Raw genomic sequence first — 72,089 nt, forward strand, 5'->3', positions numbered from 1 at the left:
TCCTACCATCAGTCCAATGGTAGCGGTTCCAGTCACCCAGAACTTGGAAGAGGCAATACAGGTACCCACTCTCCCTCTGGTTTACCAGGAATTCTCGGACGTTTGTGACAAGAGGAAGGCAGATCAACTTCCCCCACATAGACCGTATGATTGCCCCATAGAATTGCTTCCTGGGGCAGCGATTCCTTTCGGCCATGTTTACCCGCTGGCGGCTCCGGAATTAAAATCATTACGAGAATATATAGATGAGAATTTAGCCAAGGGATTTATCCGACCATCTTCTTCACCAGCGGGAGCCCCTATATTCTTTGTAAAGAAGAAGGATGGGACTCTAAGACCCTGCATTGACTACCGGGAGTTAAATAAGGTAACCACTCGTAACAGGTACCCGTTGCCGCTAATTCCGGAATTGTTGGAAAGAGTTCGCCAGGCCAAGGTATTTACCAAATTAGATCTTCGCGGGGCATATAATTTACTCCGTATACGTCCCGGAGACGAATGGAAAACAGCTTTTAGATGCCGGTATGGACATTATGAATATTTGGTGATGCCATTCGGACTCTGTAACGCTCCTGCTGCTTTTCAACATTTAGCCAACGATATTTTCAGGGATTTATTGGACCAATATGTGGTAATTTACCTGGATGACATTTTGATCTTCTCTGATTCCTTACAGGAACATCGGGAACATGTTAAGACCGTGCTTAGACGTTTGAGAGATAATCATTTGTACATCAAACTCGAAAAGTGTGAATTTCATTGCTCCAAAATCCAATTTTTAGGCTATATTATTTCTCCTCAGGGATTGAATATGGAGTCCAGCAAGATCCAGGCAATCTTAGACTGGCCGGTACCAGGAAACATTAAAGAGGTACAACGATTCATTGGTTTCGCTAACTTTTACAGACGTTTCATCCGAAATTTTTCAGAAGTTGTCCGTCCCATCACTCTTCTCACCAAGAAGGGGAAGAAGTTTGTATGGCCTTCGCAAGCTCAGGAAGCCTTTGATCGCCTCAAGGTTTGTTTTACCACGGCTCCGATATTGATGCATCCGGATCCTGCACTGCCTTTCATCGTGGAGGTGGACGCTTCTGACTGTGCATTGGGAGCTATCCTCTCACAACGTACCGGAGACAAAGGTTTGCTGCACCCGTGTGCCTTCTTTTCTCGTAGGTTATCTTCTGCTGAACTGAACTATGATATTGCAGATAAGGAACTTTTGGCAATCATTGCTGCCTTTAAGGAATGGAGACACCATTTGCAGGGAGCAACTCAACAGGTAGTGGTACTCACGGATCATCGTAATTTGGAATTCCTTAAGTCTGCCAGGTGTCTTTCTCCTCGACAAGCTAGGTGGAGTTTGTTCTTGAACCAGTTTAATTTTATTATTTCGTACCGCCCAGGTTCACGTAATGGGAAAGCTGACGCATTATCCCGAATCCATACGGTGGACTCCGTGCCTGGGACCCCTTCTAAGACCATCTTGTCTGATGCCAATTTTGTAGGAGTGCTCCAGGACCGAGACTTGTGGCAGGAGATCAAGCTGGCCTATGACGGTGACGTATTTCTTGCTGCTCCACCTGACAATGTGAATCTTATCCTTCGGAATGGTGTGTGGCTTAGAGATCGATGTATTTATGTCCCAGAGGCTGTGAGACTTCGAATTCTCAAATTGGTTCACGACTCTGTATTGGCTGGTCATAGGGGGGTACAGAAGACGCAGGAATTTCTAAGCCGTTTTTTTTGGTGGCCTACCTGTTTGAAAGATGTGAATGACTATGTCCGCTCTTGTGAGGTTTGTGCCCGGTACAAAGTTCCTCGTGTTTCACCTACTGGTCTTCTTAAACCGCTACCTGTACCGTCTCGCCCTTGGGGGTCTATTTCGATGGACTTTATTGTGGAGTTACCCACCTCTGGCGGTAAAAATACTATTTTGGTGGTAGTAGATCGTTTAACGAAGGCTGCTCATTTCATTCCATGTACCGGTCTTCCCTCTGCTACAGAGACAGTGGATCTGGTTATCCAGAACGTTTTCCGGCTGCATGGAGTACCAGATGAGATCATTTCTGACCGGGGAATACAATTTACCTCTAGATTTTGGAAAGGATTTTGTTCTGCACTCAACATTAATGTTTGCCTGTCTTCTGCATACCATCCTCAGACCAACGGGCAGACCGAACGGACAAATCAAACCTTGGAGCAATATCTACGCTGTTACGTCAGTCATTTACAGGACGATTGGCTGAAGCTACTTCCTTTAGCGGAATTTTCATACAACAACTCTCAGAGCAGTTCTACGAAGGTAACGCCTTTTTTTGCCAATCTGGGTTATCATCCAAATATTTTGCCTAGGTCTCCAGTTGCTATTTCGGTACCGGCGGTTGAAGACAGAGTGGCGGTGTTGCAACGTAATCTGGAAGTTTTAAAGGACACCCTGACCGTAGCACAGGAGCGTTACAAGAAGTCGGCCGATAGGTTCCGGAAACCGGCACCTATGTATAAGGTAGGAGACGCGGTTTGGTTGTCTACCAAGAATCTAAGATTGGGTGTTCCTTCGCAGAAACTGGGGCAGAAATTCATCGGTCCATTTAAGATCACTGGGATTGTGAGCTCTGTTGCCTGTCGGCTGAAGCTACCACGGACTTTAAAGGTACACCCAGTATTTCATGTTTCTTTATTAAAACCGGTCTCTCCTAACACGTTTCAGGGACGTATCGTATCTCCCCCTCCACCAGTGTTGGTTGATGGCGAAGAGCAATTTGTGGTACAGGATATTGTTGATTCGAGACTTCATAGGAACCGGCTTCAGTATCTAGTTAGATGGCAAGGTTACTCTCCCGAAGACAATTCTTGGGAACCAGTAAGTAACATCAATGCTCCCCTGAAGGTCGCTCAGTTTCATCAGAGATACCCGGACAAGCCTGGTCCTGGACCGTCCGGAGGCCGTCTTTAGGGGGGGGAGTAATGTCAGTATTCCGGGTTTTCTAGGTAACCTTGTGAATGATTTTGCCCTTTGTTAAGATGGAGTTTGCTGTTTTTGTATGCCCTACTTCCTGTTCGTTTGTTTAAAACCCGGCTCAGGTGCTGGCTTCCTTGCTGGAGTATTCTGCTTCTGTATCCCTTCAGTCAAGCTGCCTTGTCCTACTATTATCTCCCAGATCTCTTATGTATTTACCAGGTTAATCTTCACGCGTTTCTCAGCAGCAGCCTGTGGCTCTGGACATTCTCTGCCTATGTAAGCTACACTCACTGTGTTATCATTAACCTGTTGACTTTGGAATTTAACCTTTGCCTCACTCCACCCGGTAAGAACTGTGTTTCTGGACTGTGTTGTTTAACCCTTCGTTCACTCCCTCCGGTGAGGGCTGCTGGAACTATTTACTGGAATATTACTTAAATGTGAACTTGTTTCTGGACTTCCCTGAATCTACGCTACATCTAGGATTAACTTGTGAACTTGTTCTTGGATTTCCCTGTGGCTACTGCATACCTGGTTCTGACTTTTACTACACCCGCAGTGTTTGAATCAAGCCACGTCACCAGTGTGTCACTTTCCTTTTGATCACGTTTGTGTGTGGACTTCGTCGTAAGAACATTGCCGACTTGCTATATAGGTTTCAAAGACTTAATATTGCTGGACTATTTCATTGTATGTCACTACGGGTTATCTGTATATTGTTTTTGGGTGTTATTGCTGTTGCACAAATACACTATTTGCACTAAAGAGACCCGTCTCTGCTTGTTCATTGCCCCACGCTATCAGAATCCTCGAGTTCCTACAATAGTATTACAACACTTCACCGGAAGCAGACTGGGACACAGAGAGGTAGCAGCAGTACCGGAAAGTACAGGAGAGCGTGGAGCGAAGTCTCTGTCTAGCTAGGGAAAGACAAGAGAAAACTTACAACCAGTATGCTCCCGCTGTTCCCTTGGTACCCGGAGAGCAGGTCTTGAAGAGGAAAAGACGGCTCCACAAGTTGGACGACCAGTGGGAGAAGGACCCGTACATCGTGCTGCCCTCAAGCCACGACAACCCGAAGGTCTGTACCATCAGTAAAGACGGAGGGGAAACCACAACCATTGTATCCCGGGATCACCTGAAGAAGTGTCCCGAACAGCTGCGGACTCCTGAAGAGGAACAAGAAGACCCTCGACCCGTAGAGGAAAGGGAAGATGTGGTTAGTACTGTGCTCGGAGACTTCCCTCGGTCCTGGACTCAAGTCAATGGTGCAGTTGTGGTACCCGTCCTCACGTTCCTCCAACCAGCATCCCAAGTACTCACAGAGCAACCGGTAGAGCTGGAAGAACAGCCGGTCCAGGAGGCAGAAGACTCCACACAAGCAGACCAGGAGGATCAACCCTCTGCTTATAGTGAGCCTGCCGTACCCCTAGTGAGCCAAAGAGCCCGTAGACAGCTGCCCAGTTTATCTTTGACAGCTCCTACACCTGGTAGCTCAGGACCAGTCAGTCAGCTCCGTAGGTCCACTAGAGCCACTAGAGGCCAGTTACCCGTACGTTGGAGGATCTAAGTGTTTAGACTGTTTATTTGTATTTACCTGTTTATTGTTACTTGTAAATAATTGTGTATTTCTAGTTAGTTTATAGGTGTCGTTTATGGATTATCCGGAATCCTTTGTACATATGTTTGGAGCGTAACCCGGGAATGGACTAAAGACTGTTAAGGACTCGGGGCAGGACAGACCCCTACCTGGTTACGGCTCCCTGTTCCTTGGTGAAATGGACACCTTTGTTTTCTTCAAAGACTGCACCCGGTTGCGGACACGCCGTGACCATTCTAATATGTTTTTTTTTTTCTATTGTACCGTTTCTGTTTGTATTGGTTATGTTTTTCTAAAATATGTTTAGTCCCGGAGTACTAAATTTCACTAGGGGGGAATGTGGCACCCCAGGGGTCTGGTTTCCACAGTAACAGCAGTGTTATGTCTGAGAGCAGGTGGGAGGTCTCTTGGTCAGGAATCCTATGCATGCCACACCTCCTGCCCGGTCCTGGGAGGGGAAGGACTTCCCCTATATAAACCTGGGGCTGAGGCAGGGTTAGAAAAGAAGAGTAGAGAGAAGAAGAGAAGCAGTGATAGGAAAGAAAGATCAGGAGCTCTGTGGGAGTCGTGCTAAGAGGAGATCAGGGCTGGAAGCTGTAGAGCTCGCCCTGATTGAAGATTTCTTACCGGACCCGGAGTCCGAGGCTGTGGGGACTAACTCCTACCCAGCAGCAGAAACCGACCGGCAGGGGATTTCAGGTCCTCTGGCCCAGAAACCCGAAGGCTCGGTCACACGTTTGGGACCAGCACCGCCGTCGTGGAGCGGAAGCTACTAGAAGGCCCCGAGTCACTGGCCATACGGGTGAGCACCACACGGTACACTCAGGGACGTGGGCTACCTTTACCCGCCTCTAGCAAGGTAGCCAGAAGAGTACAATTAATTGGGGAGGCCTACAACTCCGCCTGGCCAAGGGGGATCCCATCTGCTCAAGGACTGACCAGGCCCCGACCGCTAGCCAGTACTCCGGGAGGGTCTATCTTTGTCACCAGTAAAGACCCTGAACTACACCGTATCGTCTCTGAGTGATTCCTGCTAACCCCATCATCCACGTCGGCTGCCCTGAGGCCATACCCCTCCCGTTGGGGGTTATACCATCCACGCTGCACCATCCTCCCACCGGCCTCAGCGGTTTGCCCTGCAGCGGCAGCTCCATAGCTGCATTCAACGGGTGGCGTAGTCGTTCTACATCTACTGCTAATATACCGCCACTTAGTCTGACTCCCTGGGCACGGACCGGGTCACCGCCACGAGACTACTACCCCTATCAGATCCGGCTCCGGGTAGTCCCTGCGTGCGCAACGCTACATCACATAGGCCCAGGGCGTGTCAGAAGCTACTTGCATCTATTGATGTGAATGTGGGTCCCCTTACCTCTGTTGCACCAATGGTATATCCGCCCCTGGAAACTCCTATAAGCTGCATCCCTGGGTATGACAGTCTATTAGCAGGAGAACACCTGAAGTCTGTCTATGAATGTATATATATGTATTTCTCCCAGAAAATTATTACAATTACACATGTTTTGTTGTTCACATGTTTATTTAATTTGTGTGTATTGGAACAACACAAAAAGAAGATATTGGTCAACAATTTTGGTTCTCAAGTCCTCAGACAGTTCTCTTTTCCTCTTTCTGTTCTCCCTACTTAGTGTGGCACGTAACAACGCAAAGATTGAGTCAACTTTTCCCCTTTGTATCGGGTTTCAGGTGTGACTTTCATATTGCCCACACCTTTTACTTGCCACAGGTGAGTTTGAACGAGCATCACATGCTTGAAACAAAATTGTTTACCCACAATTTTGGAAAGATGCCAACAATTTTGTCCGGCCCATTTTTGGGGTTTTGTGTGAAATTATATCCAATTTGCCTTTTTTTCTCTGTTTTTTTTTGTGTTGTTCCAATACACACAAAGGAAATAAACATGTGTATAACAAAAAATACACATGCAATTGCAATAATTTTATGGAAAAATACTTCAAGGGTGCCAACACTTCCGGCCATGACTGTTTCTAGTGAAGCCACCTTGATCAGTAAAGGAGCTTATGCCGTACCTCTGGGCCACTGCCGATAGCTTCATGCCCTTCACTGGTCCAGAACATCTGAGACACACAGAGCACGACCTGTCCCGGCCATTCCCTCACCCAGTCTTTTCTTGCAGTCTCAGGGTATGCCTTTTAAAAAACAAAGTTAAATTACGTTGACAGAAGCATTTAAGAGAGGGACAACCTTACTAGTATTATCTAGCAAATTCATTTCTACCGATTGCAGGTAGAAGATCTGCTACCTGGCTCTATAGCAAGAGATACATCATCCACAAATCATTCACTGCTGCCAAATAATCTTATACAAATATAAAAGTACTAGATTAGTTCCAATTAATGCTTTTGGTCTGTAGGTAGATCCGTACCATTCGTGACCGAGCAATAACATCATGCACGCTCCTTAACATGACATCTTCCCCTTGGATGAGCCACTTCTCCACGGCCCCCCGAGCCTCGGAGGTGGAGATGGTCTGGATGAGCTCTACGCGTTCCCCCTCGGTGCTGTACATGGCTTTGATGTCCAGGTTAGGAAGGAACTCCAGCTTTGCGATGCCTTCAAAGCCCTTCTTTAGATGTGGTTGGACCCGCAGAGGATCTTTAGTCTCAGAGAGAATTTCTAGCATTTCGTCGTTGGACAGGAAGAAAATTTGTATTAGTGTCTATGTGAGAAAATAGAAAAGCAAAGCTTTCAAGTAAAGATTCAGTCCCCATACACATTGGATTAAAATAGTTTAAACCTGACGATTGCAGCAGGACCGGCCTACCCACTGATGTGTATGGGGGTCTCCTGACTCTCCCCCGATAGAGGATGTCAGGGCCAGAAGGATCGGGCAGATGGGATTTCAATACCCGGTCTTTTGGTTCTCAGGGGAGATAACCCGCTGCCGGAGGTGTCCAGTACCGACTTTCTCCTCTCTCCCCATTAAAAACACATGACTGTTCAGCAGAATATGTGGGAGTCAGGAGAAGTAGCCAAATAACCATTCAGACGACGGGTATCTCATATCTCATGCGTATGGCTAGCTTAAAGGGGCTATCCAGCTTTGGGAACTTTTTTTATTTAACTGAAATGGGTATTCCCATCTCCAGGATTCTACCCCAATATGTAGTAGGTGTAATAATAATAATATTAGCAAATACCTCCAATTAGAAGTGTAGTATAGTTCTTCTGATTTGCTTTGTCGCTTACCCAATGTGCAGGGCATTGCAGTAGCTTAGGTTACGACCACTAGCAAATAACTGTCACTATATGAGTGGTCGCAACCATGGATACCGAAGCTGGGGAAAGCGACATAGCGAATCAGAAGAACTATACTACATTTCTAATTGGAGGTTTTTGCTAATATTATTATTATTACTACGCCTACTACATATTGGGATAGGATCTTGGAGATGGGAATACCCATTTAATTGCGAGTATTTGCGACAATTCAGTTTCATTAAAAATGTTGCACCGTTAGGCTTTTTGTTTCCTGCACATTCAGCTTTGATGTGATCTGTGGTCATAAATCGGCTAAGAGGAACTTAAAAAAGACAGATTAAAAATAAGTCCAATAGCCAGCGCAGCACAGAGCCAATAGAAGGCAAACAGTGCAAAATTATTAATGAAATCCAATTACAAAAATGATTTCAATGGTTTAAATAAGAAAAAAAAAATTCTTTAAGTAGTATATAGAATCATTGCAACAAGTGAAAGGACTATACCGTGGGAAAAAAGCCTCTTCTTCTCCAGATAGGCATTCAGCCCTTTCATGATTTTATCCAGAAGCACATTGCTGTCCTGAAGTTTTTCCAGAAGTCCGGTCAGAGAAGTGGCGCTTATAACCTAAAACAAAGTAGATAGCCCATAAGTAAGATTCCATTATATAGTTATAGAGACTGAAAAAAGGTCACATTCATTGACTATTGTGCCAATAGTTCATATTAAAAAAAAATTAGAACCTATTTGGATAGAAAATAGAAGATGCAGGAGGCTGGAGTCCAGGCAGTGCGGAGCCCCATAACCCGGGATCCTTGTGATGGAAGCATCAGGACACGGACTCTTGGAAAACATCAATCCTGGATGCAAGATGACCGTGCTTTCTTGTATAAGTCCACCATGAAGCATCCATTTACCTTCGGGTCTTTAACGCGAAGTTTCATGATCTCTCTCCAGTTTCTGTCCACAGTCTGGAATAAGCGTCCTTCTTCAGGCATTTGCTGCATGATGTCCTCAGAAGAGAAGATGGGGTCTAGATAAAGCCACTGGGCCTGCACCTTCAGCCATTGCTTAAAGGAGGAGAGCAAAAAGTTAATTACACATAAAATGAAAATGATAGAAAAAAATGCTATCATTTTAGAAGATAAATTATCAATGGATATGAATTCTGAATTGTTGGATATTTGTAGGGAAAGTTTGGTGAGACTCCTTGATACCATCCCCTTTACATGTAAGCTGGAGCCGCATGTAACTTTAGCCTCGGAGATCCTAATGAAACCTTAGCTTCTGCTAATAAGCAAGTGAACATTTTATACCTTGATTTCTTTCTCATAGGGCTTGATGAAAGGCGATCCCCTCATTGTCTGAGTCTTCACAATTTGGTCATCCAGAGTGGTTTGGATTTCATCCACTGCTGATAGAATAGAAACGCCAGATTCTCGATAGGGACTGGTATTAAAGGATATGGAGTCCCACATTTCTTCCATGGTATGCATCGCTTTCTCCAGGGAAAACTCCTAATAAGAAAACACAGAAACTTTTCACTAGTAGCAGATTCCTCTTTGTTCCGACAAGGATGGGGGAGAAGCATATATACAAGGATGGGGGGCAGCATATATACAAGGATGGGGGAGCAGCATATATACAAGGATGGGGGAGCAGCATATATACAAGGATGAGAGAGCAACATATATACAAGGATGGGGGAGCAACATATATACAAGGATGGGGTAGCAGGATATATACAAGGATGGGGGGCAGCATATATACAAGGATGGGGGGCAGCATATATACAAGGATGGGGGAGCAGCATATATACAAGGATGAGGAAGCAGCATGTATACAAGGATGGGGAAGCAGCATATATACAAGGATGGGGGAGCAACATATCTAGAAGGATGGGGGAGCAACATATCTAGAAGGATGGGGGAGCAACATATATACAAGGATGGGGGGAGCACATACAAGGATGGGGTAGCAACATATCTACAAGGATGGGGGAGCAGCATATATACAAGGATGGGGGAGCAACATATCTACAAGGATGGGGGAGCAACATATATACAAGGATGGGGGAGAAACATATACAAGGATGGGGGAGCAACATACATACAAGGATGGGGGAGCAACATATCTACAAGGATGGGGGAGCAACATATATAAAAGGATGGGGGAGCAACATATCTACAAGGATGGGGGAGCAACATATATACAAGGATGGGGGAGCAGCATATATACAAGGATGAGGGGCAGCATATATACAAGGCTGGGGAAGCAGGATATATACAAGGATGGGGGAGCAGCATATATACAAGGATGGGGGAGCAGCATATATACAAGGATGGGGGAGCAACATATATACAAGGATGGGGAGCAACATATATACAAGAATGGGGGAGCAGCATATATACAAGGATAGGGGAGCAACATATATACAAGGATGGGTGAGCAGCATATATACAAGGATTTGGAGGAGCATATACAAGGATGGGGGAGAAGCATATATACAAGGATGGGGGAGCAGCATATATACAAGGATGGGGGAGCAGCATATATACAATGATGGGGGAGCAACATATATACAAGGATGGGGGAGCAACATATATACAAGAATGGGGGAGCAGCATATATACAAGGATAGGGTAGGCCTGCCTCATGGAGCTGGGCCCAGACTGAGCCACAGCTTCCTGTCAGCCCTCTCTGGCCGAACTCCTCTCTCTTCTCCTCCTGCTTGAACTGACCCAGAACTAAGATGGTGCCCACCTTTTATACTTCCCTCTAGAAACATGAGCCCAGGTGACCAGCAACCAATGGGCTCCTTCCTACGCTCAGGAACCAACCCCTATCTGCCCCTACAGCACTGGGTGTTCCACCCCCCTCCCCACTCCAGGCAGGGACATAGTCGGTCGTGCCTGCACTTCTGTCTAGTGGGAGCACCGTTGAGCTGTCCCTCGGAAATGGGGTGTGTGTGCTGTATGCAGCTAACTGAGCCCTGGTCCATACTCCATCCTTACCCGGGAGTGGAATACCACACCTCTGGCAGAGGTTCAATACCCCTGTAGCGGCCGAGCCCTCGGGGCGCTACATTCCCCCCTGGTAAACCACAGCACGTCCTCGGGCTGGAAAAGAGCAAAAACAATTAATTACAGGACATGCAAACTTTTTCAATAACTTTTTACATCAGAAACGGACGACATTGTTCAATTCTCTTTATGGGAAACACTTTTCTTTGTCATTGTTAATACTACCGGAACTCTTTTATCATATAAAACATCATATAAAACATTTGCATTATCACCTAGCAGCATATAAAACTTTCTCATGTAAAACATTTTCAAATACGGCATATTCTTGTATCCTGGCCGCGGTGCAACTTGCGACCAGATGTTCTTTCTTCTTAAAGGTGCAACAGTCCAGTAAACTTGTCTTGAGGTAGACGTTGCGGTTGTTATATAAAACCAGTAGGGGGCGCTTTAGGAAGCGCAACTATATACAAGGGATTGGCCGTTCCCAGTCCTCAGCCGGTTGAAAAGGGGGAATGGCTGCTCACAGTCCTCAGCCTGTTAAAGGGAAGAGGGATGGCTGCTCTCAGTCCTCAGCCAGGTTACTTAGGGAATAGGGCAACAGTCACACAGTCTTTTATCAGTCCCAACGGGGACCACACTTTATTTTGTGAAACAGTCCCAAACAGTTCCTTTGTACCCCGACGGGTAACTATTTACACTGGTATGCTACTGTTTACTGGTAGCGATACCCTCCAGCCGCTCCTTGCTCCTCATAATCTTCAGGCCCGTCCGGGCCCTCTTGGTACTCAGAGTCCGAGTAGAGCTGTTCCTCCTCCTCTACTACTCTGTGGACGTGGAGGGCGTACCATCCCTTCACGCCTTGGTGCCGGGTGTAAGACACCACATCCCCTGGAAATAGGTCCCACCCTCGATGACCTTCCGGCAGGTGGCTCTCCACATCCCTCCTCGTCACGAACACGTCGCTGATGGTCTCAGGGTCTCGGATGAAACCCCAGCCGCGCTCCATCTGGAACTTCACAACAGTTCCGGTGACTCGGGGACTGCGGGCAGTTCGGGGATCTCGCCGGGCCTTCATTTTCTGCTCCGTGCTCCGGACCTGCAGCTTCTCCTGTTTCACACGCCGCTCTCGCTGCTCCCTCTCAAACATCTCCAGCTGTTGGCGGCAGGCCTCCCGCCGTTCGGCTGCGTCTGCCCGCGTTTCCTTTGTGAACCCCATTAGGTCCTCCCCAGTGGGGTCCCATTCAAACTGGGCGTCCTCCAACGGTAGCTGGGGGGTTTCCTGAGGTGCCGGAGCAGGGATGAGGGGCTCAGATGGTACCCCAACCTCCCCGGGCGGGCTCCTCCGTAGGCGGGGGTTGACATACTCGGGGGGCCAGATGAAAGGAAGCCCATCCAGACTGGTATGTTGGGCGAAAAGATATGCGCCTAGTGGTGGTACTGCAGAGGTAGGGGGCGTGAGCGGGTTGGCGGCGCCCGGGGGTACGCGGCCTTGCGACCAGGCCCGCGCTGGTCGTTTCCTAGTTGCTCCCAGGGGTGGTACAGCGGGTGCAGGGGGTTCCGTCAGGGCAGCGGCGCCCGGGGGCGCTAGGCCTTGCGGCCGGGCCTGCGGTGGTGGTTTACTGAGCACGCCCGGGGTCAGAGGGCACGGCGTGGGGCGGGGCTCACTGGCAGCGTCGACGGCCTGGGGGCCGGTTGATGGCGGTGGCGGCATGGTGTCGACGGCGAGTCCAGGTGCGTTGGGCTCCGCAACAGGGTGCAGGGGCAGGTCGGCGGCCCCAGGGTTCGGGGTAGGGGCGTCTCCGTTACCTGCCTCTGCTGTCGCGGCCTCCTCCGCGGCATCGTCGTCAGCCTCCGCTCCGTCTTCACTGCCCTCGGTGGCTGGTGTGCTCCTGGACGTCGAGGGCGCCTCCTGCTGCAGGGTCACAGCCCGCTGAGCCACTTCTTCTTTCCACCCGGCTATCACGTCCTGCTGCGCCCGGACCATCCTTCGGTCCAGCTCCTCCAACGCCGCCCGCGCATACTCGGGGTCCTCCTTGGGGAGATGGGCTAGCAGCTCTGTGAGGCAGCATGGTGGCGTGGCTTGCAGCAGGCCCCTTGCTAAAGTGCTGGAGCTGGTTCCTTTCTCCATCTCCAGGTGCGGCCTGGCCAGACTGATCCAGACCACCCCCTGCCCCGCAGTTTTCTTCTCTTTCCGCCCCCATGGGGGGTGGTCCTGGGGCGTTCTGCTGACAATCACTCTCAGGGGCAGCCCCCCCACGTTGACGGACATTTCTACCGCCGTGCTCATGGTTGTTGGGGGCGGGCCCACGATGGGAGGTGGCCTCCTGTGGTCTTTTGGCGCGCACATTATGGCGCTCGTTCTTCTGGGGCGGGCGCCATCTTTAGTACAATGAAACAGTCTCTTTTCAAGCGCGCAGTACCCGTTGTTAGCGGGCACGAAATCCTGCCGACTACGCAAAAAGCTGACTCGCCCCCCGGGCCGTGGGGCACTCGGAACTGGGCAATAGGGAGACGATGGGGGTAGTAGTGGCGACCCGGTCCCGTGGCTCAGGGTGGTCAGACCAGTGGCAGTCTTTTAGATGTTTTAGATAATGTCCGACTACGCCACCCGTGGATTGCGGTTATTAGGAACCGCCGCTGCAGGGCAGACCGCTGGGGCCGATGATGTACGCAGCTGTGATGGTGTGACTCCCCACGGGAAGAGTGCGGCCCCAGGGCAGTGTAGTGGATGGTGGGAGTGATGGTGGTGAGAGTCCCAGTACCGGTAATGCCGGAGGAGCGAAAAAGTACACAGACAACGTACTGCAGTCCAGGGTCTTTACTCACGGTTAATATCCAAGTCACTTCTGCAGGGAATGACTGCCCGAGCCGTGCTGCGTCCACCAGGTGAGGGGCTCGGTCAACCCCCAGACAGTTCAGGAGTATTGCTCAAGACCCCATTTTGTCCTTTCTCTGGCCTGCCTCACCAGTGACCCACTTTTGTCCAGCTACCGCGGACTTGTGCGGTTAAACGTGGGCCCCGTCCTCCGCTGTCCTATATGGTGCCTTCCTAGCAGGTTTGATGAGGTGTCACACCAATAAATGATCACGACCTCCGGTCTTTGGCTGAGGGTTGTTTCTCCTCCACCAACTTGGGATCTGGCACCCTTAATCTGCCTGACCCTGCACCCTGGATTCTCGTGGGTTTTTAGGGTCCCTTCCACCTTCGTGTTCCTGAGCCCTTCTGTTTCTCTCTCTCTCTCTCTTCTTCTCCTTTTCTGTTCCTTTCTCGTGGAGCTGGGATGAGACGTAATCTCAGCTCCACTTCACCTCCTCTCTCTCTCTCTCCACTCTCCTCCTCGGCCTCTCACTAGGCCCACTCTGGAGTAGAGCTCCTACAGAGCCTCTACTCCCTGTCTTCTCTTCTCTGGACAGAACCTAGATCTAAGATGGTGCCCACCTTTTATACCTCCCTCTAGCCATGAGCCCAGGGGATCAGCAACCAATGAGCTCCTATCTACGCTCAGGAACCAACCCCTATCTGCCCCTACAGCACTGGGTGTTCCACCCCCCTCCCCACTCCAGCCAGGGACATAGTCGGTCGTGCCTGCACTTCTGTCTAGTGGGAGCACCGTTGAGCTGTCCCTCGGAAATGGGGTGTGTGTGCTGTATGCAGCTAACTGAGCCCTGGTCCATACTCCATCCTTACCCGGGAGTGGAATACCACACCTCTGGCAGAGGTGCAATACCCCTGTAGCGGCCGAACCCTCGGGGCGCTACATACATGAGGAGGAAGAGGAGGAGAGCTGTGACATCACCTATTGTGAAACGTGGATCCTGTGTTATATACTGTATATAGAGGTGTTATCAGTCATTGTACAGGAGGAGAAGGTGAGCTGTGACATTACCTATTGTAAATGGTGGATCCTGTGTTATATACTGTATATAGTAGCTGTTATCAGTCATTGTACATGAGGAGGAGGAGGAGGTGAGTTGTGACATCACCTATTGTGAATGGTGGATCCTGTGTTTTCTACTGCATATAGAGGTGTTATCAGTCATTGTACATGAGGAGGAGGAGGAGGAGAGTTGTGACATCACCTATTGTGAATGGTGGATCCTGTGTTATCTACTGTATATAGAGTTGTTATTAGTCATTGTACAAGAGGGGGAGGTGAGCTGTGATATCATCTATTGTGAATGGTGGATCCTGTGTTATCTACTGTATATAGAGGTGTTATCAGTCATTGTACAGGAGGAGGAGGTGAGCTGTGACATCACCTATTGTAAATGGTGGATCCTGTGTTATATACTGTATATAGAGGTGTTATCAGTCATTGTACAGGAGGAGGAGGTGAGCTGTGACATCACCTATTGTAAATGGTGGATCCTGTGTTATATACTGTATATAGAGGTGTTATCAGTCATTGTACAGGAGCAGGAGGTGAGCTGTGACATCACCTATTGTGAATGGTGGATCCTGTGTTATCTACTGTATATAGAGGTGTTATCAGTCATTGCATAGGATGTGGAGGTGAGCTGTGATATCACCAATTGTAAATGGTGGATCCTGTGTTATCTACTGTATATAGAGGTGTTGTCAGTCATTGTAAAGGAGGGGGAGGAGGTGAGCTGTGACATCACCTATTGTAAATGGTGGATCCTGTGTTATCAACTGTATATAGAGGTGTTATCAGTCATTGTACAAGAGGGGAAGGAGGTGAACTGTGACATCAGCTATTGTGAATGGTGGATCCTGTGTCATCTACTGTATATAGGGGTGTTATCAGTCATTGTACAGGAGGAGGAGGTGAGCTGTGACATCATCTATTGTAAATGGTGGATCCTGTGTGATATACTGTATATAGAGGTGTTATCAGTCATTGTACAGGAGGAGGAGGTGAGCTGTGACATCACCTATTGTGAATGCTGGATCCTGTGTTATCTACTATATATAGAGGTGTTATCAGTCATTGTACAGGAGGGGGAGGAGGTGAGCTGTGATATCACCTATTGTGAATGGTGAATCCTGTGTTATCTACTAAATATAGAGGTGTTATCAGTCATTGTACAGGAGGGGGAGGACGTGAGCTGTGATATCACCTATTGTGAATGGTGGATCCTGTGTTTCCTACTGTATATAGAGGTGTTATCAGTCATTGCACAGGATGTGGAGGTGAGCTGTGACATCACCAATTGTAAATGGTGGATCCTATGTTATCTACTATATATAGAGGTGTTGTCAGTCATTGTACAGGAGGGGGAGGAGGTGAGCTGTGACATCACCTATTGTAATTGGTGGATCCTTTGTTATCTACTGTATATAGAGGTGTTATCAGTCATTGTACAGGAGGAGGAGGTGAGCTGTGACATCACCTATTGTAAATGGTGGATCCTGTGTTATATAATGTATATAGAGGTGTTATCAGTCATTGTACTGGAGGAGGAGGTGAGCTGTGACATCACCTGTTGTAAATGGTGGATAATGTGTTATCTACTATATATAGAGGTGTTATCAGTCATTGTACAAGAGGAGGAGGAGGTGAGTTGTGACATAACCTATTGTGAATGGTGGATCCTGTGTTATCTACTGTATATAGTGGTGTTTTCAATCATTGAACAGGAGGAGGAGGAGGTGAGCTGTGACTTCACCTATTGTGAAATGTGGATCCTGTGTTATATACTGTATACAGAGATGTTATCAGTCATTATACAGGAGGAGGAGGTGAGCTGTGACATCACCTATTGTGAATGGTGGATCCTGTGTTATCTACTGTATATACAGGTGTTATCAGTCATTGTACAGGAGGAGGAGGTGAGCTGTGACATCACCTATTGGGAATGGTGGATCCTGTGTTATATAATGTATGTAGAGGTGTTATCGGTCATTGTACAGGAGGAGGAGGAGGAGGTGAGCTGTGACATCACCTATTGTGAATGGTGGATCCTGTGTTATCTACTATATATAGAGGTGTTTTCAGTCATTATATAGGAGGAGGAGGTGAGCTGTGACATCACTTATTGTGAATGGTAGATCCTGTGTTATCTACTGTATATAGAGGTGTTATTAGTCATTGTACAGGAGGAGGAGGTCAGCTGTGACATCACCTATTGTGAATGGTGGATCCTGTGTTATATACTATATATAGAGGTGTTATCAGTCATTGCACAGGATGTGAAGGAGGTGAGCTGTGACATCACCTATTGTGAATGGTGGATCCTGTGTTATCCACTGTATATAGAGGTGTTATCAGTCATTGTACAGGAGAAGGACGAGGTGAGCTGTGACATCACCTATTGTAAATGGTGGATCCTGTGTTATATACTGTATATAGAGGTGATATCAGTCATTGTACAGGAGGAGGAGGAGGAGGGGAGCTGTGACATCACCTGTTGTGAATCGTGGATCCTGTGTTATCTACTGTATATACAGGAGTTATCAGTCATTGTACAAGTGGAGGAGGAGGTGAGCTGTGACATCACCTATTGTGAATGGTGGATCCTGTGTTATCTACTGTATATAGAGGAGTTATCAGTCATTGTACAGGAGGAGGAGGTGAGCTGTGACCTCACCTATTGTAAATGGTGGATCCTGTATTATATACTGTATATAGAGGAGTTATCAGTCATTGTACAAGAGGAGGAGGAAGTGAGCTGTGACATCACCTATTGTAAATGGTGGATCCTGTCTTATATACTGTATATAGAGGTGTTATCAGTCATTATATATTAGGAGGAGGTGAGCTGTGATATCACCTATTGTGAAAGGTGGATCCTGTGTTATCTGCTATATATAGAGGTGTTATCAGTCATTATACAGGAGGAGGAGGTGAGCTGTGACATCACCTATTGTAAATGATGGATCCTGTGTTATATACTGTATATAGTAGCTGTTATCAGTCATTGTACTGGAGGAGGAGGAGATGAGCTGTGATATCACCTATTGTGAATGTTGGATCCTGTGTTATCTACTGTATATAGAGGTGTTATCAGTCATAGTACAGGAGGAGGAGGAGGTGAGCTGTGATATCACCTATTGTAAATGGTGGATCCTGTGTTATATACTGTATATAGAGGTGTTATCAATCATTGTACAGGAGGAGGAGGTGAGCTGTGACATCACCTATTGTGAATGGTGGATCCTGTGCTATCTACTGTATATAGAGGTGTTATCAGTCATTGCACAGGATGTGGAGGTGAGCTGTGATATCACCAATTGTAAATGGTGGATCCTGTGTTCTCTACTGTATATAGAGGTGTTGTCAGTCATTGTACAGGAGGGGGAGGAGGTGAGCTGTGACATCAACTATTGTAAATGGTGGATCCTCTATTATCAACTGTATATAGAGGTGTTATCAGTCATTGTACAGGAGGAGGAGGTGAGCTGTGATATCTATTGTAAATGGTGGATCCTGTGTGATATACTGTATATAGAGGTGTTATCAGTCATTGTACAGGAGGAGGAGGTGAGTTGTGACATCACCTATTGTGAATGGCGGATCCTGTGTTATCTACTGTATATAGAGGTGTTGTCAGTCATCGTACAGGAGGAGGAGGAGGTGAGCTGAGACATCACCTATTGTGAATGCTGGATCCTGTGTTATATACAGTATATAGAGGTGTTATCCGTCATTGTGCAGGAGGAGGAGGTGAGCTGTGACATCACCTATTGTGAATGATGGATCCTGTGTTATCTACTATATATAGAGGTGTTATCAGTCATTGTACAGGAGGGGGAGGAGGTGAGCTGTGATATCACCTATTGTGAATGGTGGATCCTGTGTTATCTACTGTATATAGAAGTGTTATCAGTCATTGCACAGGATGTGGAGGTGAGCTGTGATATCACCAATTGTAAATGGTGGATCCTGTGTTATCTACTGTATATAGAGATGTTGTCAGTCATTGTACAGGAGGGGGAGGAGGTGAGCTGTGACATCACCTATTGTAATTGGTGGATTCTTTGTTATCTACTGTATATAGAGGTGTTATCAGTCATTGTACAGGAGGAGGAGGTGAGCTGTGACATCACCTATTGTAAATGGTGGATCCTGTGTTATATACTGTATATGGAGGTGTTATCAGTCATTGTACTGGAGGAGGAGGTGAGCTGTGACATCACCTATTGTAAATGGTGGATCCTGTGTTATCTAATGTATATAGAGGTGTTATCAGTCATTGTACGGGAGGAGGAGGAGGTGCGTTGACATCACCTCTTATAAATGGTGGATCCTGTGTTATATACTGTATATAGAGGTGTTATCAGTCATTGTACAGGAGGAGGAGGTGAGCTGTGACATCACCTATTGTAAATGGTGGATCCTGTGTTATATTCTGTATATAGAGGTGTTATATCAGTCATTGTGCATGAGGAGGAGGAGGAGGTGAGCTGTGACATCACCTATTGTGAATGGTGGATCCTGTGTTATCTACTGTATACAGTGGTGTTTTCAGTCATTGTACAGGAGGAGGAGGTGAGCTGTGACATCACCTATTGTGAATGGTGGATCCTGTATAATCTACTCTATATAGAGGTGTTGTCAGTAGTGTTGAGCGAGCACTAAAATGCTCGGGTGCTCGAAGCTCGGGCCGAGCTCACTGTGATACTCGGGTGCTCGACCCGAGCAACGAGCCCAATGTTAGTCTATGGGAGACCCGAACATTTTTGCGGCGGCTCCCCCAGCAGTCTGTAGAAAGCCTAAAAAGTGCCCAAAACGATAGTGACAGTGCTCAAATGACATGGGGACAGCATGGGGATCGCCCCTGGAAGCATTTCTGACCCCCAGGTCACTGCTGTCAACAACGTGGTCAGAGGTATTAAGCCACTTTTACAGGCTCACAATAAAACGTTCAAAAACGAAACTGAAAGTGCTTTCCTGTGAAATATGTTAACCCCTTAACGACCATGGGTCTTTCTGTTTTTGTGTTTTCCTTTTTTGCTCCCCTTCTTCCCAGAGCCAGAACTTTTTTATTTTTCGGTCAATATGGCCATGTGAGGGCTTATTTTTTGCGGGACGAGTTGGACTTTTAAACACCATCACTGGTTTTACCATATCATGTGCTGGAAAATGGGAAAAAAAATCCAAGTGCAGTGAAACTGCAAAAAAAATGCAATTCCACAGTTGTTTTTTGGGTCCTTTTTTTACCACGTTCACAGATTGCTAAAACTGACCTGCCATCATTATTTTCCAGGTCGTTACGAGTTCATAGACACCAAACATGTATAGGTTCTTTTTTATTTAAGTGGTGAAAAAAAAATCCAAAGCTTGCTAAAAAAAACAAAAAAAAAATGACGCCATTTTCCGAGACCCTTAGCTTCTCCATTTTTCGGGATCTGGGGCTGGGTGAGGGCTTATTTTTTGCGTGCCAGGCTGACGTTTTTATTGATACCATTTTAGGGTAGATCCGATGTTTTGATCGCCCGTTATTGCTTTTTATTGCAAAGTTGTAGCGACCAAAAAAACTTAATTCTGGCGTTTAAAATTTTTTTCTCGTTACACCGTTTACTGATTGTATTAATTCTTCTTTTATATTGATAGATCGGGCGATTCTGAACGCGGCGATACCAAATATGTGTATGTGGGTTTTTTTTATATATATATATATATTTTATTTTGAATGGGGCGAAAGGGGGGTGACTTAAACTTTTATATATTTTTTATTTTTTTAATATTTTTAAAGACTTTTTTTTTACACTTTCTGCTTGCTTCTATAGTCTCCAGAGGAGACTAGAAGCAGCAGTTGTCTGATTGCTTCTACTGCATACAAGCGGTGAGCAGATCGCTTGTATGCAGGAGAAATGCTCACTTACTATGAGCGCTGACCACTAGGTGGCGCTCATAGCAATTGAGACATGACAACCACAGGCGTCTGCTGCAGACCCTGAGTTGTCATGCCCACCCATTGGTGACCCGCGATCACATGACGGGGTCACTGTGGGCGGGGCTTAGGACTCCCGGAAGCGCGAGTTAAATGCCACTGTCAGAGATTTAACATGTTAACAGCCGCGGGTGGATTGCGATTCCAATAATCAGCTGACATGTGCTCGCTTCAGTGCGGGCTCACCGCCGGAGCCCCCGCTGAACCGGCCTTCCCGACCTGGTGCGTACTATTACTGACCAGGTCGGAAAGGGGTTAAGGAACATCCTTTCCAGGGTAAAGACTTGTGTATAAGGTAAAATAAATAACCAAAAACAAAAATACTCCTCCACACCTTGGGCTATGTTCACAAGTAGCATTTTTTATGCGTTTTTGCACGTTTGTATTGCTTTCAACCGTGACAAATGCATTCACCGGGAAATGTCATTTTAACATTTTACAACCTTATCTGGCCATGTGCTGTGTGACACATGCATACAGTGCTAAAAAAAAATGGGAACAGCATGGGGAAGACCCCTGGAAGCATCTCTGACACCCAGGTCACTGCCTAAAAGTGTGCCCATCAGAAGTGATCCTTGCCCCATCAGAAGATGCAGACTTGCAACTATCCCCGTGCAAGTCCTTGTCCCAGGGCAATGTTCAATTGTACCTCCCCCATAACTTGCAATACAAGCGCAAGTATGCAGCCTGCCACCCACCCACCCCCGGGCTGCAATACCATACTGCTAGCTTGCTTGCACTTGAAATTGGGCCTTTTAGGCATGTGGAGGTGGAATCTGGCCACCACGTCATGGCTGCGTCGGTAGCCTGGTATCCATACTCAGTCCCCTGCCGCCCGGCGGCCGGGTGTCCACGCTTGGTCCCCAGCCGCCAGGGGGCGGCCGGGTGTCCATACTCGGTCCCCAGCCGCCCCGCGGCCGGGTGCCCACACGCAGTCACCAGCCGCGTGGGGGTGGCCGGGTGTCCATAAACGGTCCCCAGCCGCCCCTATTTGTCCCGGTGTGCCTTATACACAAGCGCGCATGCCAAAACATTACCTGTGCCCTCCCCAGTGCATTTAGTGGGAAGGACAGCCTAACCACAAACACGTGGACAAGTGAATGTGGCCAGGAATGGTCCATCTCACTGACGCCTTCACACTGGGTTAATATTGTGGAAGCCGGGACACAGTTGGACACTGGGATGCAACATGTCCTCCAGACATAGAGGATTGCGGGTCCTGGGTCAATCAGGCTTCAACACAAAGTTCAGAAGGTAGGCAGCAGCAGTGGTCGGCCTCCTACACAACGAGTAAATTATTCATGATCATGAGGCCATCCACCTCCTTAGCTTTCTGTTCCTTGGAATGCAAGCGCATGTATGTAGTAGCAGCTAGGCCTGAGGTGGTCAGCGTTTTGGCGCATATTCTACCTCCTTCGAGGATTGCTGGATGTTTTCCTGCTACTATCCCAGTTCTATGACTCCCGTTAAAACAAAGCTTCAGGTGATGAATGATGGATGAGGTGGTGGCAAAGGAGAAAGAGCAGGAGGAACAGGGACCATTCACATCAATATCAGGCCAGTCAACCAGATATGTCTTGAAGGATATGTTTCTGTACCAAAAGGAGCAGTTCAGCTACACAGTTATAGGGCATACAGTGAATGCAATGCCTACCAAAAATTTCAAGGCACTCCAATACCCCTTGGAAGTGACATGGAGGTCAGAGGGCCTTAACTAAACCGTTTTTTCCATTTATAGCAACTGGGTCTCCTGTACACTGTTGGCCTAAGCAGGGAATGGAAGGTTTTCCAAAAATTATTAGGCACTGCAATGCCCCTTGAAACAGACGTGGATTACAGCGTATTAAAAACCTTCTACCCATTATTGGGGAGTGGGTCTCCCTTAGTGTTCGCCTATGCATTGAAAAGCAAAAGCTAACAAAAATTAGGAGGAAATGCAATGCCCGTTGCAAGAGTCGTGGAGGTTAGAGGTAATTAAAAACAACATGTCAATGCCCCTTGGAAGAGCTGTGGAGTTCAGAGTGGTTTAACAAGACAGTTTTAATGCCCCTTAGAAGAGACGTGGAGTTCAGAGTGGTTTAACAAGACAGTTTTAATGCCCCTTGGAAGAGATGTGGAGGTCACAGTAGCTTAACAAGATGGTTTTAATGCCCTTTGGAAGAGATGTGGAGTTCAAAGTGGTTTAACAAGGCAGTTTTAATGCCCCTTGGAAGAGTAGTGGAGGTTACAGTGGAATAAAAAGACAATATCAATGCCCCGTGGAAGAGACGAGGAGGTCACAGTAGCTTAACAAGATGGTTTTAATGCCCCTTGGAAGAGACGTGGAGTTCAGAGTGGTTTAACAATACAGTTTTAATGCCCCTTGGAAGAGTGGTGGAGGTTACAGTGGAATAAAAAGACAATATCAATGCCCCGTGGAAGAGACGTGGAGGTCACAGTAGCTTAACAAGACGGTTTTAATGCCCCTTGGAAGAGTGGTGGAGGTCGCAGTGGAATAAAAAGACAATATCAATGCCCTGTGGAAGAGACGTGGAGGTCACAGTAGCTTAACAAGATGCTTTTAATGCCCCTTGGAAGAGTGGTGGAGGACGCAGTGGAATAAAAAGACAATATTAACGACCCTTGGAAGAGACGTGGAGGTCACAGTAGCTTAACAAGACGATTTTAATGCCCCTTACAAGAGCCATGCAGTACAGCATATTAAAAACATTATTCCCATTATTGGGGAGTGGGTCTCCCATAGTCTTTGCCTATGCCTTCCAAGCAAAAGCTGCCAAAAATTCGGAAGGGGGAACTTGCAATGTCCCTTCCAAGAGCCATGCAGTACAGCATATTAAAAACATTATTCCCATTATTGGGGAGTGGGTCTCCCATAGTTTTTGCCTATGCCTTCCAAGCAAAAGCTGCCAAAAATTAGGACAGAGGAACTTGCAATGCTGGCAACATGGACCACGGTCACCCTGGTGGTATAGTGGTCGTGGAGGCTGAGGATAAGGAGAAGAGCAAAAACAGCCGAAATGAGGAAGCGTATACCCATGTGTGGGAGTGAAGCGATGCATGGGAATACACCTCCCGAAATAACACAGTGGATTTGACTTTATGTTACTCTGCTGTCATTTGGTGGTGATGAGAAGTCTGGCCCAATCTTGCCCTTGTTCATTTTGATAAGGGTCAGCTTGTCAGCATTGTCAGTTGACAGGCGAGTGCACTTATCAGTTATAATTCCCCCAGCGGCACTAAAAACACGCTCCGATAACACGCTAGCGGCAGGGCAGGCCAAGACCTTGAAGGCGTACAGAGCGAGTTCATTCCAAGTCTCCAGCTTGGATACCCAATAATTAAAAGGCACAGAGGAATCACGGAGGACGCTGGTACGATCGGCAAGGTACTCCCTCAACATCTTTTGAAACTTTCCACTCCTTGTGAGAGTACCCCGCGCCTCAGGGCCTGTAAGCTGGGCGGGTGTCAGAAAACTGTCCCAGAACGTTGACAGTGTTCCCCTGCCTCTGCTGGATTGGAGTTGCATCTCTCTCGCCTGTACGCCTTGGTTGGGCAACGAACTGTGACCTCTGCCGCTAGCGTGTTCAGATGGGAATTTTTTTAAGAGTTCTGCAGCAAGGGCCTTCTGGTATTGCCCCATTTTTGTAGACCTCTCCACCTCAGGAATAAGAGAGTGAAAGTTCTCCTTGTAGCGGGGGTCTACAAGTGTCACCAACCAGTAATGACTGTCACCCAACATTCTGACAACGCGAGGGTCACGGTTAAGGCAGCATAACATAAAGTCAGCCATGCGTGCCAGACTGGTAACGGGCAAGATTTCCGTGTCCTCACCAAGATGACGACTGACCATGCTCTCCTCCTCCTCCTCCCCCTCCTCTTCCTCCTCCCCCCTGTCCTCAGGCCACCCACGCTGAACCGACGGTATGACACTTGTACAGGTACTACCATCTACAATGCATGATAGCAGCTCCTGTTCTTCCTCCTCCTCCTCCTCCTCCTCTCCCTCATTGTCCCCCAATGCACGTTGGGATGAGATGAGGCTGGGCTGTGTGTAATCGCCCGCTATGGCTTCTTGATCCATCTCATCATACTCTGGCTGCAATGCCTCCTCTTTAATTCTCTGCAGAGAGCGTTGCAAAAGACAGACAAGTGGGATGCTGACACTAATGATGGCGTCATCGCCACTCACCATCTTGGTGGCCTCCTCAAAGTTTGTCAGGATGGTACATATGTCAGACATCCAGGTCCACTCCTGAGGTCTTATGTGTGGAGTCTGACCTGAATATCGACGGCCTTGTTGCAGCTGGTACTCCACAACTGCTCTCTTCTGCTCACAAATCCTTTGCAACATGTGGAGGGTAGAGTTCCAATGTGTGGGGACATCACACACCAGTCGGTGTGCCGGAAGCTGCAAACGCTGCTGCAACACAGCAAGGGCGGCGGAAGCTGTAGCCGACTTGCGAAAATGAGCTGACAGGCGGCGTACTTTCACGAGCAGATCTGGCAACTCAGGGTACGATTTAAGAAACCGCTGAACCACGAGGTTAAGCACATGAGCCACGCATGGTACGTGTGTGATCTCACCTCGCCTCAGAGCCGCCACCAGGTTACGGCCATTGTCACACGCGACCATGCCGGGATGTAGGTTCAGCGGTCTCAGCCACAGATCTGCCTGCTCTTTCACAGCTGTCCACAACTCACAAGCAGTGTGAGGTTTATCACCTAAGCTTATGAGTTTCAGCACAGCCTGTTGCCGCTTGGCGGAGGCAGTACTGCAATGCTCCCAGCTTGTAACTGATGTGGTGATATCTGAGATGGAGGCTGAACATGAGGAGGAGGAGGAGGATGCGCAGGAGCTGTACACTGTGGGGGCAACTCTGACTGACATAGGGCCCGCAATCCTCGGTGTGGGGAGGATGTGTTCCGTCCCAAGGTCCGACTGGGTCCCGGCTTCCACTATGTTTACCCAGTGTGCCGTCAGATAGATGTACCGTCCTTGGCCACAAGCACTTGTCCACGTGTCCGTTGTCAGGTGGACTCTCCCAGTAACTGCGTTGTTGAGGGCACGGCAGATGCTTTGGGACACGTGCTTGTGTAGTGCGGGGATGGCACACCGGGCAAAATAGTGTCGGCTGGGGACCGAGTACCGAGGGACGGCCACCGCCATAAGATTGCGGAAGGATTCCGTCTCCACCAGCCTAAAAGGCAGCATTTCCAATGCAAGCAGTCGTGAAATGTGCGAATTTAGGACTGTGGCCTGTGGGGCGTTAGCTGCGAATTTCTGCTTTCGTTCAAAGGTCTGGGATATGGACAATTGAACGCTGCGGTGGACGTGGACGTTGATGCTGTTTCTTGAGAAACTGCCATAACAAGTGAAGACTGAGAGGAGGGGGCATCTTTACATGCAGTATGGACAGGGGATTGCCTTGCACACACAACAGGGGGTTCTATTGCACGCACAACAGTGGAAGAAGCAGTTGTGACACCCGCTGACACTGGTCGTGGACCCTGGGTTTCGCCCCACAAAGTCGGGTGCTTTGCTGCCATGTGCCTGATCATGCTGGTGGTGGTCAGGCTGGTAGTTTTGTCACCCCTGCTGATGCTGGCATGGCAGGTGGAACATATGGCCTTTTTGGGGCTATCAGCAGAGTCTTTAAAAAAATTCCAGACTCTGGAAGACCTACCGCTTGTACTGGCAATGTCCCTCGTGTTGGTGTAACGGGGAACGGTTGCCTGCCTTCTGTCAGCGGCCACCACACTGCTTCTTCCTGCCTGTTGGGGTACTCTGCCTCCCTCCCCCTGTGTGCTGCTGGCCTCACTCTGCATGTCCTCCTTCCACGTTGGGTCAGTTACTAGATCATCCACCACCTCCTCCTCTTCCACTTGCGCACCACGATCCTCCTCCTCACTTCCTGGCAATTGTGTCTCGTCATCGTCCACCTCTTGTGACAGATTGCCAACGTCGACTTCCTGTGGCCGTGGCTGTTCAAATATTTGGGCATCGCAACATGGGATCTCCTCTTCCACCACTTCAAGAAGAGGGGCCCAAATATGGAAATGGACCAGTGAACAGCTCTTCAGAGTGTCCAAGTGTGGGATCACTTGCTGTCTGACGACACTCGGCATGGTGGGAGGAAGGAGCATCAGGGTGAGGAGGAGTATGCGGTCGAGACTCATGGCTACTAAGAGTTGACCGTGTGGAAGACAGACCGGAGGTGGTGGTGCCCAGGTAACTGGAAGTATTATCTGCTATCCAATTAATAACCTGTTCACACTGATCAGTTCTCAATACTGGTGTTGTTCTGTGCTTCCCTAGTAATTCGGTCAAGAAGTGGGAGCGAGAAGATGTGGCTGTTGGTTGTGGCACATTTTCACCTTGGCCACGGCCCCGTCCTCTGCACGAACCATCACCAGAACGTCCACTTCCACGTCCCTTGCCACGCGCCTTGCCCATTGTAAATGAAGTAAAATAGCTTACACTTGCACTATCAATGGAAAAAGGGTAATATAGAGTAGATTAGAACTGTGGAAGAGGAAAACCACAGTTATTGTTTACTGGGGTATACCACACTTTTTTAAATAGAGATATTTGCGGCTGAACAGTGAGCGACACACTCAAACTGCTTTTTTTTAGATACCAAAGGCCCAAAACTGGATAGTACAGCGATTTGACCCGTGGAACTGCGAAACCACACTGGGATGTTGGGCCTACACAAGACTATTTTCAACAGATATATTTTTGTGTCACAACAGTCAGGAGACACTACTGTTTTTCTTTACGGAAAAAACTACCAAAAGCTGAATAATAGAGATTTTTTACCGTGGGATGGCAAAACCACAGTTATTGTTTACTGGGGTATACCACACTGTTTTAAATAGAGATATTTGCGGCTGAACAGTGAGCGACACACTCAAACTGTTTTTTTTTTAGATACAAATGGCCCAAAATGGATAATACAGAGGTTTGAACCATGGAAGTGCAAAACCACACTTCTGTTTCTCTAGCCTACAACAGACTATTTTCAACAGTTATATTTGTGTCTGAAAAATCAGAGACACGCTTTTTTTTTTGGGGGGGGGGGGGGACACACACCAAAAGGTTAATAAGACGGGTATTTGTACAGTGTGAAGGAGGAAAAAAAAAGGAGGATTTAGATGAAAAAAAAAGGATTTTTCCTGGCCCCCGACACCTGGTGCTAAGTCCAGCAATTTAAGCAACAGGAGCACACAGGACTGTAATGCAGCGTTTGCTGGTATAACCACTGTGTCTCCTATACAGCCTGCCTGCCTGGTATCTGGGATGGATATTAGTCCTGAAAAGGACTGTATGTTTGTTCTGGCAGCCTTTACGGACCCTACACTAACTATTTCGCAGTTTATATCTCTCCCTAAATCAGCAGCGCTGTCCCTACACTGTCTAATCCGGAGCGACTGTGTCCAAGATGGCGGCGCCCCGTTTTAAATACTCGAGGTGACGCTGTGCGGCCAGCCAATCACTGTAATGCCCACAACCAACACGGCTGCAGCATTACAGTGACTGGCTGGCAATCCCTGCATGTTCATTGGCTCTGTAAAGAGCGCCAAACATTCAGGGCGGAGACCCAAGCTCCCGCCCGAGTAACCCGAAAATGCTCGGTGCTCGCCGAACATCCCGAGTAGCGTGATGCTCGGGCGAGTACCGAGCAGTGTCGAGCATGTTCGCTCAACACTAAAAATTACTAATCATGTTTATCTGTATCTTGGCTGGAAAATAATTTGGGCTTTGTAGCAGTGTGCAGTACTGATTCTATTAGGCCATCTATACTAAGCTCCACCAGATTTAAAATTAATAATAATTTTTAGCTGCATCTAGCCCGGAAAATAATTTTGGGGCTCCGAGATGCGCAAGACACATAAGTGCCTTCTTGCTGCACTACCTGCAACATGACCCTCAGATTGTCAGAATTCAAAGTAATCCTGACAACTGGGTTGCCACACTCTTAGATCCCTGACACTCTTCGATCAACCTTTTCATTTTAATAAAGACCAAAAAAATGGTCATTTTTGAAATTATAAGCATTAGCAGGTTATTAGAAACTGAAATCAAACAGTTTTCAACTCAAAACTTTATTCTAGGTGATGCTACATTTGCACATAGGACCCCTTGTTCGAAAGGAGCTTCTGAACTCTCTCGTCCATTGAATTTGTCAGGTTTTGGATGGTTTCTGCTTCAATTGTTTTGCATGAGGACAGAATACCCTCCCAGAGCTGTTGCTTAGATGTGAACTGCCTCCTGCCATCATAGACACTCCTTTTGATGATGCTCCAGAGGTTCTGAATGGGGAAGAGGTCAGGGGAGCATGGGGGTCACATCATAAGTTTGTCCCCTTTTATGCCCATATCAGACAGAGATGCAGATGTGTTATGTGCAGCATGAGACGGTGCATTATCATGCATAAAAATGATCTTGCTGTGGAATACACGGTTCTTCTTCTTGAACCATGGCAGGAAGTGCTGTTTGAGAAACTCCACATACATTATGGAGTTCATCTTTACCCCTTCAGGGATCCTAAAGGGGCCGACAATCTCTCTCCCCATGATTCCAGCCCAAAACATTACTCCACCTCCTCCTTGTTGGCGCTGTAGCCGTGTTTGCGTAGGGTGTCCATCAACCAGCCATCCTCCACTCCATCCATCTGGACCATCGAGCGTTGCACGGCACTCATCCGTGAACAAAACAGTTTTGAAATCAGTCTTCATGTAATGTTTGGCCCACTGGAGCCGTTTCTGCTTGTGTGAAGTGGATAGAGGAGGTCGACAGGATGGCGTACGCGCAGCTACAAACCTCTGAAGGACCCTGCATCTTGTTGTTCGGGGGACGTTGGAGGCACCAGCAGCTTCAAAAACTTGTCTGCTGCTATGACAAGGCTTTTTTGCCGCTGCTCTTTTAACCTGACGTAATTGCCTGTAGGAAAGAGTCCTCAATTTGCCCTTATCAGCACGCACACGTGTGTACTGTGAATCAGCTACATACTTCTTGATTGCCAAGACACTTCATCCTGATCATCGCACAATGTTGATTGTAGTCATGCCTTGACCTAAACACTCCACAATTTGTTGCTTCTCAGCAGCCGACACATCCTTTTTCTTTCCCATTTTGGCAGAAAATGTAGGCTGCTTAATAATGTGGGACAGCCTTCTTAAGTAGTCTTGCCTTTCATTGGACACACCTGCCAAACTAATTAGCACAGGTGTCTGCAATTGCTTACAGTGATATAAAGAGCCCTGACACACATCACCATCAATGAGTTTAACTGACAAATAAACAAATTCTTCCCTTATCACTCCTAAACACTTTTTGCATAATAATTTGGAACACAGTGTACATGTGCTTTTCCACAAAACACCAGTGGTTCACGTAGTGAATCTTACAGTTCTAACTTGCCAACCGTGGTCTGTATGGAGTTGTTCAATAAAGGGCCCAAAATTAAGATAACAAAGATGGGAGAGGTCTCTATGAATAGGAATTCCTAAGTATTTGATACCCTGTGAGGGGCAGGCAAAGGGAAAGTTGGACTGGATGGAATCCTGTATGGATTTGGGTAGGGAGACATCGAGGGCCTCAGACTTCGCTGCATTGATTTTAAAATTTGACCATGTAACAAAGTGATCTATTTCAGCCATAACAGCAGGGATGGATATATGTGATTGAGTGATATATACTAGGACATCATCAGCAAATAGAGAGCACTTGTACTCGGTGCCTCCCACCTCAATCCACCTAATATTGGGGTTATGGCGAATTGATGAGAGCAGGTGCTCCGTCACTAGGATGTTTAAGAGAGGGGACAGAGGACATCCCTGCCTTGTCCCATTGGTGATTATGAAAGGTGATGAAAATGTTCTGACGCGCCCCCTGGGCCTTGGGACACCCGGAGCCGGACCCTTTTTGGTGGATGCTGGTGGTTGTAGTCTCCGTGGCGGCGACCCGGTTCCGTGGCTCAGGGCGGTCAAACCAGTGGCGGAACTATTTATGTGGTTTTGATGTTTAAATGTCCAACTACGCCACCCGTGGATTGCGGTCAGAGTGAACCGCCGCTGCAGGGCAGACCGCTGAGGCTGGTGTTGTGGGTGCAGCAGAGCGTAGTATAACTCCCCACGGGAGGAGTATAGCATCAGGGCAGTGTATGCGGGGAATGGGGGTGATGGTGCAGGGCAGCAGCAGTAACGACACGGAGTCAGTGATGCAGTCCAGGGCCTTTACTCACAGTTCTTATTATCCAGACCACTTCTGCAGGTAACAGCTGCCCACGTCGTACTGTGCTCACCAGGTGAGGGGCTCAGACAACTCCCAGATAACTTTGGAGCGCTTCACAGGACCCCCTTTGTGTGTCCTTTGTCTGGCCTTTCTTACCAACCCTTCTGTCCTGCTGCCTCGGGCCTCCTCTTGGTAAACTTGGCGCCAGTTTCCCTGACCCTATGTGGTGCCTTCCTAGCGGGTGTAGCGAGGGGCTGCGCCACATAAAATGTCACAGCCTCCGGTTTCTAACTGAGGGTCGTTTCCCACCTCCACTAGTATCGGGGACCGGTCTCCCCCTTTGGCCTGACCCCTCCACGCAGGTGGATTCGGGCGTGCGGTGGCGACTCGCCCGTCCCCACCCCTGGGATCCCTTCGTTCCTCGTTCCTGGAGCCTTCTCCGCTCCTCTTCCTTCCTTCTCCCTCTTCCAGGCCTGGGCCTCTGTTACTAGGCCCGCCTCCAGAGCAGAACTCATGCAGAGCCCCTGCTCCCTGTCACTTCTGCTTAGACTTCTCTGCACTGAACTAAGATGGTGCCCACCTTTTATACTCCCTTCTCAATGCACCCAGGAACTGCTTCCTCCCTGCTCCTGCACTACAGGGTTCCCCTTCCTCAGTGTTCCCTCCCCCCCACTCCAGCCAGGGACAGGGACTGTCGTGCCCATCTCAGGGGCATATTGGTCGCCCTGCCCCACGGCAATGTGGTGTAATGCATGCAGGTGTCGGGTCCTGATCCACACTCCATCCTTACCTGAGAGTGAGATATCACACCTCTGGGTGAGGTGGAATACCTCTGTAGCAACCGAGCCCTCAGGGTGCTACAGTTCCATTTATCTTCAGTCTAGGTGACGTATTGCGATACAGGGCCGTGATTTTGGCTATAAAAGGGTCCCCTAGACCCCTACCCCAAGCTTTTTAATAGAATAATATATGGCGTGCCAGGAGACTCTATGGAATGCTTTCTCAGCATCCAACGAGAGTATCTAATTACAAATTTTTAACTGCATCTAGCCCAGGAAATACTTTGTGCCTAGTAGCAGTGTCTGCTAGTCAGCGGATTATCCCGGCTGTTAAGCAAGCTACACCACCTGTAGTTTGGACACTTAATTTTTTCAAAGGAAATGCTTCGGGACCACGGGATACTCAGTGAAGAGCATCAGGAGGCACCCCAAGGCATAGGGGCTGGGACTGGCGGTAGGATGCCTTGCGGTGGACAGCCGAGCTCGATCCTTATAAAAGCTTTTTAACTGCAGCAGCTTTAGTGGACGCTACTGGAGCTGGAATTACGCGGCTGCTGGCATGAGACTTGCCCTCCAATAGATCCTTGCAAAAGGATTTAAAGTGTACTCATTCAAATTAGAGAGACAATTTAAATTAAAAAGCTTAGAGCTGCCTCCACCACAGGGGGGCTCGCTCGACCCACCAGCGGACAGGCACCAGTATTAGGAGAGGGGGGCTGGCCGTCAGGGTCCACCGCGGCTCTGGCACAAACCCGGCGACACGGAGGTGGCACAGGCAGGAACGGACTGGCCGTGTCGGCTTCTCACTTTTTGGATTTTAGAAGGGCATGACATGCCTATATCTGTGTCTCCCCCTCCTTTTACTCCTCCACCTCTTTTCTTTTCGCATGAATATATGTACTTGTCACTTTTCCATGTGTTAGTTATGTCTTCTGAGCAGTTTGTCAGCTTTTGGACACCTTTGAAGGTGTTTTCTATGTGTTTCTATGTGTTTTTGTTTGCCTGCCATTGGTTTTAACGGTGTTCGAAGGTGTTCGACGAACAGTTCGACGAACAGTTCGGCGAACACACGGGTGTTCGACGAACCGAACCGAACTCAACACTAATCCTCACCAGACACCACAGGTGGAGTCACGACAAATCCCCTATAAATAATCCCCTATAAATAATACCTTTTGCACTGACCGCCCCGGGCCAGCCACCGTGATATTCCCCAAAAGCCGCCATAAGGCCAGGCTGCAGTGTGCCCCACGGCCCTGCGGGGCGAGTCAGGCACTTAGCCGTAGACTGGCAGACTCGGGAGGTGGTAAAATGGAGCGAGTATTGCCAAGAACACTGCTTGGTCACTCGGATAGCCATGGTGGATCTGATTTCAGGAATGTGTTTTCTGAACAGGGGTGTCAAGAGATTCCTCCCCATCATCCTTACGATTGCGTCGTTAATATTATTCCTGGGGCCAAGCTGCCATAAAAGCAGGTTATATAATATCTCTGGTTCAGAGAGGCAGGCCATGAAAAACTAGATCACTGAAAGTCTACCATTGGGCCATATAAGACGTTCTCCATCTCCCGTTGCAGTGGGGTTTTTATTTGTCAAAAAAAAGACTGGGGGTTGCGCCCCCGCCTTGATTTTCGCGAGTTTAATCGGATCACGGTCTGGCTCCTACGATTTGATTAAACTAGACCACAGGGGGGCTTATAATCTCATTCACATTGAGGAGATGAGTGGAAGATGGCCTTCAATACTCCTGAGGGGCACTATGAAAAGCTTGTGATGGCATTTGGGTTGACTAATGCTCCCGCTTTCTTTCAACACTGTTAGTGACATTTTTAGTCATCTGGCAGGTAGATCACAACAAACCAATCTTGATGACATATTAATTTATTTACCTCCAGTCACATCAGGTACATGTCAGGCAGGTCTTACAGATACTCAAAGATAATAAATTATTTGTCAAACCAGAGAAATGTATGTTCTCCATTCAGGGTTAGTTCTTATCATTCACCGTTTTTGCATGGATCTGGCCAAAGTCCGGACGGTACTGGATTGGTATTATATTCAAGACTTAAAGGCGTTACAAAGTTTTTTGGGTTTCGCCAGCTACTACTGTAAGTTCATCAAAAACTTTTCGGTAGTGGCCAAACCTCTGATGGACGATTTTGCCAAATAGAAAAAAAAAATTAAGATTTTATTATTTTACTTTCCATTCTTGTAGCTAAACACAATCCAGCTAAGTTTAAAATTGAAATGAAGCCCCTGTACCCCCCTCTCTAGGTGCTTCTGTACCAACTCCTCCCTGGTCCAGGATGGTCTCTATATCACAGCCTCCAGCAATAACCTATTGACACATGATTGTGGCAGCCCTCATGTGCTGATATATCACACTGCCAATAGAAGTGGGAAGCGGCACAGAAATCACAAAATAAAGGCAGTGTTTGTGGTAATGCAAGAAACCAGCAAGCAGAGTAATCCACACGTCATACAACAGCCCAACTGTCACGCTGTCTCTGTATACTGGAGGTAGGGGGCCTAAGCTGACCCTAAGCTGGGGCCCTGACTAATCCCTCAACCTGGAGGTACTGTTAAAGGTACAGAGGTCCAGGCCGCCAGCGTAACCCCTACCTCCTGAGGATCCCTGCACCTAAGTAATCTAGTCCTGAGAAGGACCCCGATCACAACAAAAGGGGACAAGTAATAATATGCCCACACACAGTACTTAGACGAACGAGACAGTACAAGGGAAAAACCAAAACCACCTTGCATACAAAAACTACACAACTACAACAGAGGGAACACCAACGGGAAAGGAGATAAATGATAAAGCGAGGAAGGGAAAAAACGCTCCAAATACACTTATCTCTGAAACTCCAAATACCACGATCCGCTCTGTTAGTCTGCATGAAATGCTTTCACCGACACTTCCCTAACAGACCAGCAGGCATTTGAAGGAGTCTCACTACAGCAGCATTGATTGCAGCTGGGCGAGGCTGGACCTGTCTAGCACAGAGAGAGAGAGAATTAACTCCCTCACTGCCGAAAAACACAAAGCACCAAAAAGTCAGCTGCGAGAAGTCAGGCTGTGTAATCGTGACGATCTTCGTGGCGACACACCCGTGACAGTACCCCCCCTTCTACGAGGGGCCTCCGGACCCTCAGGGCCAGGTTTATCCGGGTGAGTCGTGTGGAAGGCCCGAACTAATCGGTCTGCGTTAATATCCGACGCAGGAACCCACATCCTCTCCTCAGGACCATACCCTTTCCAATGAACCAGGTACTGAAGGGACCGGCGATTAAAGCGTGAATCGATGACCCTCGATACCTGGAACTCCAAGTTACCATTGACCACCACTGGAGGGGGAGGTAAAGGTGACGGTACCACCGCCGCCACATACCTCTTAAGCAACGATCTGTGGAACACGTTGTGAATTTTAAACGTAGGGGGGGGTCAAGACGGAATGCCACCGGATTAATTATAGAACTGATTCTGTACGGCCCGATGAACCTGGGACCCAGTTTCCAGGAGGGAACCTTAAGTTTTATATTCCTGGTAGACAACCATACCCGATCGTTCACACTTAGGTCCGGACCAGACACTCTCCTCCTGTCAGCCATACGTTTGTAACGGTTCCCCATAGTACTCAGATTATTCAGTACCCCTCTCCATACTGAAGCGAGTGATGAGGAAAATCGTTCCTCCTCAGGAACCCCCGAAGAGCCCCCCCTACTGAAAGTACAAAACTGGGGGTGAAAACCATATGCCCCAAAAAACGGGGACTTACCAGTGGACTCGCTCCGCCTATTATTAAGAGCAAACTCTGCCAGAGGTAAGAAAGAAGCCCAGTCCTCCTGGTTCTCTGACACAAAACACCGGAGATATGTCTCCAAGCTCTGGTTCATTCGTTCCGTCTGACCATTGGTCTGAGGATGAAAAGCCGATGAGAACGACAAATGCATCCCCCGCCGTGCACAAAACGCCTTCCAGAACTTGGACACAATCTCCCCAATGAACACCTGCGCAAGAGTTTTAGCATTAGGGAGAGCAGGAAGAGCGATAAAATGTGCCATCTTGCTGAACCTGTCCACTACAACGAGTATGACCGTTTTACCCGAAGACGGAGGGAGGTCCGTAATAAAGTCCATAGACAGATGAGTCCAAGGACGCTCCGGGATCTTCAAAGGTAAGAGGGCCCCAGACGGACGGGTATGTGAGGTCTTAGAGCGCGCACAAACCCCACAGGACGCGACAAAAGTTACCACCTCCTTATGTAAGTTAGGCCACCAAAACTGACGCGAGAGGAGATCCACAGTTGCTTTACTCCCCGGGTGTCCTGCAAAAACTGAGTTATGGTGTGCCTCGATCACCTTTTGTCGCAACTGATCTGGAACAAACAGTCTCCCCGGAGGTCCAACAGGGGCGTCCCCCTGAGCCTCCAATACCTCCTCCTCCAGCTCAGAGCATACTGCCGAAACCACCACCCCCTCCTGAAGGATAGGAATCGGGTCGTCCGTATTCCCGGCCCCAGGGAAACTACGAGATAAGGCATCCGCCTTTACATTTTTTGACCCAGGACGATATGTAACGACAAAATTAAACCTGGTCAAAAACAATGATCACCTAGCTTGTCTGGGATTCAGACGTTTCGCGGACTCCAGATATAGCAGGTTCTTGTGATCGGTGATGACGGTGACCGGATGGACTGCCCCCTCCAAAAAATGGCGCCACTCCTCAAAAGCTAATTTAATGGCCAAGAGTTCCCTATTGCCGACATCGTAATTCCTCTCAGCGGACGACAATTTTTTAGAGAAAAAGGCGCACGGATGCCACTTACCAGGGGACGAACCTTGTGACAATACTGCTCCCACCCCTACCTCGGAAGCGTCTACCTCTACAATGAATGGCTGTGACGCATCAGGTTGAATGAGTATGGGTGCCGAGGCAAAACATTTTTTCAAGGAGGAGAATGCTTGACAAGCCTTGTCAGACCACCTAGAAAAATCCGTCCCCTTTTTAGTCATGTCTGTGAGAGGCTTAACCATGGACGAGAAATTACGAATGAACTTCCGGTAATAATTAGCAAACCCCAGGAAACGTTGTAGTGCCTTAAGATTCTCTGGCCGATCCCACTCAAGAACTGCCCGCACTTTCCCAGGGTCCATACGAAAACCGGACGCTGAAACCAGGAAGCCTAAAAACTGGAGTTCCTGTACGGCGAACACACACTTTTCCCATTTGGCATACAGTTTATTATCCCGCAAGATCTGTAACACCTGCCTAACGTGCTCCTGATGAGACACCAGATCCGGCGAGTAAATTAAGATATCATCCAGATATATGACAACAAACTGTCCCACCAGGCGGCGAAAAATGTCATTAACAAAGTGTTGGAACACCGCCGGGGCATTAGTCAGACCGAATGGCATGACAAGGTTCTCATAATGCCCCTCCGGAGTGTTAAACGCCGTCTTCCACTCATCCCCCTCCTTCATCCTAATCAGATTGTACGCCCCCCTGAGATCCAACTTAGAGAACCATTTGGCGCCCACGATCTGATTAAAGAGATCGGGAATAAGTGGGAGCGGATAAGGATCTCGGACCGTAATCCAATTAAGTTCACGAAAATCCAGGCAAGGGCGTAGGCCTCCATCTTTCTTCTTAACAAAGAAGAACCCCGCAGCCACCGGTGAAGATGAAGGTCTAATATGCCCCTTAGCCAGACTTTCTGAAATATAATCCTTCATGGCCTGCCTCTCAGGACCAGAAAGGTTATACAACCTAGCTTTAGGTAACTTGGCCTCAGGGAGCAGTTTTACAGAACAGTCATACTCGCGATGAGGAGGTAGTTCCTGACACCCTTTCTCCGAGAATACATCCTCAAAGTCCGCCAGAAATGGAGGTAAGACCCAAGGAGTAACCGCACCGATGACCGTGTTCATGCAGTTTTTATTACAGAATTTACTCCATTGGCTTATCTCTCTGGTTTGCCAATTAATAACCGGGTTATGCTTAGTTAACCAAGGAAGGCCCAACACTATAGGAGTGGGAAGACCCTCCAACACGTAGCAAGACAACAGTTCTTTATGTATCGCCCCCACTTGAAGTTTTACGTCATGCACAGCTTGCAAAAAACTTCCCTGACCGAGAGGCCTGGCATCGATCGAGAATATGGGGATGGGTTTAGCCAACTCACTCAATCGCATACCTTGAACCCGGGCAAACCGAGCATCAACCAGATTAGCCCCGGCCCCACTATCCAGAAGAACAGATATCCTCTCAGTTCTCGTACCCACCACCACCTCCGCCGGTACGAGAAACTGAGACGAACCTAGGGACGAAATACCTACTCCCAGATTGCCGTCCACCACACAACCTGGGATCAACAGTTTTCCGACGACTCTTCACTCTGCAAGGGACGGGATGTACACCCCCCAATAAAATGTCCCTTTCTCCCGCAGAAGAAACACCTTCCTGTCTTATGGCGCACCACCGGTCCCCTCCCCCGAAATGATGTCCCTCCTAATTGCATAGGCTCCTCTGGACTGACCAGGGGAACCACCATATGAGGGGACCTTGTAGGAGGTGGAGTCATCACAGGGGGTAGAGTTATCCCGCACCTCTCCCGAAGCCGTCTGTCAACGCGAATAGCAAGGGCCATAGCGGCTTCCAGTGACGCGGGAGAGTCATACTGTGCCAACACATCCTGTAATTTGTCGGATAAACCTTGACAAAACTGGCTCCTAAGAGCCGGGTCATTCCACTGGGTGTCCGTGGCCCACCTACGGAACTCCGAACAGAATTCCTCCGCCGGACGATCTCCCTGCTGAATCCTACGTAACTTAGACTCAGCAAGGGAGATCCGATCTGGGTCATCATATACGAGTCCCAGAGCAGCAAAAAACCTATCCACTGACTGGAGAGCCGGGGAGCCCGGGGGAAGAGAGAACGCCCAAGATTGTGGGTCCCCTTGTAGGAGCGAGATGACAATTCCCACCCCTTGTTCTTCACTCCCCGATGAGCGAGGCCGCAGCCGAAAGTACAACTTGCATGCCTCCCGGAAAACAAAAAACTTGTCCCGCCCCCCAGTGAACCTGTCAGGGAGAGCTACTTTAGGTTCTGGTCCGGCTTGCTCCTGAGGATACAAAACCTTGGACCTAACGTCCGCCAGCTCCATGGACAAACTCTGCAACTGCCGAGCTAGACCGGCTACTGGATCCATGGTAGCTGGAGAAAAACTAAGTGGTTGGTGAAAATGTCACGCTGTCTCTGTATACTGGAGGTAGGGGGCCTAAGCTGACCCTAAGCTGGGGCCCTGACTAATCCCTCAACCTGGAGGTACTGTTAAAGGTACAGAGGTCCAGGCCGCCAGCGTAACCCCTACCTCCTGAGGATCCCTGCACCTAAGTAATCTAGTCCTGAGAAGGACCCCGATCACAACAAAAGGGGACAAGTAATAATATGCCCACACACAGTACTTAGACGAACGAGACAGTACAAGGGAAAAACCAAAACCACCTTGCATACAAAAACTACACAACTACAACAGAGGGAACACCAACGGGAAAGGAGATAAATGATAAAGCGAGGAAGGGAAAAAACGCTCCAAATACACTTATCTCTGAAACTCCAAATACCACGATCCGCTCTGTTAGTCTGCATGAAATGCTTTCACCGACACTTCCCTAACAGACCAGCAGGCATTTGAAGGAGTCTCACTACAGCAGCATTGATTGCAGCTGGGCGAGGCTGGACCTGTCTAGCACAGAGAGAGAGAGAATTAACTCCCTCACTGCCGAAAAACACAAAGCACCAAAAAGTTAGCTGCGAGAAGTCAGGCTGTGTAATCGTGACGATCTTCGTGGCGACACACCCGTGACACCAACATGGATGATGAAAAGCTGCGTCTTCAGGCATCTGTGTAAGAACATCACATTTTTGTTTTCCTTCCAGAATAAGCACCAAATGGAATAGCTGAATGCCAGGATACAGAGACCGGCGGGGGGCAGGGAAGCGCTGTCCGCTGGATTTTGTGCTGGTTTCACAAGCGGTCACCCTGCAGTTTTCTCAGGATAATGCTGTGGAGACTTTTCACAACACATCTAATAATTGTGAACCTTCCACTCACATGTTTATTATCTTGTCCGCTGGTCAGACTGGGGGGGATGAAAGCTGGACAAGGGATGAAGAATGATCCTTATTACATATAATGGGTGCACTGAGCGATTGTGAAAAGTCGCAGAGGACTGAGAGCAGAAGGGCAGAGGGTTTCCTCTTCCTCACAGGGACCAGCACAGAAGCCGGAGCAGAAGGGGAGACAAGGGCTGAGCCACTTACACAGACAGAAAGCTGAGGAGAGGAGGACATATTATTACTCCAGGAGCCGCTCCATTCATTCCCTATGTGGCATTCAAGCGCTGAGCTCGGCTTTTCCGGAGCCCCATAGAGAATGAATGGAGCTGCAGTTGATCCCTGACTTTCCACTCCTTCCCGATCAGACGATGGCTCGCAGCGGTCAGACCCCACGATCAGTAAGTGATCACCGAGCCTGTGGATAAGTTAGATCTCAGCTGCCATAGAAACTCATTGGCACCATGATCATGCCTCCCTCTCCTGTCTAAAGTGCCTAAATGCTGTGGAAGCCCCCTACTGTGTCATACAATGGATTAAGCTTCCAGGATCAAGGTTGGCTCCACTGTGGGCAGCTGAGGCAGAAGCAGGACTTTGCTATACAGCCACACTTCTGCCGCAGATCTTGTAAGGACCTGCCTGATGATAATGTGTCCTATAGAGCAGGTCTTGGTACCGGACTGCCCTGTACATATTTACCACTAGCTGGGAACCAGTTACTTACAAGGTCTAGTTTCGGATGTGTTTCCAGGATCTGTAGTTATCAGCATTTTATCCTTAAGGCCGAGTTATAATATCACTGTAACACTCTCGCCCTGTACCTGTATACCTGCCCTGTGTGCTGCACAAAAGTATATAACAAAATGTGTGTACACAGATATCTATCTCCTGAATGGTATTACTGCTAGATCTCCTGTACATAGAAATATGAGGTTCTTAGCGCACATTTTGAGCAAATTGTGCGAGCCCATCTGCCATGTCAAGGCGACCTCTTCAGATGGGTCCCTACACTAACATTACACTAACTTACTAACTGGGACTAGTTTTTTGTATTATTATTATTACCACCATTTTTACTATTTATTATTATTGCATTAATGCAACTAATTGTAACTGTTATAAAACGAATTAAAAAAATGTAATTCTAATTTTTTCTTATTATTCTTGTGATTCTAATAATGGTATTACTAAAATCCCTATGCCTAAAGCTGTTGATCCAGAAGAAGGCAAAAACCCCAGGACACCTTCAGCCAATTTGTGTCACAGGGGAAAAATTCCTTCTTGACCCCGGGAAAAGGCGATCAGTCCTAGGACCCTGGATCAAACCTAATAATGTTATTACAAGTTATATAATATTACACTAATTATTGTACTACTGGAGTTATTTTAATTTGTTTTTATAAATCTATTTGATATGGTTATTATTACATTGTGCTATCTTATTACAGTATTATTCTTCTTTCCTTTCACTACTAATACTGCCCTATACCTACAGTGTTGATCCAGAAGAAGGCAAAAACCCCAGGACACCTTCAGCCAATTTGTGTCACAGGGGAAAAATTCCTTCTTGACCCCGAGAAAAGGCGATCAGTCCTAGGACCCTGGATCACACTGCTATTCTACCTACTACTATTACTACTGTTATTTTATTACTTTCTTACTATTATCACTAGTATTATTATTCATATTACACTAATATGGATATACTACCACTATATTACTACCATCTCTTTCCCCCTAGGGATCTTAAGATGCAGTTCTGTCCTCCTCCTCCTATTCTGTCCTCCTCCTCTTCCATCCTCCTCCACTTCCGTCCTCCTCCTCTTCCGTCCTCTTCCTCTTCCGTCCTCCTCCTCTTCCATCCTCCTCCTCTTCCGTCCTCCTCCTCTTACATCCTCCTTCTCTTCTGTCCTCCTCCTCTTCTGTCCTCCGCCTCTTCCGTCCTCTGCCTCTTCTGTCCTCTGCCTCTTCCGTCCTCCGCCTTTTCTGTCCTCCGCCTCTTCCGTCCTCCTTCTCTTCCGTCCTCTTCCTCTTACGTCCTCCTCCTCTTACGTCCTCCTCATCTTCCATCCTCCTCCTCTTCCGTCCTCCTTCTCTTCCGTCCTCCGCCTCTTCCATCCTCCGCCTCTTCTGTCCTCCGCCTCTTCCATCCTCCGCCTCTTCCGTCCTCCGCCTCTTCCGTCCTCCTTCTCTTCCGTCCTCCTCCTCTTCCGTCCTCCTCCTTTTCCGTCCTCCTCCTCTTCTGTCCTCCTCCTCTTCCATCCTCCGCCTCTTCCGTCCTCCGTCTCTTCCGTCCTCCACCTCTTCCGTCCTCTTCCTCTTCCGTCCTCCTCCTGAGACGTAATAAATAGCATTAAAGCTGCAGTAATTGTTTATATTATATATACACACTGCTCAAAAAAATAAAGGGAACACTCAAATAACACATCCTAGATCTGAATGAATGAAATATTCTCATTGAATACTTTGTTCTGTACAAAGTTGAATGTGTTTACAACAAAATCACACAAAAATCATCAATGGAAATCAAATTTATTAACCAATGGAGGCCTGGATTCTGAGTCACCCCCAAAATTAAAGTGGAAAAACACACTACAGGCTGATCCAACTTTGATGTAATGTCCTTAAAACAAGTCAAAATGAGGCTCAGTATTGTGTGTGGCCTCCACGTGCCTGTATAACCTCCATACAACGCCTGGACATGCTCCTGATGAGGTTGCGGAAGTTCTCCTGTGGGATCTCCTCCCAGACCTGGACTAAAGCATCCACCAACTCCTGGACAGTCTGTGGTGCAACGTGACGTTGGTGGATGGAGTGAGGCATGATGTCCCAGATGTGCTCAATGGGATTCAGGTCTGGGGAACGGGCGGGCAAGTCCATAGCTTCAATGCCTTCATCTTGCAGGAACTGCTGACACACTACAGCCACATGAGGTCTGGCCCATCTGTGGACGTCTGGCCCTCATCCCACTCTCATGGAGTCGGTTTCTAACCGTTTATGCAGACACATGCACATTTGTGGCCTGCTGGAGGTCATTTTGCATGGCTATGGAAATGCTCCTCCTGTTCCTCCTTGCACAAAGGCAGAGGTAGGGGTCCTGCTGCTGGGTTGTTGCCCTCCTATGGCTCCCTCCACGTCTTCTGGTGTACTGGCATGTCTAATGGTAGCGCCTCCAGCCTCTGGACACTACGCTGACAGACGCAGCAAACCTTCTTGCCACAGCTCGCATTGATGTGCCATCCTGGATGAGCTGCACTACCTGAGCAACTTCTGTGGGTTGTAGAGTCCGTCTCATGCTACCATGAGTGTGAAAGCACAACCAACATTCAAAAGTGACCAAAACATCAGCCAGAAAGCATTGGTAATGAGATGTGATCTGTGGTCCCCACCTGCAGAACCACTCCTTTATTGAGGGTGTCTTGATAATTGCCAATAATTTCCATCTATTGACTATTCCATTTGCACAACAGCATGTGAAATTGATTGTCAATCAGTGTTGCTTCCTAAGTGGACAGTTTGATTTCACAGAAGTTTGATTTACTTGGAGTTATATTCAGTTGTTTAAGTGCTCCCTTTATTTTTTTGAGCAGTTTACTTTTTCCCCCACTGTATATAGAGAAGATGCACAGCCCAAAAAGGGTGTTCTGTGTACCTATGTTCCCTGGAACTTGTAGGGTCTTATTTGTGGACCTAGGAAGGGGAAAATATTAAAAAATCCCCAAATCACCTCCCAAACCAGTGCCCTCTTATACTCATTGTTGTGTATCCCGCCATTATTCTGACATCACCATCAGGCAGGGGTGTAATGTGAGCACTACTTCTTCTGGCTTAGATGAAATATGAATGCTGCAACCAATCAGAAGCTGCAACACTCATGCGTTGCCCCCACTGGTTGTTAACCTCATGTAACCAGTGGGGTATGCAGCGCTGGTCTGGAGATATCAATTTCTTTTCGTTTTCTCACCTCCCTTGGCCCATCAATAGTTGGTGTCTAGTAGTGGACAACCCAATTAAAGGGTTATTTCCCTCTCAGATATATCCACCGAAGAAGCCATAAATGGCTAATAGATGTTGGCTCCACCTCTGTAGCCCCCCGCAGCTATCGAGATAAGGCTGTATCTCTGGTTAATATGAACAAAGAAGTGGCTGTGCATGATAGGCTTTCTCCATTCACTTCTATGGAGGTTCAGAATAATACAAAGGGCTGTAGATGTGTTAATAAAGACTACAATGGAAGTCTACTAACAATACACGGGCACTGATTCCCTGTGGACACCTGAGATCAGCCACTGAAGCTGTAGGGGGCAGTGTTAGCTTATATGTGCACATTTATATGGAGGGTGTTTGTACATATCCCTATGGACCTGTCCCACATCTATGGATTATTATACATAAATGAACACTGTCCCATTGTGCAGCAAAGGTCTATACAATAAACTGTGTACACCGCTGTCCAATGAGGATAATAGAACTGTACTGGTAATTGTATCATTATGGGATCTAATTGATGGCTGTCGTAGCGAAGTGTTTTAATAATTAATTTACTACATCTTTTTACAGAAAACCACATTGGCAGCACGGCATATACAGTAAAATGTTACATGCATATCACATCAAGTGAAAAATCCCCATGGAAATGCCTCTACTAAAGCACGCTGCTATAAGAAACACTCTGTAAAGTAAGTCCACGCTGCAGCATGAATATAACGGGCGAACTAGAAAACAGGTTTGGCAAAAAAATGTATCCATCAGATAGATGTCAACTGTATACTTTTATAATATAGATCTGGACAGGGGTATATATAGCATAGACAGGATTGGGTTTATTAAGGATTGCATTCATACGACAACCCTACAAGGGAACCAGTCACGTGAAAGAAAGGCTATTAACCTGCAGATATGCAGTTAATCTGCAGGTTAATGGTCAAATGTATATAGAGGTCTCAAAAAGTCAGAAATCATAAAGGGATCTAATAATAAAATGTAACCTTTATTTATACAATGCTAAAAAGACATAAATATGATCTAGGACATAAACAAAAACTGCACCCAAAACGTGAAAATATATGAAATAAAAATATTATTTTTAAAACCAATTCAAATAGCTGTATGTGAACCTCTCTGATGACCCTCAACTGCTCCCATGAAGGGAGGAAAAAAAGCCCCATGTTTAGGAAGTTGGTGAAATGACGTTGAAGGGAAAGGATCTAGGCTGAGGTCCTGGACCCATGGATGAATGGCCTATGGAGTTTGAAGATCGGTTGATCACTGGGCTGGATAAATGTGCTACAGTTGTGGAATCTGTCGTCTGGATTTGATGAACTTTCTTAAGGACTGTTGCTACTGGATACCTGTGTCTCTATTGTTTTATCTTGTCGTCTGGAGGAGCGAGGAATGTGAATACAAACTATACTGGTTGGCGATACGAAATCTGTGAGCCAACCAAAAGTTGGGAAACAGTGAGTATCGCCTGGTACAAAGGCAGTTGAACTACCGCCCCAGGAAGGGTATCTTGTGCACTGGGGGCAATGTATTTTGGCCATTTACCTAGAGTTGTAGTAAAACCTTGGATGTAAGAGATAAACTATTGTTGCATCGTTAACTTGTCTAGGTGATTATTGCAACCCACAACCTCAGATCTTCACATACAGGATTAGAAAAACATTATTGTTTTCTTTCAAAAGCAATATCACATCTGTCCATAGATTGTGACTGGCACTGGACTTCAGCTCTACTGAAATAAATGGAGCTGAGCTGCAATACCACACTGAACCTGTAGACAGGTTGTGGTGCTGTTTTTAGACAAAAAACAAAAGTTTCTAATCATGGACAACACCTTTGAAGAGTTAGGCTGCGTGCTCACTATGCGTTTTTGCTGCCAAATTTCCACAGCGAAAACGCTTAAAAAAACGCTTGGTAATACGTGCCGTATGGTCCCCAATGATAATCCGCATGTGCTGTGCACATGCTGCGGAAATTTCCGCTGCGGATTATCATTGCTGAAAAATACGCAGCATGTCCATTAATTTTGCGGACACGCAGCGTAATTGCCGCCATTGACTTGCATTGAATCGCTTAATATCCGCATGACTACATGTGCACATGCGGATATTAAGCGATTCAATGTGCGGATGGTACCCAGGTCTGGAGAAGAGGGGACTCGGGTACCATAGAACGTCGCGTGACCTGTCACATGACTAAATGACATCATGAAAGGTCCTTTCACACCACCGCGAGCCGTACCAGAGACCGGACGCAGCGGAGAAATGACCGGGGGCCATCAGAAGGTGAGTATAATGTTTTTTTTATTTTTTACCATTGTTATTCTTTTTTTTTAACTATTAACTTGGTCACACTATATAAATCCATGCCGGTTGCATGGATTTATATAGTGTGACCAAAATGTCAAGCACTTTTCTAAGCAATGCTAAAATCGCTTGGAAAAGCGCTTGATAACCCGCATGCAGAAATGCATGCAAAAACGCTTGACAAACGCTTCTACCTGGCAAGAAAAACGCATGTAAAATCCGCATGCGTTCTTCCTGCCAGGGAGATGCAGCATTTCTGCATCGTGGGCACTTAGCCTTATGTAGTACTTCTCTCTTTTGTCAGATATTCAGGTGTAAAGAAACACTGCTGTACTCCCAGGAATAGCATTCACATTTTTACAACAGGTTCCCAGGGTCCGCCCGTGGTGTAGAGCTCCAGAGACATTTTTTTCTCTATATTATTAATTAACGCTTACAATATTCTAAATCCAGATGTAGCAGCCACTAATAAGACAGCTGTAGTCCACTACTAGCGCACAGTGATGTGGTGCGCTCCACTATTAACATAGCACAGCATATGGCGGCTGCTATATCAGTACTCTAGAATATAAAAAATAATTTCCATATTCTAAATATACATGAGTGCAAATAATAATTATTTTATAGCGCCAACATATTCCGCAGCAATTTACAATACTTGTAAAAACAATATCAGACATTACATCGTAACACATAATTCAACAAAAACTAAAAGGAGTGAGGGCCCTGCTCGCAAGAGCTTACAATCTATTAGAAAATAGCGGGATGAGCAAAAGGGGCTTGTATTGTATAGTCCAGTCGTCATTGTAATAAATAGGGGTATTCACATAACGCTTCATGAACCAGTCATCAGCCAGTACCTGTATAAGGACAGATACAAAGTGCTACTGAGTGCACAGATTGTTGAGAATAGATGACAGAAGGTACAAGATTCTAAGAATTTAAGAAGAGAAAACAGGCAATGATTAGATTAGTGAGGTACTGTGATAGGCTAGTCTAAAGAAATGTGGTTTAAAACTGTGGATACTGGGAATTAACCAGATTGTTTGGGGCAATGCATTTCAGAGAACTGGAGCAGCATGAGAGAAGTTTTTGAGTGGGAGGTTTGGATTATAGAGAATGTCAGGATACAGTCATTAGCAGAACAGAAAACGGAGATAGGGTGGTAGACAGAGGTGAGGGAGGAGATGCAGGGTGGTACAGAACTGTGGAGAGTGTTGTGGGTGATATTGATAAGTTTATATTGTACTCTTTAGCAGATGCAACCAGTGCAATGAATGGAACAGGGTGGAAGCATCGGTGTAACAGCTGGACAGAAATATGAACCCCGCTGACGCATTTAGGATGGATTGGAGAGGAGAGTTTAGTAAGAGAGAGAATATTTAGTAGAGTTGCGGTAGTCCAGATGAGAATGAATCAGAGCAAGGGTTTGAGCATACAACCTATTATATCGGACGAGTGTTATCCTTGGTTTTCACGGATAGCCCTCGTATCCATGTTATTATATGGGGCTGTGCACTTGACCCAGTCATCCGAGGGGAAAAAAAAAAAAAAAAAAAATTGGTGACATGTCATATTTTCATCCGAGTGTTGGATCAAAATTGGCAATGCAAGTCTATGGGTCCATGGAAAACATCTTACCTCACTCGGTAGACATCCGAATGTAGTCCGATGTCCACGGACTGCAATAAATCGAGAAGGGTGAACAACATATTTTTTCCCACCTCTTAATGTGACTGGAAAGCGTAAATGGCAGTGGATCAGGCCTTCCCTTGGCCTCCGGCAGCTTATCGGTACCCCACAATCGCCTTAGCAGGAACTGCTCCATTTAAATGCCGATGTCAGAAATTGACAGCAGAATCTAAATGGTTAACAGCTGCATTTGATGCTTAGCTCCGGCAATTGCTGTTTGAGACAGATGCCAGCAGTGTGACAGTCAGCGTTTACTGTGTGTGAACCAGGCACAGCTCCTGATCCCGCTTCACACACTCGGTCCCATTCTAAGGCAGAATTTTTAGGCGGGCATCTCACAGGGCAATATTTTGCCACCCATTGAGATAAACTTCTGACCGTCACCTGAAGCGAGATGCTAATCTGCAGTATATATATAGGACCAGCGACGGACAAATGATTGGTGCAACCTGTGTAGCTGCACAGGTGCCCAAATGATAAGGGGGCCACTACCACCTCCAAAGCAGCTTCTGTCAGGCACATTGAGCCATATACCTTTTGTTTGTGTTTGTGTGACAGTAATGGGGCATTGCCTCGCACCACTCTCAGAGGAGAGATGGTCGCACATGTGCAACTCACTCTCTTGTCTGCTATGACCTATGGAATCTGATTGGGCAACTGCTCCACTATTCCATGGCACTGGGTGTGACGAGTCACCCTAAGGGTGTGTGCGCACATCATCATTTTCGGAAACTAGAATGTATTGGCTCCTTCCAGGTCCTGACTGCAGGACCTGGAAAGAGCCCATGCATTCTAGCATCTTTACTAGTGAGCCAGCTAGAATGTATGGGCTGCAGTCAGGACCTGGAAGGAGCCCATACATTCTAGCGTCTTTACTAGTGAGCCAGCTAGAATGTATGGGCTGCAGTCAGGACCTGGAAGGAGCTCATACGTTCTGGAAGATAGCAGAATCTATGGGGTCCTGTCAGGTTTATATTATTGGAGGCAGCAGAATGTATGGGCTCCTGTCAGGTTTATATTATTGGAGGCAGCAGAATGTATGGGCTCCTGTTGGGTATATATTATTGGAGGCAGCAGAATGTATGGGCTCCTGTCGGGTATATATTATTGGAGGCAGCAGAATGTATGGGCTCCTGTCGGGTGTATATTATTGGAGGCAGCAGAATGTATGGGCTCCTGTCGGGTATATATTATTGGAGGCAGCAGAATGTATGGGCTCCTGTCGGGTGTATATTATTAGAGGCAGCAGAATGTGTGGGCTCCCGTCGGGTATATATTATTGGAGGCAGCAGAATGTATGGGCTCCTGTCGGGTGTATATTATTGGAGGCAGCAGAATGTATGGGCTCCTGTCGGGTATATATTATTGGAGGCAGCAGAATGTATGGGCTCCTGTTGGGTATATATTATTGGAGGCAGCAGAATGTATGGGCTCCTGTCGGGTATATATTATTGGAGGCAGCAGAATGTATGGGCTCCTGTCGGGTATATATTATTGGAGGCAGCAGAATCTATGGGCTCCTTTCGGGTATATAATATTGGAGGCAGCAGAATGTATGGGCTCCGGTCGGTATATATTATTGGAGGCAACAGAATGTATGAGCTCCTGTTGGGTATATATTATTGGAGGCAGCAGAATGTATGAGCTCCTGTCGGGTATATATTATTGGAGGCAGCAGAATGTATGGGCTCCTGTCGGGTATATATTATTGGAGGCAGCAGAATGTATGGGCTCCTGTTGGGTGCATATTATTAGAGGCAGCAGAATGTGTGGGCTCCTGTCGGGTATATATTATTGGAGGCAGCAGAATGTATGGGCTCCTGTCGGGTGTATATTATTGGAGGCAGCAGAATGTATGGGCTCCTGTCGGGTATATATTATTGGAGGCAGCAGAATGTATGGGCTCCTGTTGGGTATATATTATTGGAGGCAGCAGAATGTATGGGCTCCTGTCGGGTATATATTATTGTAGGCAGCAGAATGTATGGGCTCCTGTCGGGTATATATTATTGGAGGCAGCAGAATCTATGGGCTCCTTTCGGGTATATAATATTGGAGGCAGCAGAATGTATGGGCTCCGGTCGGTATATATTATTGGAGGCAACAGAATGTATGAGCTCCTGTTGGGTATATATTATTGGAGGCAGCAGAATGTATGAGCTCCTGTCGGGTATATATTATTGGAGGCAGCAGAATGTATGGGCTCCTGTCGGGTATATATTATTGGAGGCAGCAGAATGTATGGTCTCCTGTCGGGTATATATTATTGGAGGCAGCATAATGTATGAGCTCCTGTCGGGTATATATTATTGGAGGCAGCAGAATGTATGGGCACCTGTCGGGTATATATTATTGGAGGCAGCAGAATATATGGGCTCCTGTCGGGTATATATTATTGGAGGCAGCAGAATGTATGGGCTTTTGTCGGGTATATATTATTGGAGGCAGCAGAATGTATGAACTCCTGTCGGATATATATTATTGGGGGCAGCAGAATGTATGAGCTCCTGTCGAGTATTTATTATTGGAGGCAGCAGAATATATGGGCTCCTTTCGGGTATATATTATTGGAGGCAGCAGAATGTATGGGCTCCTGTCGGGTATATATTATTGGAGGCAGCAGAATGTATGGGCTCCTTTCGGGTATATATTATTGGAGGCAGCAGAATGTATGGGCTCCTGTCAGATATATATTATTGGAGGCAGCAGAAGGAATGGGCTCCTGTCAGGTATATATTATTGGAGGCAGCAGAATATATGGGCTCCTGTCGGGTGTATATTATTGGAGGCAGCAGAATGTATGGGCTCCTGTTGGGTATATATTATTGGAGGCAGCAGAATGTATGGGCTCCTGTCGTGTATATATTATTGGAGGCAGCAGAATGTATGGGCTCCTGTCGGGTATATATTATTGGAGGCAGCAGAATGTATGGGCTCCTTTCGGGTATATATTATTGGAGGCAGCAGAATGTATGGGCTCCTGTCGGGTATATATTATTGGAGGCAGCAGAATTTATAGGCTCCTGTCGGGTATATATTATTGAAGGCAGCAGAATGTATGGTCTCCTGTCGGGTATATATTATTGGAGGCAGCAGAATATATGGTCTCCTGTCGGGTATATATTATTGAAGGCAGCAGAATGTATGGGCTCCTGTCGGGTATATATTATTGGAGGCAGCAGAATTTATAGGCTCCTGTCGGGTATATATTATTGGAGGCAGCAGAATTTATAGGCTCCTGTCGGGTATATATTATTGGAGGCAGCAGAATATATGGTCTCCTGTCGGGTATATATTATTGAAGGCAGCAGAATGTATGGGCTCCTTTCGGGTATATATTATTGGAGGCAGCAGAATGTATGGGCTCCTGTCGGGTATATATTATTGGAGGCAGCAGAATGCATAGGCTCCTGTCGGGTATATATTATTGGAGGCAGCAGAATGTATGGGCTCCTGTCAGGTATATATTATTAGAGGCAGCAGAATGTATGGGCTCCTTTCAGGTATATCTTATTGGAGGCAGCAGAATGTATGGGCTACTTTCGGGTATATATTATTGGAGGCAGCAGAATGTAGGGGCTCCTACCAGGTCCTGACTACAGCCCTTATGTGGCACCCTGCTACGCCTAGGTGCCACAGAACCCAGTAGGGTGCATGGATGGACTTCTCTATAAGAGGCCCTCACTACATTCATAGACCTCCACCCTTCCACCTCACACCAGCAGAGGGAACCCGTTAGGGACATATGTGACACCCCAGGGGTCTGGTTGCCACAGTAATAGAGATATTATGTCTGAGAGCAAGTGGGAGGTTTCTCTGGTCAGGAGCCCTAAGCATGCAACACTGCCCGCCCAGACCTGGGAGGGGAGGAATCTGCCCTTATAAACTGGGTCTGGGGCGGGATTAAGTCAGACAGAGCCTGCAGAACAAGCAGAGCAGTCAGAGCCTAGAGTGAAGCTGCAGACACAGGAAAAGATACATCAGGAGCTCTGTAGGAGCAGAGGCAGAAGGCCAGGGGCTGTGAGCAGAGATATAGCTCGCCCTGGCTGAAGTTACTAAAACCGAACACAGGAGTCCGAGGCTGTGGGGACTGATATATACCCAGCAGCAGAAACCAGCCGGCAGGGGATTCCAGGTCCTCTGGCCATAGAAGCCCGGAGGCTCAGTCACAAAGAAGGGACCAGCGCCGCCATCCAGGAGCGGAGGCTAACAGAAGGCCCCAAGTCACCAGCCATACGGGTGAGCACCACACGGTATACTCAGGGACGTGGGCTACTTGTAACCGCTGACAGCAAGGTAGCCAGGAAGAGTGCAGATAAACGGGGAGGCCTACAACTCCACCTGGCCAGGGGAACTCCTGCTTGCTCGCAGACTGACCAGGCCCCTTATACTAGCCAGTACTCCCGGGAGGGTCTGCCTTGTACCATCAGTAAAGACCCTGAACTGCACCTCACGTCTCTGTGATTCCTTGCCGCACCAGCACCATTAGCACTGGGACCCTCACACCATCACTCCCATCATCTCTCACATTAGCTGCCCTGAGGCAATACTTCTCCCGTGGGGAGTTATCCCATACTCGGCTGTGCAAACAACATCAGCCTCAGCGGTTGGCAGCGCAGCGGCGGTCCCCACTGACCGCAATCCACGGGTGGCGTAGTCGGACATTTGCTATACATTAAGACTGCCACTGGTTTGACCACCCTGGGCACGGACCGGGTCACCGCCACACGGAGACTACAACCCCCAGCATTCTACAACAGGCCCAGTTCCGGGTTCCCCTGCACAACACAGGCCCACGGGGCGCATCAACTTTGGCGTAGTCGGCAGGATTTCGTGCCCGCAACCACCGGGTACTGCGTGCCTGAAAAAGAGACTTTTATACTTACCTGTGGTGAAGTTTTCCGCCATCCGGAGCCGATTCCCGCCATCAGACGCCATCTTGGACCGTTTCCCGCCGTCTTCTGCCTTCTTCCCGCCATCCGCAGCTGCTTCCCGCCTTCGGACGCCATCTTCGGGACGCCGCACGGGAAGAAGAGGGGCGTGGACGCCGAAAGCGCGCGAGATCCGAAGCTCCACCCCACGCTCCGCCCAAAGGGAGGTAAAGTCCTGGCCACCTGGGAGGAAGAGGACTGTCAGAGAAATACTAGCCCGGCTGAAAGACACATTTGATACCCGCACCTCAGCCGAAATAAAGCTCAGATTTTACGGTGTAAACAGCGGGCACATGAGAGTATAAGAGACTATGCTCTAAACCTACAAGAGGCCCTGAGAGCCATTAAGCAGGCAGACCCTGACAGCGTGGGAAATGAAGATAAGCTGTTGACTGAACAATTTATTGAGGGTCTACTGTGCAATGCCCACCGAACCCAGTTGCGCGCAATGGCCTTACAGGACCCTGACCTGGACTTTGCACAGTTCAAGGACAGAGCCATCCGGGTGCTCCGAGAACCGGCACCAGGTGGCGCTGTGACCCACAGGCGCCCTGCTATCACTTACCACCAGGAGACGGCGCCCTTGTCTGCAGGGCTTGTGGGAGCTGATGGGCAGGCTTTAAACAGTGACCCGGCTACAGACCTGCACCATCAGGTCCAAGAGCTGACTAAGAGCGTTGCCGCGCTAACCAGAACTGTGCAGTCTTTACAGGTCTTTTCTCCAGGAAAGATCCAGCTGGCATCCGGACTGGAGGACGTCCCGTGGCACCGACTGAGGAGGACCCCACCGGCCAGAGGAAGACCCAGCGACAGATACAACGAGGACGGACGACCCATCTGCCGCCGCTGCAATCAACCCGGACATGTGGCAAGGTACTGTCATTTAAACGGGCACAACCTGGGGTAGAGGGCCAACCCCCAGGAATAAGACCATCAGGCCCACCAAACTGGCGTGATAAATACGTAGGGGGACGTCCAATCTTGCCTGTGGTACTGGATGGCATTCCTATGAGTGCCCTACTAGACACTGGGTCACAGGTGACCACCATCCCGTACGTGCTCTTTAAACAGTACTGGAATGACTCGGACATAACCCGCTACCCAGATGACGACCTGAGTATCATCGCCAGCAATGGTCAGCCCGTGCCGCAGGTGGGATTCAAAGAGGTGACCATTAAGATCGGTAAAGTCGAACTGGCGGCACAAGGACTGATTATAGTGGACATAGACCGTCATGAGAGTTACCCTAGAATAACCTTGGGAACTAATGTGATTGAAAATTGTCTTGCAGAGGTGATTCTCATTTTACAGCAGGTTGCCAAGAACGCCAGTTCCGGCCAGCAGCGTGTGCTCCAAAAAGAGATCCGGGCACTGATGAAGCGGCAACAGGTGGAACTATCTGGTGGTAAGATAGGTAGCGTGAGAATGTGTGACCCGTTCCCTATTGCCATGCCCCCAAAAAGTGAGATGATGATTTGGTGCCGGGCAGCTATTGGTCTAAGAGGTAGAGACTACCAAGCAATGGTAGAACCCGTTTACTCAGACAGTAGGCCCACCATTTTGACAGCACGGGGGGTGGTCGATATACGCCATGGGAGGGTGCCCGTTCGCATCATAAATATCGGGGAGAGAGAAGTATACCTGCCCCGGTATGCCACGCTAGCCAAATTGTTCACCATAAACCAGAATTCTGTACAGGCCGTGGAACCCTTGCCTCCATCTCAACCAGAGGAAGGTAACGGCTCTAAGAAACCAATGGAGGACTGGTGTCAGCAACTGCATTTGGGTACTGACTCCACTCCCTCACACCAGAAACAGGGAGTCTATCGGGTGGTTCGAGAGTACGAGAGAGTGTTTAGTAAACACCCGCTAGACTTCGGGCGAGTAAAGGGGGTAGAACACCACATCCCCACGGGAGACCATCCTCCCATAAAGGAGAGATACCGACCCGTACCCCCGGCACACTACCAACACGCCAAGGGGATGCTTAGAGACATGAAGGAGGCTGGGGTAATCAGGGACAGCTGTAGCCCCTGGGCAGCTCCACTAGTCTTAGTGAAAAAGAAAGACAACACCATGAGAATGTGTGTAGACTACAGGAAGGTCAACCGTATCACACACAAAGATGCGTACCCGTTACCAAGGATAGAAGAGTCCTTAGCTGCATTAAAATCTGCTAACTTCTTCTCTACTTTGGATCTCACTAGCGGGTACTGGCAGGTTCCTGTAGCAGAGGCGGACCGGGAGAAGACCGCATTCACCACCCCGATGGGTCTCAGCGAATTTAACTGTATGCCGTTCGGGCTCTGCAACGCACCAGGAACCTTCCAACGGTTGATGGAATGCTGTCTGGGACACCGGAACTTCTAGACGGTCCTGTTATACCTGGACGATGTCATCGTCTATTCCAACACCTACGAGGACCACCTGAAACACCTGGCAGAAGTGTTCGAAGCTCTGGCAAACTACGGCCTAAAGGTGAAACCCTCCAAGTGTCACCTCCTGAAACCAAAGGTGCAATACCTGGGACACGTGGTGAGTGCTGACGGAATGACTCCTGACCCTGATAAGATCACCGTGATTAAGGACTGGCCAAGACCCTCCAGCATAAAGGAAGTGCGGCAGTTCCTCGGGTTGGTAGGCTACTACCGAAGATTCATTCCCGGTTTCACCAAAATGGCAGCCCCTATGCAGGACCTCTTGATAGGTCAATCTCGGAAAGCAAAAAAACCAGAAGCCGCCCTTTAGGTGGGAAAAGCTGGAGGAGGAGTCCTTCTGCCAGCTGAAGATGGCCCTCACGGGGGATGAAATCCTGGCATATCCAGACTACAGCCAGCCCTTTATCCTCCACACGGACGCAAGCAACATCGGGTTAGGAGCCGTACTGTCCCAGATCCAGCAAGGGAAAGAACGGGTAATCGCTTACGCCAGCCAAAAGCTACGGCCCACGGAGAGGAACCCTGAGAATTATAGCTCATTCAAGCTGGCGTTCCTGGCAGTAGTGTGGGCAGTGACCGAACGTTTCAAGCATTACCTTGCCTCCTCCAAATTCACCGTGTACACGGATAACAACCCGTTGACACACATGGACACTGCAAGGCTCGGTGCCCTGGAACAGAGATGGATGGCCCGCCTGTCCAACTTTGAATTCACCATCAAATACCGGGCAGGACGCTCAAATGCCAACGCGGATGCCCTGTCTAGAATGCCGAACTTACCGGACGTAGGGGAAGATCCAGAAGATCTGGAAGAAGTTGAGCTCCCTGCGTTCCACCGTCATGGGATTACCCTGTATTCCCACCGTGTGAAGGACAGGCGCTCCGTGACGTTCAATCCCTTGCCCCACTACAACTGGGCGGAGACGCAAGACAGTGATCCCGCGGTCCATTTGGTGAAGGAAATGCTGACCCAGGCCGATGCCCGTCTTGACCCAGATGCTCGGAGGAGACCAAGCAACTGTGGAAGGAGAAAAGTAAGCTGTTCCTCTACAGGGAGAAGCTGTGCCGGAGAATGGTTAACTCTCGAACACATGAGTTGACCTGGCAGGTAGTGGTCCCAAGACGAGACGCGGCTATGGTTCTGGAGGCATACCACAACGGAGCAGGGCATTTCGGATGGAAGAAGCTGGAGTTCTTGTTGCGTGAACGGTTCTACTGGGTAGGCATGAGAGGAGCCATCGAGAGGTGGTGCAGAGACTGTGGCCCGTGCCACCTGAGAAGAAAAGACCGAGCCAGCAAGAAGACTCCCCTGCAGCCCATCATCACCAGACAGCCACTGGAACTGGTAGCCCTGGACCATGTGAAACTGGCTCCAAGCAGATCTGGGTATGTCTACGCCCTCACAATCGTAGATCATTACTCCCGGTTCCTGGTGGTGGTCCCGGTCAAGGACTTAACGGCTCAAACAGCAGCTAGAGCCTTCCAGCAGCACTTCTGCCGTCCACACGGGTACCCGGACCAAGTGTTGACAGACCAAGGACCAGCCTTCGAAGCGGAGGTCTTCCAGGAGTTCTGCAACCTGTATGGCTGCAAGAAGATAAGAACAACGCCCTATCACCCTCAAACCAATGGACTCTGCGAGAAGATGAACCAGGTGGTGATAGATCTGCTAAAAACATTGCCCCTGGAAGAACGCAGTCTGTGGCCTGAGAAACTGCCCGATCTGGTGGACCTGTATAACCACATCCCTGTAGGTTCCACCAACTGTACCCCGGCTTACCTAATGAGAGCAAGACCTGGTAAGCTGCCTATTGACCTGGATATGGGAGTCCTGACGCCTGAGGACACCTCGCCAGAGGCAGACTGGGATACAGAATGGCAGCAGCAGTATCGGAAAGTATAGGAGAGCGTCGAGAGAAGTCTGTCTCAAGCTAGAGAAAGGCAAGAGAAGGCTTATAACCAGTATGCTCCCGCTGTTCCCCTGGTACCTGGAGAGCAGGTCTTGAAGAGGAAGAGGCGGCTCCACAAGTTGGACGACCAGTGGGAGAAGGACCCGTACACCGTACTGCCATCAAGCCATGAGAACCCAAAAATCTGCGTAATCAGTAAGGATGGAGGAGAAACCACAGCCATTGTCTCCAGAGACCACCTGAAGAAGTGTCCCGAGCAGCTGCAAAGCCCTGAAGAAGATCAAGAAAACCCTCAACCCGCAGAGGAAAGGGAAGAAATGATCAGTACTGTACTCGGAGACTTCCCCCGGTCTTGGACACAAGTAAACGGCGCTGTCGTGGTACCCGTCCTCACCTTTCTCCAGCCAGCCCCGCAAGTGCCTACAGAGGAACCAGTAGAGCTGGAAGAGCAGCCGGCCCAAGAGGCAGAAGAGTCCACACCAGCAGTACAGGAGGATCAACCCTCTGCTAGTAGTGAGCCTGCCGTGCCCCTAGTGAGCCAAAGAGTGCGCAGACAGTTGCCCAGCTTACCCATAACACCTCCTACACCCTGTAGTGCAGAACCAGTTAGTGAGCTCCGTAGGTCCACTAGAGTCACTAGAGGTCAGATGCCCTCTCGCTGCAGAATCTAAACTAATGCACTGTGAATTTAACTGTTAACTGTTTATGGTTTATGTTTGTTGCCTGTTATTAATTATGTTTCTCAGTTACCCTGCAGATTTTTATGGACTAACAGGTTATGGACGCTGGATAACCGGAACAGTTTTGTAGATAGTTGCACCTTGGTGCCTCTTGCGAAGACGGCCGCTGAAGAGAAAACCTGTCTGGCGTGGCCTCCTTGCGGCCCAAAGTAGTTAGTCTACCCTTGCAGCCACGCCCAAGGACAACGCAAGGGGTTTGCTTTGGACAGGTCCCCTACTTGGCTTAAAGTTTCACCTTGGGTGACATGGACACCCTCTTGTTTCAAAAACTTCACCTTGGGTGATATGGACACCCGGTTGCGGACACGCCGTGACCTTTAAAGAACTAAAGCTTCTTGTAAATATGTTATCGTATTATTGTTTATACCCTGTTATTATGTTTTAAAAATGTATTTAGTCCCGGAGTACTAAAATTTACTAGGGGGGAATGTGACACCCCAGGGGTCTGGTTGCCACAGTAATAGAGATATTATGTCTGAGAGCAAGTGGGAGGTTTCTCTGGTCAGGAGCCCTAAGCATGCAACACTGCTCGTCCAGACCTGGGAGGGGAGGAATCTGCCCTTATAAACTGGGTCTGGGGCGGGATTAAGTCAGACAGAGCCTGCAGAACAAGCAGAGCAGTCAGAGCCTAGAGTAAAGCTGCAGACACAGGAAAAGATACATCAGGAGCTCTGTAGGAGCAGAGGCAGAAGGCCAGGGGCTGTGAGCAGAGATATAGCTCGCCCTGGCTGAAGTTACTAAAACCGGACACAGGAGTCCGAGGCTGTGGGGACTGATATATACCCAGCAGCAGAAACCAGCCGGCAGGGGATTCCAGGTCCTCTGGCCATAGAAGCCCGGAGGCTCAGTCACAAAGAAGGGACCAGCGCCGCCATCCAGGAGCGGAGGCTAACAGAAGGCCCCAAGTCACCAGCCATACGGGTGAGCACCACACGGTATACTCAGGGACGTGGGCTACTTGTAACCGCTGACAGCAAGGTAGCCAGGAAGAGTGCAGATAAACAGGGAGGCCTACAACTCCACCTGGCCAGGGGAACTCCTGCTTGCTCGCAGACTGACCAGGCCCCTTATACTAGCCAGTACTCCCGGGAGGGTCTGCCTTGTACCATCAGTAAAGACCCTGAACTGCACCTCACGTCTCTGTGATTCCTTGCCGCACCAGCACCATTAGCACTGGGACCCTCACACCATCACTCCCATCATCTCTCACATTAGCTGCCCTGAGGCAATACTTCTCCCGTGGGGAGTTATCCCATACTCGGCTGCGCAAACAACATCAGCCTCAGCGGTTGGCAGCGCAGCGGCGGTCCCCACTGACCGCAATCCACGGGTGGCGTAGTCGGACATTTGCTATACATTAAGACTGCCACTGGTTTGACCACCCTGGGCACGGACCGGGTCACCGCCACACGGAGACTACAACCCCCAGCATTCTACAACAGGCCCGGTTCCGGGTTCCCCTGCACAACACAGGCCCAGGGGGCGCGTCACATATATATAGGGAAGGTGGAGCCAGGAGCTGAGTTAGTTCGGAGTTGTGAGAGAGTGGGCTGGCACTTAGACCAGTGAAGAGTAGAGTTGAGCCACCCCCGTAGTGTTCGGGTTCGGTTCGGTTCGTCGAACACCCATATGTTCGCCGAACTGTTCGTCGAACTGTTCGTCGAACACCGTCGAGCACCGTTAAAACCAATGGCAGGCAAGCAAAAACACATAGAAACACTTAGAAAACACCTTCAAAGGTGTCCAAAAGCTGACAAACTTCTCAGAAGACACAACTAACACATGGAAAAGTGACAAGTACATATAGTCATGCGAAAAGAAAAGAGGTGGAGGAGTAAAAGGAGGGGGAGACACAGATATCGGCATGTCATGCCCTTCTAAAATCAAGAAAGGCTGGAGTAAAAATCTAAAATCAGCCTACCAACACCCAGACGTCGTGACAAGAAAATTAAAAAAAGAAATATCTTTAGGTAGAATGGCTGTTCCATTCAGAACACTTTCCTTACAAGACGTAGTGTTATCCCCGTTGTGAGTTGTGCCAAAAACGGAACCCAATACATTCGGACTAATCCACCATTTGTCATATCCAAGGGGCAGGTCAGTAAACGACAACATCGACGCGGAACCAAGTACAGTAGTATATACTGTACATCCTTTGACAAGGCAATCAGGCGGATCAAGAAGTTGGGAAGGGTCACCCTAATGGCCAAAACAGACATTGATGCGGCGTTCTGGTTACTTACTACCTGTGCCTCCAATAGTGTCCACCTATTGGGCTGCTTCTGGGAAGGAGCATACTATATAGATCGCTGTTTTGCCCATGGGGTGGTCCAGATCCTGCTCACTATTTGAGGCGTTTAGTTGCTTCCTCGAATGGGTTGTAATGGACATTTCTAAGGGGGCACATATTATCCATTACCTCGACAACTTCTTATGCCTGGGCCCAAAAGATTCGCCACAGTGAGAATACACGCGGTAGTCCGCCTGTGAGAAGGAGAGAGCTGGAGGGAGAGCGGACACCACAGAGCCGAGGGGTTAGATGGAGAATGGAAGAAGGAAAGAGGGCGAGGGAGGTAAGGGAGTACAGTGGGAGGCCAACCTGAGCTCCCCCACGTTCCTGCTGGGCAAAGAACAGCCCTGGGAAGAAAAGCCGCTTGCGCATCTCTTTGAGGTTACGGGCGCGAGCGGGAAGAGGGTCTACGCTGGAGTGCGAAGCCGACACGGCCAGTCCGTTCCTGCCCGTGTGACCTCCGTGTCGCCGGGTTTGTGCCAGAGCCGCGGTGAACCCTGACGGCAAGCCCCCCTCTCCCAATACTGGTGCCTGTCCGCTGGTGGGTCGAGCCCCCCCCCGCGGTGGGGGGGGTAACATCTGTAGAAGAAAGACCATATTCCAGCCAAACTAAGATGTCTACTTCTTTTCGTGGACAATGTGATACGATCCCTTTCTTACGGACACGCCCATCGCTACATTCCAGATGAGGCACAAAAACAGCAGGTGCTTCAACGGATATCAAGTGCTCCTTCAAGTGGGCTCTCCTCCACCTCAACTTCAACATCACAAATACTCCAGTCCTCAGAGGTGTCGCTCCCAAGTCTCCAGCTGCCGGTCTGAGTATGGGGTAACACAGATGGTTGAGTCTGCAGAGCTGTTTACTCATACTATAGCCTGGGAAATGGAGGTCTGCTCCAGAGCTTCTGTTAATCCAGACGAAGAAATGATATGCACTAATGCCCAGAATCTTTATGAGTCGGATCCAGGACCAGATGAAGAAGGTTCTGAGCATAATGTAGACCCTCGTTCCTAAACTGTAACTCTTGATGGTGGAGACAATGATGAAGACGATGATGAGACTCAAATACCTAATTGGAGCGACAACTTGATTTTTCGGTCAGGGCAGGAAGAGGTTGGCTCTGAGGACGACGGGTGTGAGAACACACAGGGTGATGATGACGAGGTTGGAGATCCCACTTACTGTCAACCCACAGTCAGCCAGTTGATGAGGTCAGCAGAGGAGGTGGAGGAGGATGCTAGTGACGACGAAGTTAGGTTGCGCCTTCCTGGACAGAGACGGAGTACTGGAAGCACGTCAACAACTGCATCCTCCACCACAACTCTGCCTCTGACCACAAGTCGTGGTGGCTCTTCAGGTCGCATGGGTGCTAAGCCTTGCATAGCCTGGGCTTTTTTTCAGATCGATAAGGATGACCCAACTCGTGTTATCTGTAATATTTGTCACCAAAAGCTAAGTAGAGGCCAAAAAATCCATAGTTTGAGTACTTCATGCATGAACCGTCACATGGATATGAAGAATAAGTTGCAGTGGGAAGCTCACTGTGCTACAATGCGGCCTAGTGGGCCGGGCAATCCACCGTCTGCCCCATCTTGTGCATCTGCGGCCTCTTCATCCTCTGTGACTGGAGGGACAGCAGTCACACATGTTTTTGGACGCAGACCTGCCACCTCTTTACCCGCAACAGCCAGTGTGATTGGCCGGTCATCATTTCATTTGGAAGTGGAAACACCAGCTGGTGTTGAGCACTCTTCGACATCGAGAGCACCACCTTTGGATCAAGGCAACCTAACTTTTCCGCCTGTATCTTCCTCACAGACCGGCAGTTTGCTGGGGACACCCTACTCAACCCCGTCTAAGCACAACAGCCAGCCCTCGGTCCCTCAAATGTGGACAAGTAAAAGACCATTTCCTCCTAGCCATGACAAAGCTAAGAGGTTGAATTTCACCATCTGCAAGCTGTTGGCTCCAGAAATGCTGCCTTTCCGCCTGGTGAACACAGAGGATTTTCGAGACCTTATGTCCGTCGCAGTGCCCCAGTACCAGATGCCCAGTCGGCACTACTTCTCAAAGAAAGGTGTGCCTGCGCTACACCAGCATGTCGCACACAACATCACCGCTTCTTTGAGAAACTCTGTGTGTGACAGGGTGCATTTCACCACAGACACTTGGACGAGTAGGCATGTACAGGGGCGTTATATGTCGCTGACTGGGCACTGGGTAACTATGGTGACAGCAGGACAAGGGGCTGCTGTCCAAATCTTGCTGTCCCCACTAGTTGTGCATCAATCCTCTTTATCTAGAAGTTCCTCCACTGCTTCTGCCTCCTCTCGGTCCTCCACCTGCACCCAAAGCCTGTCTGGTAATGCCACCCGCTTTCTAACTGCGCAGAAGGGATCTTGCTGTTAAATAATACTTCTTTCTGTATTATTTTTTCTACTGAGGACTTCTCAAAGTATCACTATCACGATATTCTTATAAAAAATGTATCTATTTATTCTTGGATTGTCCATTAAAAAGAATCAGATTGCAGCAGGTACATACAATAATTAGTTATAAAGTAATTGTCCATTTGTCCATAATTAGCTTAATTGTTGAGATTCACCCATCTTTCCTTGGATCCTGGCTGGTAAATCACGTCTTTGTCCAGCACGTGTCCAGGCCTACATGTCAGCTGCTTCTCAGCATGAACCTTCTTCTGTGTCTTGTGGGGTGGGAAGAACAAGAGAGCCCCCCCTTTCTGTACCATGGCTTTTATAGCCAGTCGTATGGCACACCTGCTCTACATATGGTAGTGAACTAAAAATACACACACAAATAGCGCATGTCAACTAGACACGATGGCTGATGCATAGAACTCAGATTTAAGAAAAATGATTATCCATAATTAACTATTTAACATTCCCCCCTTTTTTTTTGAGGATAAAAGGACTTTAACTGAAAATCCACAAAAGAAGATACATTCATCAATCATTTTTTCTTTCCTTCTTCCTTGGCAATATCATTAAATTTCCATAATAATAATAATAATAATGATAATAGTATCAATATCTGATTATTGTTATATAATGATGTGAATTCATGTTATGGTAAGCCGTGACTAATATTCATTTAATATGTATAATTATACTTCCCTATATCTAAATTGAAGCAATCGCGGGTTCAATCGTCATCGTCTGATGTCATCGGGTCTTCGTCTCGTCTTCTTCTTGGTTCTTTTATAACACAGTCTTTAGATGAAAACTCCTTTGAAATAAATGATAGCGTGTAGATATTGTACAGCCCATAATTGTATTCATCATTGTGCAGTCCATAAACTGTACTCTTTATTAGAAAGATCAATTGATAAGAAAACAAAGTCCATGGATGAAATGTAGCTTTAATATCTGTGCGATGTCACCTGGACTTACGTTGGATAGTTCTGGAATCTTCCGTGTCGTCCGCACTGGTCTCATGTCACTTTTGGAACAGATGTGACGTCTTTGGTCAGTAAAGCAAGGGTTAACTAGACACTTCCCTGCTTTATATAGCACCTTAACCAGTACTCAGTCCTTTATGTACAGGACACATATGCCAGGTATTACCTGTTCACCAGCTTTCATTGAAGCGTTGCAGGTGATGAGAAACCACTGGAACGTGATGAAACTTGAGCACAACACAGTTCATATAGGATCATCGTCCTCTGCCGTCCTGGTTATTAGTGGTGTGAATTGTATTGTATGTAATGGACACAGTCTATTATCACTCAGCATTCACACCTGTTACCTTCTGAGACTTCCGGATATCGGTTGCTTCTTCTTGTAACTTTTGAGAGTCTCTTTCATTTATAAAAATTAAAAGTCTTTATTAAGATAAAATTCATAATTGTGATGTCTTGATTGAAGTCTTCATTCCCTAATCTGATACCAAATCTGGCATTTTTTTCTAACCTATAATATCACAGTGTACCATAGCAATCAATAATATTCATCTAATTATTATCAAAATATTAAATAAATTATGTTTGGAATAATAAACAATAATAGATAATGATTCATTATTAATCAAGTTCTTCATGTGATAAAATATTTTTATGTCATAGGTGTAATTACCTTTTCCAACCCATAGGTGTCAGTGTGTTTTGAAACAACAAGTGTTTATATCTTTATTAAACCAATAATACCAAAGAATGTATACTCCTGAACTAAAATGAATAAATATATGAATGAATGAATGAATTGTTGTGTTTACTCAGAAAATGTAAACATTTTTCCTTCTATTAATTTATATCATTATATTTAATGAAGCAATATTCTTTGTACTAGACATTACTTTATTAAATATTAATGTGTTTTCTCAATTGAGATATTGAACCGAAATAAAATCAAAAATTGAGAATTAAAAATGAAAAATGGAAAAATAAGAATATAAGTAAGAATAAAATTTTAAAAATGAAAAATAAAATTAAGAGTAAAAATCAGAATAAAAACAAAAATAAGGCCTTTAAATTTTAATGACAAATGCAGAACAATCATTCTTCATAAAAAAATACCTTTATATCTCCATTATTTGGATGATTTCATATTTGTCATAAACTTGTATCACCAAAAAATATTAAATTATGCAACTTTGCATGTAATACCCTTCTTAATTATACCATAGTACCTTATTAATATTTTACCTTTATTAAAATGTGTGAAAAATAAGTATTGATCAAAAGTGATTATGTAATCAGGATCAAAAACACATTTTTCCCCCTTAATATCAAAAAATATTATTTTATAAAATGTATGTATATATCAGAACCAAATCAAAAAATAATTATTCTTCTATAAATATTTTGCATAAATTTCATATCGATGGGTAGCATAGATTTGTCTAAACAGAGGTGTGTACCTATTTAGGTAACCATTAAAAAAAATAATAATATCATAGTTATTCAAGGATATTATCATGTGGAAAAATTATTCTAAATGTAAATTTACTTTGTAAACCATTTTGATGTGTGGTTTCCCTTATCCACTATTAGTTAAATCAAGAAATAATAATTATTAAAGAAATATAGAAATATATATATATATATATGTAGATAATACCTAATTATGTATTATAATTTTCTCAGAATTAAATATATTTTTTTGTACCTTCACATAAAGGAAACATTTTTTTTTCTCGTACACATGAGGCCTCACATTCAATAACTTAGCAGCTGCTCACATTCATCCCCTGTCATTTTCACTCTGACATTCACAGATCTGTTCAACTCAAACATTCCACATATGAAATTTTAGATATATATATATTTAACCCAAAATTGTTGTATCCCAATTTATCAATTAAATTTAATATCGTAATATTTATTTGAATATTCCCCAAGTACATATTATATAATATGAGAGTAAGTCACTGAAATTTCAGACACTTGAAAAAAACTCTTGACTTGACTTAGATTCTTTTTTCACTGGCTGCCAGGTTTTAAGTTACATCAGCTGGAAATAGAATGAATGGGATCTATACTTATTAGCTCAAAGTTCAAAGGCTGCAGCTGTTACACGTCATGCTGTAAAGCTACTTTAATTAGCACGAACACTTCATGCACAGAAAATATTAGCAACACAAAATAATTCAACTAGTTATATTGTTATTATTTTAAAATGTTATACACATAAATCATGCAATTTTCAACTTCCTGTGTGAATAAAGAAATAAATCCATTTTAGAGTTGTTTGATCAAATCCTGCTTTGGAATGAAAACTCTAAGGAAATATAAGAAAATAAAATTAAATATCAAATTCATACAGAAACAGAATTATTTAAATATCTTATACATATATTAGTTGGTTGTAATGTAATTCAAAATATTGCTATTTTAATTTATATGTGAAATTCTAATTTATTAATTAATAATTTCTTTAATTATTACTATAAATATATATATATACAATTATACACAATCTCTACTTAGACAAGTGTATATATATATATATATATATATATATATGAACTATTAGAAACCATGTAACTACAATTTTACTGTATAAGATTATAAATTAATAATGATACATTGTATTACATTTTGATACAACATTACAATTACAGTTTTTTCTTAGCCACTCCCTAAACCAAATCTTCTGTCTCTCTCAAATATCTCCATAAACGCCCTACTTAGGAAAGACATTTTTCTATCCTTCAAAACCTCAGAGAACTGCCTGTCCTTCTGTCCACATTCCATGATGTCACTGTGAGCTGGTCGTCTCACCTGACTCTGTCCATCAGTTTCAGCCATTTTCCTTTCCAGGGAGAAGTCACAGCTTTGAATTTTTAACTCTTTCTGTGAAGAGATGGACCTTTGAATTGTCTGATATGGCTTATAACATATATGAAATCTTCTGCGTATTTGATAGAATTCACTATGGGGATGACTCAGTCTAGGAGAGTTTGATATTGGCTTTTGGTAAGATTTTACCTTTTCTGGTTTTATAAATTTAACTTGATTTATTTTCTTTTCACAAATCTCATGTTTTCTAACAAAATCCAGCAACTGCGCACAGTCAAATAATGAATTTTTTGTGATGCCATAACTTGAGACACTGGATTTAGGAATTTGAATTTTTGTACAAAAGTTGTTATCATTTGTTGTACTTTTCCATTTTTGATGAGAGCTTTGTACAACCGTTCAAATATGGACATGAATGTATATGTACACTCCTTCCTACCAATCCTTAATTTCTGCAGATCTTCTATGTTGGGAAAATCCTTTGTGACACAATAAATCAAATATTTTAACCTGTCCGAATCATTTTCCCATCCATTAGGAGAGTAACATCTGGACAATGTCACAGGAATCCATATTTTAAATAATTGATTCCTCATTGGATAAATCAAACTTATCAGAAAAGCTCTCAAATGTCTCTGAATTTCTACAGGCATGGATTTTAACATCATATTTTGGCATGATTTTGTATAATTTCAGCAAATTTTCCCTCATTTTAATTTGTAGTTGAGCCTGGGTAATTCCTGAATTCTCTGATATTTTTAGTGGCTCTTGTACGTCCGTGCCTCCTACGTCACTCACGTCTTCTCCCACATCACCTAATATGTCAGTTTCTCGTATGTCAGTCATGTCTCCTCCCATGTCAGGTTTCTGTATGTCCGTCTCTTGGTCAGACCCAAGGTCACCTTCAGTTACATACACGTGTCTCAAATCTTGTTCATTTTCCACATTACAGTCAGAATCATTGTCACCATCTGACACTTCTTCTACACTATTGTCCTGCTTAGAACTCTCAAGTACAAAATTATGAAATACTTGTACAAGATGTAGAATATTCCGCAATTTGTGTTTCTCTCTATTTACCAATTTAGAAGTTAACTGTAAATTCTGCAATTCACATTCTTTGTATAAACTGAGCCACAAAACGTCTAAGTCATATCCTACATTAATTTTGAAATTAATATTACTTTGTTTAGCAAAAGAAGAAATTATATCCATATTTTGCTTACCTTAAGATTCCTTAGCTTCTCTTTATCAGCACGTCCTGTCTTCAGTTCGTCTGATTCTTTTCCTGTCTGAGTCTGTTCCTTGTTAGTACCTTTGCTTCCTGTTAGTCCTCAGTCTGTAGGTCCTTTCTGCTTCTCGTGACAAATTAGTGAATTTACTGACACGTGAACAACAGCTGTTCAACTCGTCAGGACTCCCCCCTTTGTTCAGGGAAGAAATTCACTTACTCACTTAAATCAGGACTGTATTATTTTTCTCTACTGAGGACTTCGCAAAGTATCAATATCAAGATTTTCTTATAAAAAAATGTATCTATTTATTCTTGAATTGTCCATTAAAAAATAATTGAAACAGAATATAAAAATAGATGAAGTAGTTACAAAGAGATTCAATCATGAGTGTCCATCTTTCCTTGGATCATGGCTGGTAAATCATGTCTTTGTCCAACACGTGTCCAGGCCTACATGTCAGCTGCTTCTCAGCATGAAGATCCTTCTTCTGTGTCTTGTGGGGTGGGAAGAGCAAGAGAGCCCCCCCTTTCTGTACCATGGGCTTTTATAGCCAGTCGTATGGCACACCTGTTCTACATATGGTAGTGAACTAAGAATACACACACAAATAGCGCATGTCAACTAGACACGATGGCTGATGCATAGAACTCAGATTTAAGAAAAATGAATATCCATAATTAACTATTTAACAAACGGCCCAGAATTTGAGTGGGCCTCGGCTCCTCTCTGGTCTCCTGGGCGTCGACCAGAGCAGCGGCGAACTGGCTGAAATCCGGGATCTCGTTGCCTTCAAGCTCCTCATCTCTGTCCCTCTTCGGCCCCGCCTGAGTGACCCGGGACAGAGCATCTGCATGAGTGTTCAGGGCCTTGGACCGATAGGCGATTTTATATTGGTATTTGGACATCCTTGCGACCCACCGCTGTTCTAACGCGCCCAGTTTGGCATTCTCCATGTGGGCCAAAGAGTTGTTATCTGTCCGCACTTGCACTTCTGACCCTGACAGGTACTCAGCAAATTTCTCGGTCATGGCCCACACCAGTGCCAGTAGCTCCAGCTTAAACGAACTGTAGTTGTCCGGATTCTTCTCCATGTCTCGGAGTGACCTGCTGGCATACGCGATCACTCACTCTTTTCCTCCTTGTACTTGAGCCAGCACTGCTCCCAGTCCATGCAAGCTTCCATCAGTGTACAACATAAAAGGCTGCGAAAAGTCAGCGTAGGCCAGAATTGGGGCATCCATTAGCGCCATTTTCAATGCTCGGAATGCCTCATCTTGGCATGGGCCCCACTGAATGAGCTGCCACTTGGCTCCCCCGGCTGTTCCTCTCAGGAATTCATTGAGCGGGATCGCAATCTTAGCGAAGTCTTTAATGAATCTGTGGTAGTATCCAGCAAGCCCCAGGAATGCCCTCAGTTCCCTTAGATTGGCGGGTGTGGGCCACTTCTGCACGGCAGTTACTTTCTCCGCAGTGGTGTGCACTCCTGCACTGGACACAGTGTGCCACAGATATTCAATTTCTCGTTTGAAGAGACGACGCTTACGAGGCTTAATTTTCAGGCCGTGCCTTTGAAGCCGTTCTAACACTTGTTCCAATCGGCGGAGATGATCTTCAAACGTACCGGAATAGATAATTATATCGTCCAGATATATTAAAGTGGCTTCAAAGTTGGGGTCCCCCAAGCATCTCTCCATCAGTCTTTGGAAGGTTCCCGGCGCATTTGTTAGCCCGAACGGCATCCGATTGAACTCAAACAGGCCCATAGGAAGAACAAAAGCTGTCTTCGGACGATCCTTCTCAGCAACTGGGACCTGCCAATAGCCACTGGCCAGGTCAAGGGAAGAGAAGAACTTGGCGCTCCCTAGTGCAGATAGAGACTCTTCAATTCAGAGGAGTGGATAGGAGTCCCGTACTGTACAGGCATTCAGCTTTCGATAGTCTACGCAGAATCTCAGGGTACCAACCTTCTTCAGGACCAGCAGGATCGGAGCCGCCCAAGGACTCTGACTTTCACGGATCACACTGTTCCGCAACATGTGGGCCAACAGCTCTTTCACCTCCTGGTACATTTGAGGCGGGATCTGTCGATATCTCTTTCTGATGGGAGCAGTATTTCCGGTGGGTATTTCGTGCTGAATGTCCCGAGTGCACCCGAAATCATCTTAATGCTGTGCAAACACTCCCTGATATCGCTGTAGAAGTTGTTCGATCTGCCTTACTTGTCCAGCAGAAAACTCAGTCAGATTAGCCTCCATTTCCTCCAAGAGGTGGCGCCCAGCCAACGGTTCTCTTCCATTCTCTTGGCTATTGAGGGACACCTCCAGGGTCCATGGCTTTCCTTCTACAGGTGCCAGCCCTATAGCGTCAGCTCTAGTAAGGGCTTCTGGCATTATACACACTCGCGCCACCTCTCGTCAGGGTACCAACTGTAAACTTGTGCCACTTAAATTGATGCAACGCACGGGTACTCGACCGTGCCGCACGGTGGCCAGGGTCCGAGCAACCAGGAGTCCAGAGGGTGCTTCCTCTCCCTCCATTAGTTCAATTTGAATGTCCACGCCCTCTAAGGACACATGTGCCAGCACCGGTAGAGTGAGTACAGTCTGTCCCACTGGCAGTGTCATTGTGGCTTCGGGTGGTATCGATACCTTACCAAGGTACTGAGAGGTAGCGGGCAATTTTTGAATCTGACTGACTGGCACGAGATGCTGGAATACTCTCTTGTTAGCTGGATCTCGAGTGGCACGGGTCCAGTTGTTTTTGTTACAGCCCTCAGCCAGGAACTGTCCGACCTCTTTCAGCACATTCATGCCCAGGGTTACAATAGGCTCATCGCCTCCGGGCCCTGTGGTCAGTACGATCCCTTTCCGACCGAGGTCCTTTCCACATGCCCGAACGGATATCCATACTACTCCCGCTACTGGGATAGGTAGTTGATAAGCCTCCACCAGTTTGACAGTGGGTTCCCGGCAGGAACGAGCGACTTCAGGAAAGTGACTTTGGAAATACGTCTCAGGCATAGTGGTCACTTGAGACCCGGTGTCCATTAAACAGCGGATCCGCTGCCCATTGAATTCAGCCCAGATAATGGGCCTCTCGGAGACCATGTCTTTAGAGCTCCCTCTTCCACTCTCTGAAGCTCGAGACCCCACGGTATGCTCCACAACCGTGGGGCATTTTAGTTTAACGGCTGTCCCCTCCTCCTCCTTTCTCGGTTGGGACAGTCTTTGGAGATATGCCCCCTACCTCCGCAGGTCCAGCACTCTGGTCCTTGTTCTACCAATTGGTCAGGTACATGCCGTGCTGGGGCCGGGTAGGAACGTCTTTCTCGCTCTGGTCTCCGTCTGCGTTGGGCAGTACGGTCCGTAGGCAAGGGGGCAGTAGGGGTCTTTCTAATAGCATTCAACTCACCCCGAATGTCTCGAATTTCCTGACGTATTTCCCGTACCCAATCAGGCTCTTTGTTGGTGAATTCAGGGGCAATTTTCTCATGACTTCTAACTGTGGCTTTGACAACAGGAACTTCTCTCTGCGGGACTCTAGCTTCAGCCTCTACCTCCAGGAAGCCCAGATCAGGGCTCAATCGCAGCCACTCCTTCAGGATCTGCCTCAGGGAAGGGTCTTTCAAGCCAGCAATCAGTTGGTCACGCAACACCTCATCCAATGGTCCCAGTCCTCGGTTCCCATCTCGAGCTTTCTTGGTGATATGGACCGTCACTTCCTGTAATGCATTAACATACTGATTTACTGTCTCATTTTCCCCTTGGACCCGCTGAAACAACCGTAAGCGCAAGTGTCCCAGATCTGTGGTGTCACCGTGCATGCCCTCTAGAATTTTTATCACTTTGTCCACGGTGTCACGGTCCCCAGGTGGGCGGTACATCACAGTCTGCCGGGCCTCTCCATCAAGGGTTAGGAGGGCCAGCTCCGCCTGGGCTAGAGGATCGAGGGGATACATACGTAGCATACTTCTCAGTCTTTCTATCCAGTCCCACAGTGACATGCCATCCCCCGTAAACTTGGGTAGGTGGCTGAGCATAGCCCCCAAAGGTATATGGCTCCGGCCGGACCCAGTCACAGGCTGCTCCGCCATCTCTGCGTCTGAATGTTGCATCCTGCCAACTACGCTAAATGTAATGCAGGTGCCGGAATGCAACGCACAGAGACACAAGGCGAGAACAGTAAGAGTTGAATATAAACAGTTTATATTTATATTTAACAGGTACGCTGAACAAGGGATTGCAACAAGGGTAATAAACAGTAATTTGAAGTATTAGCAAAATGCGAAGTCTCTCAAGGTAATGTGGTGCCCTAGATCATGGGAGACACCACGTGAGTTCCTTAACTGTGCATATGGCTCTAGCGGGGGTCACCGGTTATTCCCGCTAGGCCGTGAGTCTTTTTCCAGATAAATTCAATTAGGTCACGTTGAACTTCTTTAGCCCCAACCGTTCCCCTCCCAACCTG

This window comes from Phyllobates terribilis, unplaced genomic scaffold (assembly GCF_046119375.1).
Source record: "Phyllobates terribilis strain yellow unplaced genomic scaffold, ASM4611937v1 Scaffold_304__1_contigs__length_2301189, whole genome shotgun sequence".
Classification (NCBI taxonomy): Eukaryota; Metazoa; Chordata; class Amphibia; order Anura; family Dendrobatidae; genus Phyllobates; species Phyllobates terribilis.